At 39.2% G+C, this 72,089-nt stretch overlaps 1 protein-coding gene across 8 annotated transcripts; it reads left to right on the top strand.

Moving 5' to 3' along the window:
• Positions 1–39,062: 39,062 nt before the first annotated feature.
• Positions 39,063–45,864, top strand: LOC107788262 (uncharacterized). Of its 8 annotated transcripts, none has more exons than XR_012705344.1 (7): positions 39,063–39,138; positions 42,064–42,853; positions 42,930–43,177; positions 43,399–43,536; positions 43,753–43,856; positions 45,229–45,611; positions 45,734–45,864. XR_012705344.1 is itself a non-coding variant. In XM_075244730.1 (7 exons), the coding sequence occupies exons 4-6, from the start codon at positions 43,456–43,458 to the stop codon at positions 45,335–45,337; spliced, it is 294 nt and encodes a 97-aa protein (XP_075100831.1). In that variant the 5' UTR covers positions 39,124–39,228; positions 42,064–42,853; positions 42,930–43,177; positions 43,399–43,455; the 3' UTR covers positions 45,338–45,611; positions 45,734–45,864. The 8 variants fall into 8 exon arrangements, 2 of the variants coding, with proteins under 2 accessions (XP_075100831.1, XP_075100830.1); XR_012705346.1 differs by having other exon boundaries at positions 39,124–39,228; positions 42,064–42,850; XM_075244730.1 differs by having other exon boundaries at positions 39,124–39,228.
• The last annotated feature ends 26,225 nt before the right edge of the window (positions 45,865–72,089 follow it).

Raw genomic sequence — 72,089 nt, forward strand, 5'->3', positions numbered from 1 at the left:
TTTTCAATTTTCATTACTAAAGCAAGCTATTACAAACTAAACACTTTTCGGAATGAAACTAACAGGCGTAAATTAAAATCAAACACAGACTCTAAGACTGCAAACATGCTTGACCTGAAAAGATAACGAACAGACAAAAGACAGACTCAAAAGGTAGAAAACTACAGACACGGACTATGCATACTCTAGTGCTTCAAACTTAGGTGTCCGCGGGGCGTCGTTCGGCCTCGCCGCGGGCCTAGGATCCAAATCCCTTTCAAGCTGCTCTATTTCGTTCATGGTTCGCTTCACATAGATCATTACCGCTGAGACAAAAGTAGTATAGGTCATGTCTTCACAAACCCGGAATCTCCTGAAAATGGCATGAGCAATGGCTCTAATCCTGTCTTTTGTTTGCTTCTTTTCTATAAGCAAGCGTCTTATCTGATCGATGCACGTCTTTAAACCTCGAGAGTCCTGCAGGTGTTGATCTTGCAACTGCTGTACTTCTACATCCATTTGGGCCAACAAGTCATAACAATGTCCACTTTCAATTCCAAAATCTCTAGCCTGCCTAACCGCTTTATCCTCAAGGGCAACCACTTTTCTCTTTAAATCGGCAACAATTTTCTCATGGTCCCTTTTCAACTGATTCAAGTACTGGCGACGCTCCTCTGTTCTTGTAGCCAACTGCGCTTTGAGCTCTGCCATGATATTCCCAGATTTTTCTAACTCATCCCGACATTCCCCGACTTCATTTTCCAGCCTTTTTATCAATTGCTCATCTAATCGGCTCCTTGGTTGCTTATCGACAGTTATTCTTAATTGCCGAATTTGGGCCCTAAGCGTCTCGTTTTCTCAAGCCAGTCTGTTCTTCTCACCTTGATCTGCGGCAACCTGTACACTATTCTCGAATTTCAGACTCTCAACTTGCTGCTTCAGCTTACCAATCTCAGCTCGATAGCCTTCTTCCTTTGCTAACCAGTCCCACTGCTCTTGGGACGACTCGGCAAAATCTTCGAGATGAGGCCTTTTAGCCGGTCTCCCGCATGCCACGTCACCTCTGAACCAATCATGATACCCCGGGGCAACTTCCCCTTTAGCCCTATCTAACACACAAGTGTTCGCCATCAAATGTTGACACTCATTCCAGATTTGGCAAACTACTTCTTCGGGGAACCGACCGTCAGGACTAATTTCGACCACTTGGGTACTCAGATCTTCATCTCTCGGTACTACTTGATACCTCTCGAGTTGCCTCAGAACCCGATATGGCGTATAGGGCTGGATGCTTTTGAGTCCCATCAACAGATAATGCGGCCTGACTGCTGGCATATATATGACTTCTTCGACAGGCAACCATCCGAGCACCCACTGTATCTGGCTGGCAGTGAGGGTCCGAAATAATGATTTCCAAGCCGTGACTCCTTCAGGTAGACTAGCCCCTTTGATTCTTGTGTAAAATTCTCCTATACAAGTTTTCTCAAACGAACCATAACTCAAGAGCTGAGAGCGGTGGCATAAATGCTCAGTCATCCACATTTGTAACAACAAGTTACTAATAAATGCTGCACATTTATGCTCAGCCATAAAAATCACCCCTCATAAATGCTGCACATTTATTAAGGCGATTAAGCAAAAGAAAAACTGTTATTCGACTCAAAAAAAACTATCTATATTTTTGACTCAAAATAAAATTACTTATATATTTTCAGATTTAAAAAATGAAGAACTCGATTCTCAAACGCGGCCTTTCAGCACTTTGGGAACAAAGATTTTAAGGCTGCGAAAGTCAACCGGTCAAAAATCAAAATTTGACCAAGATGGCCGTTTTGCAAAGTCAGCCTTCCAGCGTTCCTTTTGGGGACATTCGACTATTTATGACAAGACGACCCTACTTGACTTATTTACAACTCTTTACTTGTTTTTTTTTTCAAATTAAGATAAAAGACCCGGTATTGCAATACGGTCTTTCAACGCCTCGAGGACGAAAACTTAAGGCTGTGAGGGTCAAAAAATGAAAACATGACCAAAGGTGGCTATTTGTGCAAGGTCAGCCTTCCGGCGTTCCGTTTGGGAACATTTGGCTATTTTTGACAAAACGGCATCACCCAACTTATTTACGACGAAAATAAAAATTTTGACATTTTTTGGCTATTTTTGCAAAGGAAAGGTTGGACCCGATGAGGGTTGCCTACGTATCCCACACCCTGTGAGAATCAAACCGGCGTAGTTCGGGCGAATTAACTGAACCATTTTAAAATAAGACTCTTTTTTATTTTCATTTTTCATGGCAAGACAAACTATTTTCCTTTTCTATTTTTTGAAAGAAAGACAAAATAACGACTTTTTTTTTTCATTTTCGACAAACAATAAAACAACCTACTTTTCCAAACTAAAATAAAGACTCTTTTCCATTTTCTTTTTCAACAAACAACTGTCCGAAAATAAAAGACTCTTTTTTCCTATTTTCCTCTTTTTTCCGTTTTCTCAAAATTTCGGTAGAGTTTCGACAGTACTTGGTTTTTCTGTTATTTCTCTCTTTTTTCTTTTCTTTTTTTTTTTCTCGATTTTTCAACATTCCCAAGATTCAGAAACCGGTCAACATGCAGGTTCGAAACAAATATATGTACAGAGCAAGTAGGATGCATCAGGATGGTCCTTTCATTTCAGGTTGCTAGCCCTAGACGGACCCAACCCCTGTGTTGAGTCCCCTAAGTCAAATGCAGCATGATGCAAATAACCGTTCCTACTAGGGATCCGACATGAAGTCATGTTATTCTATGTTCAAATCCTGAGTTGGTGTTCTAGACTGTGTACCCGAGCGGACAACTCAAGTCGAGGAGGGGGCAACTTACCGGGAACCAAAAGGCCATCCGGCTTCGTAACTTGTTCGGCCTCTTTCTTATTTCAAGGTATGACACTAACAGAATAGGGAGTCTCAACCAGTAAGCACATCCCCGGAGGTGAATAGAGAAGGGTGTCAGCACAGTTTATATACAGTTCAGATAATATCAAAGCGGTAACATTTAGCACATTCAGCACAAAACATGTAGGGAAATCAGATACAACCAAATACAACAATTTATCTAAGCTAGAATTCTGAACCCTGAACCAGAGATTCTGGGTTCGGGTCCTCAGCAGAGTCACCAGAGCTGTCACACCTCCTTTTTCACTACACCTGCAAGGGCGTAAAGGAGTTTTTCCAATTAAAGGACAATCAGAACGGGATTTAATTATTAATTATTTTAGAGTCGCCACTTGGGATATTGATGGTGTCCCAAGTCACCGGTTGAATCCCGAACCGAGGAAATTTATGACTCTGTTACAGTATGCGAACCAGAAATCCGAATAAGGAATTCTGTTAACCTGGGAGAAGGTGTTAGGCATTCCCAGGTTCCGTGGTTCTAGCACGGTCGCTTAACTGTTGCATTTGGTTTTATATGACTTTAATACATGTTAGCTTATGTGCCTTTTATTCGTAAACCGCTTTTTATCATTGTTTATTCTAAAAGAATTGCGACATCATGAAAACGCTTTTCGAACCACGTCGCAATCAATGCACCCGGATTTGGATTTGGGCCACATCAATGCGCACCTGGATTTAAGAGAGTAATTTAATTAAATCGTGCCTAAAGTTTCTAACGTATTATTATTTTGGGGAAGGTCGTGAAATACACTAAACAACCCTCCCAAATTTTAAATATTTTAATAACCATTCGTTGAGGGCCTCGCAATTTATTTATTTATTTGGCGAGACTCATCTCATTTTATTTTAAAGGAAAACTTAGAAGCAACTATATTTTTCTACTTATTTGTCTTCAAAATAAACAAAGAAAACTTAATTAACTAAAATATGGGCCAGACGTATTAGCCAGAGATCAAGAGGGCCCAAACCTCCCATTATGGTCTTTGAGGCCTCAAATCAATTAAGCTAAAAGGGAAGAGGGCTCCGCTACTTTTCAGCAGGCCAATGTTGGCCCAAACTTTCAATTTCAACCAATGTGAGTTAAGACTCAAACAATATTCATAATTAAACAAACTCAGAGAAAGCTTGTGATGATCATCAATTTAAACTACCAATAAATTGCTTATTAGTCCTAATTCGATTTCCAAAATAATTGTTAATTTGGACATAACTGATCCTTAACAGTTCATCAATTAATGAGGCTGAAGAGAAGAACAAATTCGAGGTGATTGGAACATTTGAACACAATTGCATCTCAACTATTTTGGTTCCTGATTCGAATTAATACACAATAATATGAACACCAATCATAATCCGTTTCCAGTTATTAGTACAAATAAGGCTCGTTGCTTCCAAATCACTTCTAAATTCTAGCTAGATTCTGATTTCAAAATTACGCATTTTGAATAATCCAAACAGTCCATTACACATTAACAGTCCAAACAGTCATTATCATAACACAAAAAAAACCAAGTACTAAGCATCTAATTAAATAACAACTATTGACAACATTTAGATGAACTCGGATCTGGCAGGTGCTTTTATTTCAATTCGACTCAGAGATACATCAGTTCTTCTATGGTTTATAGGAAATCAGAAGATGTACCTGGAGATACAAAATGCAATGGAGAAGAAGAGAGAGTCAGCAACAATCAATATAACAGTAGCAATTCAGAACAGCTTCACAGCCCAGCAAAAATTGACCAACACAGCAGCAAGGATAACCATTTGATTCCAAAACAACTCCATAACCCAGTAGAAGACTCAAACAACATAATCAAACCCCGAAATTACTCGAATGCACGCAAACTAACTCGAAACTGACTGAAATGCTTCTGTATTTTTACTGGAATAGAACTCAACCAAGACCAAACAGAATGGAAACCCAGCAGCAGCAACAACACCTAAAACAGAAGGACTGAACCCAAAAACTGCTCGAAATCAAACTAGAACACCTCTGGACTTTCAACAATTAAAGAGAGAACAAGGGAGATGTGAATTAATAACTAGAGCATCAAAATTAACATACAATTTCCAGTGAAACAGTGAGTTTTTGTTTTGGATTTTTCTAAAGTTTTTGTTTGTTTTTTGGTTTTTGAAGTTTTGAATTTTAGTTTTCAAATCTAAAAATGAAGAGAATGTTTGTGAGGGGTGATTTTTATGGCTGAAAGTTGAATCCCCTTCCTCAAGGCACTTGATGCCCTTTTATAGGTGACACAAGAGGGTGAATCAGATTTTAGGTTTCTCTTTTAGTCCCTCCCTTATTTTCAGTTTAGTCCCTTTATTTGTGACTTGTTACTCAAGTAAGCACCTCTATTGTGCTGAAATGTACACTAAAATCCTATTCTAGAAGGCCCTAGGGTATTTTTCTACCCATGCAATACCTATACTATCCTTTCTTTTACTTTTAAATTACTATTCTTATCAGAATTACCCTTTTTCATGCCTAAACTACCCCTGAAAGCTTCTCAAAATTACTGATTCTACCTAAATTTTCAAAAGCTATAACCAATCCCCTAAATTAATTCAAAACTAACTAGGACTGTTTAATTAGAACTCAGAAATTAACTAACTGAACTAACCAATCCCAATTGTTCAATCACACAAACAAATTAGAAAATCAGGAGACCATGATCAATCAAAGCAAAGCTTAAGCTAATAGTCAACATTAAATGAAATTAAACTGACTTTTAACCAATAAGCTCATAATTGACCATTCGAACATCAAATTCAGAACTAAAAAGAAATTGAAATTAACCTAGACATCTAGCTAACAATTAATGGACAAAATTGTATCGACCCAAAACTAATCGATTAAGATGATTCTAAAATTAAAACTATGATTGATTACTAAATAAAGCGTGACTCAAACCAAATTAGAACTAGCGATAAAAAAGCTTACTGACTAACACAAGTGGAACGAAGAGCCAAAAGAAAGAAAATTAAACTATACTAATACACAAAATAAACACAAGATTAACAAGACACTTACCGAAATCAAAATAAAAAGCTGTAACTAAAACTTCACTCATGCAGAAAGGCAAAAAGAAAAATGCAAGTAAAAGAATGAACAAGAAAACTCACTGAAGCACGAAAAACTCCGGCCAGTCGCTGACGTCCGAATCTTTCCAAATTTTTGACACATAACATCCCTAACCATGTGTTTTTACAAGAGAACACATGGTTAAGAATATTACGGTCCAAAATCACAAAGATTTTGGGTTAGGGTTTTTGGCCGGAAACTCTTAGATTTGAAATTCGAGCTGCTTCAACGAGATTCGAAAGAAGATGGTCATGGATTTGGGTTGAGGGAAGTCTGGGGATGGTGTGGTGTGATTTTGGGCCAGATTTGATGAGTTAGGGTTTTTGACCGGATTTTCGATCTAAGATTCGAGGAGATGGGTTGTGATTCGAAAGAAATTGAGCTTGGATATAGGAAGGGGGGAGAATAGGTGTATATGGTAAAATTTTGGGTGTATTTGGAGCTCGAACGCCGCGGTAGGGCGATTTCCGGCGGCGGCTTAGGGCGGAGCCGGTGACCTCGTCTCTGAGGTGAGAACGTGAGGTGAGAGAGACGATTGAGGGGGTGGGGGGGATCGTTCGGACATATTAATACAAAACATCATAGGATGATCTCAACCGTCTGATCAAAAACCAACGGTTGAGATCACTCCCCAAAACGACGTCGTTTGGGTTCTGACGAGGGCGGACCGGGTTAAGGGGAAGAGACTTGGGCCGGTTGAGTGGGTTTGGGCTGGGAATTTGGTCACAACTGAGCCCAATTGGCTTTTAATATAGACAACCCTCTTCTTTGTCCTTTCTTTTAAATCAATTGTTCCCTCTTGCTTTATTTTTTCCCTTTTCCTTACTTTGTAATTTTTATATTTTTTGTTTAAAATGACAAATAAAATTTATGGACTAGATTAATACTAAAATTATTACTTGATTTTCCAAAATGAACTAAATTCTATTTTGTAAAACTAAAATTAAAACAATTTCTACAAATTAAAAAGTGCGCAATTTTTGTTTTTTTTGACATTTTCTTTATATGAAACAACTTTAAATTACCAATTAATCACTAAAATATGAAATTAAATCCTCAATGCAAATGCGTATTTTTGTATTTTCATATGAATAAAAATGCCCAAATAAAATGCAAACAATTAACACAAAATGACACCAAAATTCACAAAAATTGTAAAAATAAAGAAAAAATTATTTTGTTTGAATTTTTGGGAATTATTCATATATAGGGCAAAAATCACGTGCTCACACCTTTGCCTTAAAAGCATGTCTAAATTCCGGATTTACTGTGCCTTTATCTTTGTAACTATTTGATGATACCATGCCTTAATTCTTGATTCTATTTATGTTCTCACTTGTTTATTGGACTATTAGTAGTTGTTAGTTTAGACCCCTCACCACATCTTCCTCAAGGATAGACTTGATACTTTTTGAGTAGCGCGGTTTTGTACTCATAATATACTTCTGCACATTTTGTGCATGTTTGAGTTTGATTATTGGTGTGGCCCAATAGAAGTCCAAGTGGATTTTGGTGAAGACTCTTGGTGAGCTGTTCTATGGATTGATTTGCCGCTTATGGCGCCTTTTTTATTTTCTTTTGTCTACTAAACTTTCCTTCAGACAATACTTGTATTATGATTCAGTCTTGTATATATTCTTAGTTTCTCTTTGACTCGTGACATCAGTCTTAGGGATTTGTTGGTGATGTATGGGAATATGAAATTATTTCTATTTCATCTTATGTCTTATATCTGTTGGATAATATTACATCCTATATAGTTTATTTATTTATGTGTGTTGGCTTGCCTAGTAAGCATTAGGAAAAATCTTGATCTATGGTAGTTTTGGGTCGTAATAGTCTTCCACAACACGCACCTTTCCCAGTCGATATCAGATAGGCTAACATCCTTCTAAACTTCTAAAATCTCCCATATTGGCTACAACTGATGGCGTTCATTACGAAACTAAACCGCAACCTTGTCCACACAATCTCAATCCCACACGGCGCACCACAACTATCATGATATCATATTAAAGTACGAGAATCTCATAATCAACTCTGAATCACAAGTAGGATAGACACCCCATCAACCAGAATCCTTCCACTTAACTTAATCTAGGAGAACATCCCAACTAGCAACGAACCTTCTATACCTGTAGAAAACATCAACCTCGGGTCGTAGTCAAGACCATCATAAACTCTTCGAAACACCTTTGCATATAACCAATCCATCAGAAATGAATCCTCTAAGTCAACCAAGTAACATGGAGCCAAACCCAAAAGAATTGCTGCAAAACGCCTGTAAAGCCCTATCATACCTAAGGAACCGATCATTTCCAGTACTATACTGATTTAAACCACTACTAAGCTAACCCAACTTCTTCAGATTCCTCTTGACTCACCTTCAAGGTAACACTTCCCTTCCCATTACTCTACAAACCTTAATCAAAACTCACCCCAAGTGACCCTAACGCGAAACCACATCATCCTACGACTCATAAGTCACTTGATTTCCTCTCACGCACCCAATAGTGCCGCAAACCGAAATTCCCACTCTGACAAGACCTTCTATAAATCTTGATTTTTTATTTCATCTCTTTAATATTACAATGTAAAATCAAGAATGATATGGATTTATTGCAAGTCTTAGCACTATCCAATGCAATTCTCAGATATTAGTCACACACAAATCTGAAAATCCTTAAATACCACACATGAATCTTGAACCCATTAGAACCTTCTCGAGAGTCATTCACTCTACTCTAATCTCTATTGCACGGCCAATATACGTCGAACGACTTGTGTTCTACCAACACCTGAATACCAAAAAAGAAGCAACAAAGCTATTCCTTTTTTCCTTGAACAATACATCCACAAGGAATATCAAACTTGAATCATCCCATGATCTCCATATACCCATAAAGTATAGTACATGCATCTAGCAATTTTCTTGCACGAGTCATCCTTGAAGTCATTCCCTTTAAGCCGTATTTAAACCACAAACGTCCCCTTAGTCCAAGAACTAATATAAAACATGACCATGCAATCTAATCATCGACAGTAGACTCCCCCACTCGGCTTAAAGTCACAGAACACATCATCAAATAACCCAAAGTACTTTTCATGCATAACTACCATGATCTCGCATTGTTATTCAGCGAAATTCTTCATAACCTCATGTAGCACAAGTCATAAGACACTATAAATCATCTGCCAAGTGCATACTCATCCTCGTATTAGTTATGCAAACATCCTCAAGTGATCCAAACACTAATCGTAGTACATACCTCCTATTAAATAGAATGAATCCCCTTCATAGAAACATCATAAGAATCACACAACCTCAAAACTTCTCGCATGAGATAAGCTACATACTTAGATTCAAACCTACATATCTCTATGACCCTACCATGGTCACAACTACTATGCAATCACTTAATGTTTCTGAGTCTATACGCGTTTACAAAATATAAAAATATGCTTTGTTACTCAAATGAACAACTGAAAGATCCACCAACACATGCACATCCTAAGACTTACAACACATCAGTACAAATATTAAGCAACCATAGCCCCTTGCATCCCAAGCAAAATCCTTCTCGTGATATCCGATCATATAGGCATAGTCCTCAGTCACATAATACTCATCACAGAGCCATCTGGCCACTCACTGAGCCATCAATCCCACTCCCAGAGACACTACCAGACATGCAAGTCCAAATGTACATACTCACACAACTAAAACTACTGAGCCAAGTTGTGGGGTACATGAGGCCTCAAGTCCTCCAAACCATCCTACATTCGCAACACAAAATATATCTCGCACCTTATCCACAACATCACAAGCCTTCAGTGCACAAACAATATCAAGTTCTCAACATCACGTACGAGTGAATGGAAGAAATTGAAGATATAGACTACAAGCTGGATCAAGGCTGCACGATAAGGAAAGAAAGAAGGTGAAGTATCCTAGATTCCATGTAGCCTCTAAAAATATGTATGAACATCATCATACTAATTTGCAAGACTCTACTAGGCACTTGATCGTGACTCATAGAACCTATGAACCTAGAGATCTGATACCAACTTGTCACGACTCAAAATTCCTCCTAGTTGTGATGGCACTTAATCCCAACATTCTACGTAGCCAATAATGAATAATACAACTCAAGTAAAAGGTCATCAATAACAATGAATAGAATAGTTGAATTCCATAATATCCCAAGGATTAGTAATACAAGTCATGAGCCACTGAGGCATTTGGATTAAAAAACTAGTAAGAAAATAAATGCAACATCTGTTTGGAATATAAATAAATAGAAACACAAATCCTAAACTATGAAGAACAAGTGGTAGCTATATTCGGAACGCAGGTACATCCTTAATGCTTGCCTTCATCATCCAAAGCAGCTCATCTCTAAGATCTGCACGCAAGGTATAGAAGTGTAATATGAGTACAACCGACCCCATGTACTCAATAAGTATCCTGACTAACCTCAGTGAAATAGTAACAAGGTCTCAAGTAAGGGATACACACTTTACATAACTTGTGCAGCTCAATAACATATGCATGTACCCGGTAATAATATCGAATTTAAGCATGAAATACAAGAACAATGGATCAGTGCATATAGAGAAGATGTGTGCAAGTCACTTAATAGTTTATCATATAAAGAAGATATGTATTTGATATCAGATAACACGTCATGACATTGCATATAGAGAAGATACCATAAAATATCAAATAATCCTTCCATAGTTGCATATATATATATATATATATATATATATATATATAAGATATGCATAAAATATCAAATAAAACAGTTTCATATAGAGAAGATATGTATGAAATATCGAAATAATCTTTCTATTGTTGCATATAGAGAAGATATGCATGATTGAACAAGTCACGTTACGTAGATCCACATATAGAGAAAATATGTATCGTGAATCATCTCATCAAGTAAAGCAAAATATAGAGAAGATATGTATAAAAGGCATGTTTACATTCCAGATCTAGCGCATAGAAAAGACATAGAGTAAAATCATGCATATGTCCAAGGAAATTAGAGAAGAGATATAAAGTCCAACCAAGGATCAATTTTCCATAAACCGCATCAACCAGAAACCTGTCGGATTCTCACAGCCTGCGTGTGCACCATAAAGAGAGAAATATGCAAGGTTAACCCTAGGGGGATGGATCAATATCCATAAGCTACAGGACAACTCACGTACAATAAACACACGGACATCTCACGTACCTTAATAACTCAACCCACACGGACCACTCACATGCTGCTAAACCAGTCCATCACATAGAAAATATATATATAAGAATATATGTATACAAATAACGGATATCAAATCACACACTCATGGACTAAAGAAGATAGCATGTTAAGGTGTGTGCATGTGCGAGTGTACAATACATCTCAAATCAGGCGGATACGCCATACAATAGCAAATATCATGCTCAAATAGGGAATAAACACCTACACAAGATCACTAGCATGATTCATAGAGTTCACATAGTCATACAAACATATAAATTATGATAGCAAGAAGCACAGTATCCAAATCAAGGCATAGTACATACTAAAGACTACTTCGGTCATGAATCATATATAGAACCCATAAATACGCTTGTCACCTTGCATATACGTGTACTCTTATACATTTCAATTAGGTAAACAAAGTCATATCCTAAGGGTTATTCCCTCAAAATGATTAGGCAAGATACTTAACTCATCTAGGCTCATCCAAAGCTCCAAAATCACATTTCCTTAAGAAATCACCTCTAACCGCCTCAAATCTAGTCAAACATCAACCAAGGAGGTCCACCAATACCATATGAATGATATCAATCCATAAAGCTTCCATCTTTGATAAATTTCCAAAAAGTCAACCTAGGCCTACGTGCCCAAAATTTGGAATCAATACCAAAATTCGATAAACCCATAGCCTTCCTAGTCCAGATACATGATTAGATTCCAAAATCGAGTCCAAAATGGTACTCAAATCTCAAAATGCACTCTATTAAAGTGTCTTCAGAACCCCAAACTCTACCTCAAAATTTCAGATTTTGAGTATTAATAATTCATGTAGATTCTTAAAATAGTACCAAAATGAGTAAAAAAATCACATACCCCTGAGTCTTGTGTGAAAATCTCAATGAAAAATTGCCTATATCGAAACCAAGAGTTAAAATTTGAGAAATGAGCTCAAAATCCCGAAATAATATCTTAAATACACTACCCAGCATTACCCTTCGCGAACACGACCACTGCATCACGTTCGCGAAGCACGAACAAAAACTACTGACCAAATGCACTTTGCAATCACGACCTCAACCTCACGATTGCGATAGCCAAAATTCCCCCCCACCCACCCCCTCCCCCCCGTGAATGTGACCTACACCTTCGGATATGCGACGAGAAAATATCCCCTACCAGCTCTAACTCCTTGCGGACGCGACAGCCACTCACGAATGCGATACACCTGGAACAAACACTACATAGACACAACTCTTCCCCGTGAATGCAAAGAGCAACAAATCCAGCACCAAAAATACACTTTGAGAACGCATCGGTCTGACCGCAAACGCGATGACACCTGTTAAAAACCAGTAACTCCAACCGCTACTAAAATGGTCTGAAGCCACCCTAAATCACACCCGAGGCCCCCGGGACCCCGTCCAATCATGCTAACAGTTCCAAATATATTATCCAAACTTATACAAAGGCTAGAAACAACATAAATAATATCAAAACCAAGAGTCGGAGATCAAAATCATTCTCTTAACTTTCAAACCTTCAAAATTCACCGAACGTGCCCGAATCATATTTTAACATTCCAGATCACAACCAAACTTTGCACACAATTTCAAATCAACTAAACGAACCTATACAAGGTCTCAAAATCATAATATGGATTTGATAACAATAATGTCAACTCCTGGTCAAAATTATGGACTCTCCAATTTTTTAAATTGCTAACTTTCGATAAATAAAGCCAAAACCTTCTAGGAACATCCAAATTAAAATTAAAACACATTCTTAAGTCCAAAATCACCATGCAGACCTATTGAAATTATCAAATTACCAATCTGTGGTCGTTTACTCAATAGTCAGAATTTAGTAAACTCTTTCAACTTAAAGCTTCCAAATTGAGAATCACTATATCAAATCCATCCTGAACCACTTGAAAATCAAAATCAAACATGCATGCAAGTCATAATACAACGTATGAAGCTGCTCGAAGCCTCAGATCACAAAACATAATGCTAGAGATCTAAAAGACATGTGGAGACATTACAGTGTTGCATTATACTAGGGGGTGAGGCTCTAGTGGAGAATAACTCGACGCACTATAGTTGTTCTCGATAAAGTATTATTAAGTTTCCATTAACATTAGAGTAACCAACATTGGTATCTCTGATTTGTAAAAGATTGAGACTATTATGCTGAGTTTAATTCAATGACAATGAAACTCTGCAAGATTTTTTAAGGACTCTAGATCAACACATGGATGTTCTTGTGATAAGCATGTTGGAAATGTATTTAAGGTCTGAAGCCGTCAATAGGATTGATATTCCACATACTATGGCTAACACTCAACTATTTAGGGGTGCATTCGAATCTTTTTTATCAAAACATGTTCCATACAAAAGATTTTGGCCAGACAAATTTACCGAATTCACAGGCTGAGTGGCAAATACTTACTTACTTTTTGTAATGTAATTATTTGTTTTCTATTTATAATAATAATAATATGTGTTTCTTTTATAGGGGTTATCGACCAGACATGAAATTTACTAGTTATAAACAAACAAACAAACAACGAGAATCTACCTGCTTTTGGAGGGATGGATCATGCTTCTCCATCTTTGAGTCATGAAAAATTTGATAATCTTAGAAATTTTTCTAGTTTGGAAGTATGGATAATAATGTTCCATCCGAGAGTCAGTATCATGGGCAATTTACAAATTATGAATGATAAGTTTAACCATTAAAGTTAATAAATTGTATTGAGATCTCGAAGATATTAATTTTCTGATTGTTTGTGTAGGAAAAATGAGCAACAAGATGGTAATGTCCTAACTCAATTGGGCATTAACGATATTTTGAATCAAGATATTATATATGCATAGAGTGAGAAATAAAACAGTGACTACGATAACAATGCTAGTACGTCAGGTGATGAAGCACCCTTCACATATGAGAGCGACAATGAGGAACCAAATTTGAAAATGGAGCATGATGTCAACACTAAGCATGCTCTATCTATGCAGCCTCCACCTATCATAAGACTAACATGGTGCGAGTCATTTGTGCCATTTCATTCTAGGGAGATTCCCTACCTTAATCACTTGCCAGGTTTTCCGGATGTAGATACCCTCACAGAGGGATCTTGATGAAATTAGTACAGAAATATGTGATGAAAGTACACCAATGGAGCTCCGAAAAAATGCTTTCCAATGACAAGGTTGGACTAATTAGAACGGTGCGAATTTCTAGCATCAAAAAACTATTGTGAGATCGAGGTTTTTGAGTCATCAAAAGAAACATATAAGGTGGTTTGTCACCGATGGGACCAAGGTTGTAAGTAGAGGCTTCCTCGGAGAAAGTTGGAAACTAATATGTGGACGATTGGAAAATGTATTGGCAAACATACTTGTAATATAGACACATTACATGGCAATTATTTTAAGTTGAACACTGAATTGATTTTCTTTATCTTTATTCCACACATTGAATCGTCCATAACAAGGTGAAGGAGTGCATAACATCAGTTGCACGGGTATATGGTTGTACTATTACCAAAAGAAAGGATTTTTCGGGTGTAAATGTGCGTTTGAGATTGTTTCTGGCAACTGGAATACGTCATTTGTGGCTTTACCGAGGTACATGGATGCTTTGAAACACTTTAATCTGGGGACAGATGTTGAATTGAAGCACGATCCTCATCCTAACATTCAACAAGACATCTTCAAATATGTGTTTTGGGCATTTAAATCATCCATCAATGGTTCTGTTGATTGCCCGCCGGTAATCTACATAGATTACACACATGTGTACGGAAGTACAACATAAAGTTATTGATTGTTGTTGGGGTGGATACTAATGGCCAAATATTTCCCCTCGCCTTTGCCATTTGTGCTACCAGAGTCACGAGGCTTGGACATGGTTTCTAACCCACTTGAAGGAGCACATTATGAGATAACATTCAAGTATTTATCTAATATTTGACCGTCATGCCAGGATTTTATGTTTTTGCATGCTTTGGATCAATGGAATGAGTCATACGGCTACCACCATTACTATGTTAGGCACTTGAAAGTCAACTTTCAGAGGGCTTTTTCGAGTAAAAGGCTTTATAATCTAATGTGGATGGCTGCAACAGATCATCAAAAAAGAAATTCTTGATGCGGATGGAATTTATTAAGCATAAGGACTAACATGCTTATCATTGGTTGGCTACAATTAACGTGGAGAAACAAACTCTGCATAAAGATGGTGGCAGAAGATGGGGGTTTTAACTATAAATATGTAACGACCCGACCGGTCATTTTGTGTAAATACACCCCTTTTCCCCTTTAGATGCTTTACACATGTGTATTTATGGTTTTATGATTTCAGAGTTGATTAGTTTCATTTTGGAAAGATTTCGGGTTGATTTAGGCCATTTGATTCTTGGCTTAGAAGCATAAGTTGTTTATATTAACCAATGGTTGATTTTTTCGAAAACAAACTCGGAATGGTATTTTAATGGCTCTGATAGCTTCGTGTCATGATTTTAGACTTGGGCGTATGCCCAGAATCGAATTCGGAAGTCTGTAGGTTGATTTGAGTTGTTTTGCCAAAATTTGGAAATTTGAAGTTGAAGCATTTGACCGTAGATTAATTTTTTGCTATAGAGTTTCGAATTTTATTTTGGGACTTGGAATAGGTCCATCATACCATTTAGAACTTGTCTGCAAAATTTGGTATCATTTGGAGTTAAATTGATCGGATTTAGACTCCCAGTTGCAATTCCAGAAGTTCTAGAAATTTACTTTGAAATTCATGCATTTTGGTGTTCGATTCCTAGTTCAAGATGTTATTTTTGTATTTTTATCGTACCAGCGAGTTCGTATGATGTTTTTAGATTTATGTGAATATTTGGTTTGGAGCCCCGAGTGCTTGAGTGAGTTTCGGACATATTTCGAAATGAATTTAAATGAAATGAGAAATATGGTGTGCTGGTGCTCTGATATCGCAATTGCGAGCACCAGCTTTGCAATTGCAAACTGGCAGGGGATGGCTAGGTATCACAAATGTGATGCTTAGTTTGAATTTGCAAAATAGTGGGCTTGGTAGGAAAATTCGCATTACCGATGTATCTGTCGCATTTCCGAAGGGATCAGGGTTCACACTTGCAAACCCTTTGTCACATTTGCAAAGATTCCCTTGAGTCTATCAGTGCTGCGATTCAATTGCTAGGGTTTTCAAACTAAACAAAAGGTTAGAAAGTCGGGATATCATTTCATTTCTCACATTTTAGAACCTCTAAACTTGATTTGAGGCAATTTGGAGAGGGAATTTTCATCTACAAAGATTGACTAAGTGATTCTAATCAATTTCCAATTATATTTCATCAATATATCTTAGATTCAACTTCAAAATCATGTGTATCGAGTGAAAATTTGTAAAACTTTATCAAATTTTTGAAAACTAAGAGTTTGAGTTTTGAGAGTCGATTTCAACTCGGATTTTGAAACTATTCATATATATGGACTCGTATGGTTATGGGTAGTCGGAATCTAACCTTGGACCCGGGTTTGATCAGGTGGGCCTTTGGTTGACTTGTTGACTTTTTGGAACATGTATAAAGATGATAACAACTATAGTAATTATTTTCCCTTGCATTGTTTGATGATATTAAGTCAATTTTGGTTAGATTTGAACCGTGAGGAGGCAAATTTTAGGGGAAAAGCTATTTTCGAGGGTTGAGTTAGTCTAGTTGAGATAAGTATCTTGCCTAACTTTGTGCGGGGGAGCTACCCCTTAGGAATTGGTTTGTTTGTGCTAATTGTGTTATGTGAAAGTCGTGTACGCCAGTTGACGAGTGGGTATACGGGCTATATTTGGTAATTGACTAGTTTAGGCTATGTGACGACCCGACCGGTTGTCTTAAGAATTAACACCCCGATTCCCTATTAACAACCTTCTCCAAGTTTATTTCTGCTATTTTGATTTGCCGGGATGTTCGGTTTTAAGTTTCGGAGAGTTTTGGTAAATGAGAGCTTAAGTGTTGGAGAGTTGACCGTAGCTGGAGCAGTATAAAGACGGCCTCGGAATGGAAATCTGATGGTTCCGTTAGCTCCGTTAGGTGATTTCAGGCTTAGGGGCGTGTTCGGATTGTGTTTTGGAGGTCCGTAGCTAATTTAGGCTTGAAATGCCGAAAGTTGAATTTTTGAAGTTTTCCGATTCGATAGTGAGATTTTTATCCAAGGGTCAGAATGGAATTCTGAGAGTTGCAGTAGTTCCGTTATGTCATATGGGATTTCTGTGCAAAATTTCAGTTCATTCGGAGGTGGTTTGGTTGGGGTTTTGATCAAAAGAGTGATTCGGAAGATTTTGGAAAACTTAGGCTTGAATCCGATGTGTTTTGGTTGAATTGATGTTGTTTGAGGTGTTTTGAAGATTTGTACAAGTTTTAATAAGGTTTTAGGATATGTTGGTGCCTTTGGTTGAGGTCTCGAAGGCCTCGGGTTTGTTTCGGATGCTCAATAGATCATTTTAAGTTGTTAAAAAGTTGCAGATTTTGTTCAGCTGTTGCAGAGGAATTTTACCCTTCGCGTTCACGAAGAGTCATTTGAGGAAGGCAAATATTAAACCTTCATATTTGCGATGGGAAATCTGTGTTCGCGAAGGGTTGGATACTTGTGAACCGCGTTCGCGACTGGGCTTCACGTTCGCGAAGGAGGAAATTTGGCCCAGTAGAGTTTACTCATCGTGTTTGCGATGAGAGGAATGCATTCGCGAAGGTTAGACGGGTAAAGTATTGCCTTCGCGAGGGCCTTGTCGTGTTCGCGTAAGAGAACTTTTGGTCAACATCATTTTTGTGCTTCGCGAACGTGAGGCTTTGACCGCGTTCGCGAAGAAGGAATTAAATGCCTGGGTAGAATGTTTTAAAAGGTTTATTTCGCGAATTTTAGCCTAGGTTCCTCCATTGTTAGGCGATTTTGAAGCTTTTGAAGGGCTGAAGAGGGATTCAAGGGGAATCACTTGGAGGTAACATTTTTGACTTCATAACTCGTTTTTATGTGATTAAAGACCTAATTAGTGGTGTGAATTTGGGAAAAATGGGTAATTAGGGCTTGAGTTTAAGAGGCATTTAAATGAGGATTTGAGGGGTCATTTGGACTCCGATTTCAATGTTCTTATTATTTATAGACTTGTGAGAGTACGAGGTTTCTGAAAATGTAAATTTCACTCGATTCCGAGATGTGGGCTCGAGGGGCGTTTTGGTCAATTTACATAATTTCGCGTATTAGCTTAGAGTTTAATTGTTGAATTAGTTACTTGAAGGTTGATTTACATTATGCAATTGAATTGAATAGATTTAGGCCATTTGGAGTCGAGTACTCATGGCAAGAGCGTGGTTTCGAATTGATTATTGAGCCGGTTCGAGGTAAGTGGCTTGTCTAACCTTGTGTGGGGGACTTTCCCCTTAGGATTGATATTGTGATAATTGAAATGCCTTGTACGTTAGGTGACGAGTGCGTACTCATGCTAATTGTTGAAAATCCGGTTTTCATTAAGTAACTTTAATTGTATTTTTCCTTTCTATTTATGTTACTTGCACCTTTAAACCTGTTGTTAGTTAGAGAAGCATGTCTAATTGACTTAATTGCTTTATTTGCTTTAACTGCCTTATTTGTATTACGTGAAGCATGCTAGGTTAGAATTGTCTGTGTTACCTTGTTATGAAGTTGTTGTTATGAAGTTGAGTTTATTTAAGTATTCCTTGTGCCATTATTGTGTGTTTTACTTTGGGACTACGAGACGACATCCTGGGAGATCCCCTGTATGCATTTACGATTTGAGCTAAAGTGTGGGATATCGAGAGATCCTCGGGATACCAAGAGATCCCTAGCATATATTGAGGATACCGAGAGATCCTCAGGATACCAAGAGATCCCTATCATATATTGAGGATACAGAGAGATCCTCGGGATACCAAGAGATCCCTATCATACATTGAGGATATCAAGAGATCCTCGGGATACTAAGAGATCCCTAGCATATATTGAGGATACTAAGATATCCTTGGGATACCAAGAGATCCCTAGCATATATTGAGGATATCGAGAGATCCTCGGGATACCAAGAGATCCCTATCATACATTGAGGATACCAAGAGATCCTCGGGATACCAAGAGATCCCTAGCATATATTAAGGATACCGAGAGATCCTCGGGATACCAAGAGATCCCTATCATACATTAAGGATACCAAGAGATCCTTATCATGCATTAAGAATACCAAGAGTTACTTGGGTTACCAAGAGATCCCTAGCATATATTGAGGATACCGAGAGATTCTCGGGGTACCAAGAGATCCCTATCATACATTGAGGATACCAAGAGATCCTTGAGATACAAAGAGATCCCTAGCATACATTGAGGATACCGAGAGATCCTTGGGATACCAAGAGATCCCTGGTATATATTGAGGGTACTAAGAGATCCTCGGGATACCAAGAGATCCCTGGTTATCATCCTTGTTATGAGTGGTACTTCCTTGTGGTTTGCCTTTATCCCTGTTTCTGTTATTGTACTCTTATTATCCTGTATAGATTCTTACTGTAGATTCTCAATTGCACTACTTATCTTATCCTATCATCTTTATATTTTATTTAACCTTAGTAGGGACCTGACCTTCCTCGTCACTATCCAACCGAGGTTAGGCTTGGCACTTACTGTGTACCGCTGTGGTGTACTCATGCCCCTTTTGCGTATGTTTTTCATTTGCAGATCCAGGTACCACTACTCAAGCCTATCATCCTTGAGGAGGCGACTGCTCTAGAGACTTCGAGGTACATCTGCCGCGTTCGCAGATCGAGAAGTCCCTTTCTATTCCTGCTTTTAGTATTTAGCCCTTCTGTATTTTTCTATTTTTATTAGACATTCCGGAGTTAGAGCCATGTAGTATTGATCTTAGCTTGTGATTTGTGGGTTTCCGGGTCTTGGAGTTACGTATTGGTATTGAGAGTTAAATATGGTGTATGCCGAGTGGCACATTTAAACACTATTATTACTTTATTCCTGTTTTAAATTGTTTTACTTCCACAAATTTTAGTTTTTCTTCCGCAATTTAGGCTTACCTAGTCGTAGAGACTAGGTGCCGTCACGATGGTTCATGGAGGGCGAACTGGGGTCGTGACATGCTATTTAGACTCTTTTCATGATTTTAATTGAATTGTCTTAAAGTCCACCCTTTCATGTGCTAATCTACCCCTACATGCTTTATTTGACATTATTAACACATTGTTTCACCTCTTACTTGCTAAATTGCTCTTTTATGCTTTAGTTGAATCTATTTCCTTCCATGTGTTTTGTTACATCTTTTAATTGTTGAATTACTTGTAATTGAAGTTATTATTTAATGAAATATCATGTTGTTGAGTTATTGGCGTAGGAGTTGAGACAGCCGTTAACCCTTTCAGGCGAAGTTGTTTGTTGAGATATCTTTCTTGTTGAGCTATTCACTCTTATTTTGTCATTATTGAGATATCTTTCTTCTTGAGTTATTCACTCTTGCTTTGTTACTATTGAGATTCTTGTATACATTGTGGTTGAGCCTTAGGCTATTCATTATGGAAACATTGATATTTTTGATTCTTTTGGCAAGTTGTGGTATAAGGCACTTGTGGTACAAGTTGGGATTATGTTGTGATATCGATACACATGCGGTGGTATAAGACTTGGGGTTGATACTCACGCGGTGAGATAAGGTGGGCTTGATACGCATGTTGCTGGTAGTGGAACTACTTGAAGCCATGCGGTGTGATAAGGTGGACTAAAACACGGGTAGCTATTTTGGAAAATTTTTAAAACTAAATGTAACACTCCTGCGGTGATATAAGGAAAGATTATGATTGAAATTGTGAAAAGTGAATACGAGGTGGTACCTCGGTTGTGATTCAAGTTATATACAAGGCGGTACCTCGGTTGTTGCACACATTATGGTTGAGCCTTGGGCTATTTGTTATGAAAACATTGATGTCGTTGACTCTTTTGGCAAGTTGTGGCATATGGGCACTTGTGGTATGAGTTCTGATTATGTTGTGATATTGATACGCATACAGTGGTATAAGGCTTGGGGTTGAGACGCATGCGGTGAGATAAGGTGGGCTTGATACACGTGTTGCTGGTAGGGGAACTACTTGAAGCCACGTAGTGTGATAAGGTGAGCTAAAATACAGGTAGCTATTTCGGGAAAATTAATTTTTAAAACTAAAAGTAAGGCTCCCGCGGTGATATCAAGAAATATTGTGATTGAAATTTATGAAAAGTGAATACGATGAGGTACTTCGATTGTGATTCATGTTATATACAAGGTAGTACCTCGGTTGTGATTCATGTTATATACGAGGCGGTACCTCAGCTGTGATTCTTGTATTTATCTCATGTTGTAAAGAGTTATTGGTGGAACACTTCTTGTTGCTTTTATTCTTCCTTATCTTATCAGTTTTGTTTGTATTTGACTATTGTGGTTCTCTTTAATTTCTTCCTCTATGTTATCTATGTGCTTACAATTTTGTCGTTAGTCTATGTTATTGACTTATTTCATATCATTTATCTCTTCGCTTTCTAATACTTCTTGTTATTATGTTTTCATTATGTTATTTATATCCTAGTAGGTGTCTTGACCTAGCCTCGTCACTACTCTACCTAGGTTAGGCTTGATACTTACTGGGTACCATTGTGGTGTACTCATACTATGCTTCTGCACATCTTTTTGTGCAGATCCAGGTACATCTGCTCGTGCTGCACATTAGTGTTGATTTATAGCTGTCACCTAGAGACTTCAAGGTATACCTACTCAGCATCTGCACGCCTCGGAGTCACCTTCCCTTATCTTTTCATTCTATTATATTTCTCATTCAGATTGTTTTATAATTGACATTCTAGATTATTCTGTAGTGCTTATGACTAAGTTCCACCGGTTTAGGAAAGGTTGCAGTTGTTAATCCGTTTGGAAGTTTATATGAGTTTATCAATTTTACTTTAGTATTTCTATTTGATTATTCTTATTAAGTTGTTATTAAATGTTAGGCTTACCTAGTCTTAGAGACTATGTGCCATCACAAAATCCTAAGGTGGGAAATTCAGGTCATGACAAGTTGGAATCAAACTCTAGGTTCATAGGTGTTACTAGTCATAAGTAGGTTTAGTACAGTCTTACACATCAGTATGAAGACGTCTGTACTTATCTTCGAGAGGCTACGGAACTGTTAGGAAAACTCCACATCTTTTTTCCTTATTGTGTGAATTGGTTGACTTCGAAATCTAAAATCTTTGATTTTCTATTCTCTCACAGATGGTGAGGACATGCACTGCTTGATCCGATGATCAAACACCCACGCCCCTACTAGAGCCATGAGAGGCTGGGGCCAGGGTAGAGACTGAGAAGCGGCACGTGGTGCATCTAGAGCACCTGTCCGAGCTACGACATAGGAGCCACTAGTAGCTCAAGTTGGGGACAGGCACCTAAGGCACATGTTTCCATCCCTGCACTTTAGGAGACCCTCGCACAGTTCTTGACCATGTTCGGTACTCTAGCTTAAGCAGGGTACATTCCACTTGAACCAGCCACATCTCAGGCTGGGGAAGTAGCTCAGAATCCCACGACCCGTACTCCAGTGCAGCAAAACCATATTGATCAGTTCCTAGAGGTTATGCTAGTGTAACCTGTTATTTCGGTTCAGCCCGAGCTTAGGGTAGTAGCATCTAAGGAGGATGAGCTTAGACTCCAGAGATTCAAGAAGTATCATCCTCCTATATTCAGTGGCTTAGCATCACAGGATGCACATGATTTCATAGAGAAGTCCCACTGTATTCTCTGCACCATGGGTACTATGGAGACGAGCAGAGTTGCTTTTGCTACATTCCAGCTATCAGAAGTAGTGTATCAGTGGTGGTACGAGGAGGGTAGCCCAGCTGATTTAGCTTCACTTACATGGACTTAGTTTTTAGATATGTTCTTGAGAGATTTTGTTCCCTAGACGCTTCAGGATGCATGGCGCGCGGAGTTTGAGCAGTTGTGCTAGGGTACTATGAAAGTGTCAGAGTATATTGTATGATTCAGTGATTTGTCCAGACATGCACCTACCTTCGTTTCCACAGTCAGAGAGTGCGTTTGTTGATTCATCGAGGGGCTCAACTATGGTATTAGATTTAGCATGGCTCGAGAGTTGGAGATAGATACTTCGTACCAGAAGGTAGTAGAGCTCGCACAGAGATTGGAGGGTATGAAGGGCTGTGAGAGAGATGACAAGGAGGCCAAGAGGCCTCGAGATTCTGGCGGATATAGTGGTGCACGTGCCCTAGTTGCAACCCATCATGGTAGAGGCTATGTGAGTTGTCATGTTCATTCAACACTTCCAGCTTCTAGTGGTGCTTCGGTTGTTCCGAGAACTCAGGTTGCACAATTTGCTCAGCCACTTTCTGGTGCACCTCCTGCACGGGGTACCTTCAGCGATCAGTCAAGCCGACCAGGCCCGAGCCAGTCTCAGTAGTGACGCCCACCGAGAGCTTTATTTGAGTATGGTGATACCCGTCATATGGTGGGGATTGCATCAGACTCAGGAGGGGTGAACTTCCACAGATTACTCAGGCTCCACGTATTCAGCCAGGTCCACAAACTTCACAGGCCATGGTTGTTGCTCTAGTTGCTGCTCCACCCGCACAACTAGCTAGTGGTAGGGATTGGCGGGTAGAGGTCTTCCTAGAGGGAGAGGCTAGGCCAGATTCTCTACTTTTTCGGGTAGGATAGAGGTAGTCGCATCAGACGCAGTCATCTTAAGTATTGTCCACTTTGCCATAGAGATGCATCGGTCTTATTTGATCCAAGATCTATTTATTCATATATGTCATCTTACTTTACTCCGTATTTTGATATGCTCGTGATTCTTTGAGTTCTCCTGTTTATATTTCCATACTTGTGGGAGATTCTATTGTTATGACTATGTATATCGGTCTTGTTTAGTTGTTATTGTTGATTTGAAAACAGAGTTGATATATTGTTGCTCAGTATGGTAAACTTTAATGTTATTTTGGGCATAGACTGGTTGTCGCCCTATCATGTTATTCTAGATTGTCATGCCAAGACTGTGACATTGGCTATGCCAAGTTTGCCACAGTTATAATGGAGGGGTACATTAGATTATGTTCCTAGGAAGGTTGTGTCATTTCTAAAGGCTCGGTGGATGGTTGAGAAGGGGTGCGATGCATATCTAGAACTTTGTGAGAGATGTCAGTTCTAATACTCCTAACGTAGCATCAGTACAGGTAGTGAGTGTTGTGCCCCCTTTTTTCCCTTTTGACGGGGAAGTCCGGGTTTCTACATTCCATGGGGTGTAATGACTCATTTGCTTTTGGAAATTGGGTATTTGAAGATTTGCCACCTAATGGATTATGGTGCGTTTGTCACGACCCCAAATACCGGCCGTGATGGTGCCTATCACATTACTAGGCAAGCTAACTCAATCATCTAACCACAACCCTTTTTCCTTACAGTAAGCCATTTTCTAACACAGGTTTAAATACCAATTTTTCATCATAAGTGTTTAAAACAACAAAAATATATATGCGGAAGTCAATAAAACATAAAACTACATAGCCCCAAATATCTGGTGTCACGAGTCTAGAGCCTCTACTACATAACTGACTGTCTGATACAACACAAGTCTAAAAATGCAGAAAAGAACAAGATAAGAAGGAGAAAATAGGGTTGCGAACGCCATGCAACTACCTTGAAATCTCCGGCAACCTCTGGATCAGCTGAGGACCCTCACTCTGCTACGCGGGCACCTGGATCTGCACACAAGGTGCAAGGAGTAACGTGAGTATGCCAACTCAGTAAGTAACTAAAGTAAATAAGGTCTGAAAGTAGTGACGAGAAGTTAAAAATCATATAACTGAATAAACAACAGGATAACAAATCCATTTCATAGTTTAAAACCAGTTTCGTAGTAAAATCGTCAATTTCAGTTTAAACACTTGAAATCGTATACTTAGCAATTTTTCCAACAGAGGCTTATTTTAAAAGAAGAGTGAAATCAAAAAAAAAAATCATAACTAGGCCTCTCGGGCAAGAATCACTCAGAATATAGCCTCTCTGGCAACCTCTCAGTCACACGTGACTCACTATCGTCACTCAGTACTCACTCTTAGCACTTAGGCTCATTAATATCTCATAGTAATAGAAATCATAGTAACCACTGCGGCGTGCAGCCCGATCCGTAATTGATAGTCGACTATGCTCACTGGGGGTGTACAGACTTCGGAGGGGCTCCTACAGCCCAAGCGTCATATCGCCGCGGCGCGCAGCCCGATCCAATATATATATCACTGCGGTGTGCAGCCTGATCCATATAAGTATCGCTGCGGCATGCAGCCCGATCCATAATATATACATATAATATCCTCACTATTAGGTTCTCAACCTCTCTCAGTCATTAACCTCACAACCTCTCGGGCACAACAATAGAAATTAGGGAACTCAGCCCAAACAGTCCTCACAATTAGAAGTGGAGTGATAAAACCAGTTTTAGACATTTAATCAGGTAAAACATGACTGAGGTTATGCTTTCAACATGTAAAGTGAGGAAAAACAGTAAACATGCCCCTAAGGGTCTCAACAGGTCGGCACAAGGCCCCAAACATGGCATGCAGCCCATAATACAGTATAAATGATCAAAGTACGGAATAATATAAGATTCCAAATCAAATATGCAGCTTAATAGTCGCTACAGGACGAACCAAGTCACAATCCCTACCGGTGCACGCCCACACGCTCGTCACCTAGCATGTGTGTCACCGCATTTATCAAAACAAGTCAAATACCGGGGTTTTTACCCTTAGTTGCAGATTTACAATGGTTACTTACCTCAAACTAGTGAAAATACTACTCCGTGATGCCTTTACCCCTCGAATCGGCCTCCACTCGCGTCAAATATCTCCAAAATCAGAATCATGGCATCAAAATATGCTAAGGGAACGAAGCCAAAGCAAAAACAATCAAATAATATCAAAATCCCGAAATTGGCCAAACCCGACCCCAGGGCCCACATCTCGAAACCCAATCAAAATCACATCAACGAAATCCTTATCCGCCCACGAGTCCATACATACCAAGAACTCTGAAATCGGAGTCCAAATGACCCATCAAATTATCATTTAAATTCTCATAATCTCAAGCCCTAATTCCTCAATTTTAGGCTTAGATTCTATGATTTATTAGGTAGATTTCACATTAGAATCAAGTTTTAAGTCCAAGAATCTTACCTCCAAGTGATTCCCCTTGAATCCCTCTTCAATCCCCTTGAAAAAACTCCCAAAACGACCAACAATGGAAGAATTAAACCCCATATTCGTGGACAAGACCACCTTTTAAACCTTCTGCCCAGGTCTTAATTTCCTTCTTCGCGAACGCGGTCAAAGCTACCACGTTCGCGAAGCACAAAAATAATCTTGACCAAATTCCTCTTTCGCGATCGCGACCACCACATCGCGAAAGTGATGCTTTGATCAGATAGACCTTCGCGATCGTGTTCCCCTATCGCAAATGTGATGAACAAATTCTTCCTGAAGCTCAGCTGCCCTCTTTGCTCTATGCGAACGCAACACCTCCCCCGTGAACGCGATGCACAAAATTGTAGTCCTTCGCGAATGCGTAGCCTTCCTCACGAATGCGAAGGCTTAAATTCCACCTTCCTCAGTTGACTCTTCGCAAACGCGAGAGTCCACTCGCGAACGCGAAGAGTAAAATACCTGCAACAGCTGAACAGAAATCTGCAACTTTTCTTTAACTCAAAATAGTCTGTTCAACCCTCCGAAACTCTCCCGAGGCCCCTGGGACCTCAACCAAAGGCACCAACATATCCCAAAACCTTATTCAAACTTGTACCTATCTTCAAAACACCTCAAACCACATCAAATCGACAAAACACATCGGATTCAAGCCTAATTTTCCAAAAACTTCTAAATTCCGCTTTTGATAAAAAACCCAATCAAACCACGTCCGAATGACCTGCAATTTTGCACACACGTCCCAAATGACACAACATAACTACTGCAACTTTCGGAATTCCATTCCAAACCCTATATCAAAATCTCACCTATCAACCAGAAATCGCCAAAAATCCAATTTCGCCAATTCAAGCCTAAATCTACTCCGAACCTCCAAAAACTCATTCCGATCATGCTCCTAAGTTCCAAATCACCTCCCGAAGCTAACCGAACCATCGGAACTCACATCCGAGCCCTCTAACACACAAGTCAACATCTAGTTGACTTTTTCAACTTAAACTCACTCTAAAGAGACTAAGTGTCTCAAACCTTACCAAATCCTTTCCGAACTCGATCCGATCGACCCGATACCACATAACATGGATAAACAAAGCAGAAATGGGGGAAATAGAGCGGTAACTCATGAGACGACTGGACAGGTCGTCACATCCTCCCCAACTTAAACAAACATTAGTCCTCGAATGAGTCAAGAAACATACCTGAAGCCTCAAACAGGTGAGGATATCTGCTCCACATCTCCTGCTCGGTCTCCCAAGTAGCCTCCTCCATGGGCCGACCTCTCCACTGCACTTTCACTGAAGCTATATTGTTTGACCTCAACTTTTGAACCTGACGACCCAAAATAGCTGCTGGCTCCATATCATAGGTCAAATCAACATCCAACTGAACCGTGCTGAAATCCAGAACATGAGGCGGATCCCCAATATACTTCCGGAGCATAAAAACATGAAATACCGGATGCACACTCGACAAGTTGGGTGGCAAAGTAAGCTCATAAGCCACCTCACCAATCTCTGAAGCACCTTAAAAGGCCCAATGAACCGAGGGCTCAATTTCCCTTTCTTTCCAAATCTCATAACACCCTTCATGGGTGAAACCTTCAACAGAACCTTTTCGCCAACCATGTAGGACACATCCCTAACCTTCCTATCAGCATAGCTCTTCTGCCTCGACTGCGCAGTACGAATCCTCTCCTGAATTACCTTTACTTTTTCTAAAGCATCCTGCACCAAGTCTATCCCCAATAGCCTAGCCTCACCGGGCTCGAACCAACCAACTGGAGATCTACACCACCTCCCACACAAAGCCTCATATGGAGCCATCTGAATACTCGACTGGTAGCTGTTATTATAAGCAAACTCTACAAGCGGTAGAAACTGATCCCATGAACCTCCGAAATCAATGACACAAGCACGCAACATGTCCTCCAATATCTGAATAGTACGCTCGGACTGCCCGTCCGTCTGAGGGTGAAAAGCTGTGCTCAACTCAACCTGAGTACCTAACTCTCGCTACACAGACCTCCAAAACTGCGAAGTAAACTGAGTGCCCCTATCTGAGATGATGGAAACTGGGACACCATGCAAATGAACAGCTCTAAAGAATAGGTAGTACACACAGGAATGAAGTGCGCGGACTTGGTCAGCCGATCCACAATCACCTAAATAGCATTGAACTTCCTCAAAGTCTGTGGAAGCCTAACAACAAAGTCCATAGTGATCCTCTCCCACTTCCACTCAGGAATATCCATCTGCTGAAGCAAGGCACCCGGTCTCTGATGCTCATATTTCACCTGCTGATAATTGAGACACCAAGCCACAAATTCCACAATGTCTTTCTTCATTCTCCGCCACCAATAGTGTTGTCTCAGATCCTAATACATCTTCGTGGCACCCAGATGAATGGAATACCGCAAACTATGGGCCTCCTCCAAGGACCAACTCCCGAAGCCCATCCAGATTGGGCACATAGATCCGGCCCTGCATCCTCAACACCCCATTATCACCAATGGTCATATCTCTGGCATCATCATGCTGAACACTGTCCTTAAGGACAAGCAAATGCGGATCATCATACTGGCGCACTCTGATGCGATCATATAAGGAAGACTGAGAAATCACGCAAGCCAATACCCGGCTGGGCTCCGAAACATCTAACCTCACAAACTGATTGACCAAGGTCTGAACATCAACTGCAAGAGGTCTCTCCCCAACTGGAATATATGCCAAACTCCCCATACTCACTACCTTTCTGCTCAAAGCATCGGCCACCATATTGGCCTTCCCCGGATGGTACAATATAGTGATATCATAATCCTTAAGCAACTCCAACCACCTCCGCTGCCTCAAATTGAGATCCTTCTGCTTGAACAAGTGTTGGAGGCTACGATGATCAGTAAACACCTCATAAGACACACCATACAAGTAATGCCTCCAAATTTTCAACGCGTGAACTATGGCAGCCAACTCCAAATCATGAACGGGGTAGTTCTTCTCATGGGGCTTCAACTGACGAGAAGCATAAGCAATAACTCTACACTCATGCATCAATACACAACCAATGCCAACTCTCGAAGCATCACAATACACGGTATATGAACCTGAAGCTGATGGCAAAACTAACACTGGAGCTGTGGTAAAAGTTATCTTGAGCTTTTGAAAGCTCTCCTCACACTCGTCCGACCATACAAATGAAGCACCCTTCTGAGTCAACTTGGTCAAGGGCGATGCGATAGATGAGAACCCCTAAACAAACCGGTAATAATAGCCCGCCAAACCAAGAAAGCTACAAATCTCTATGGCTGAGGACGTTCTGGGCCAACTCTGATCTGCCTTTATCTTCTTCGGATCAACCTGAATACCCTCATTGGACACTACGTGCCCTAAAAAAGCCACTGAACTGAGCCAAAACTCACACTTGGAGAATTTTGCATAAAGCTTATCCTCTCTCAATCTCTGCAACATGACTCTCAGATGCTCCACGTGCTCCTTCTAACTATGTGAATATACTAGAATATCATCAATGAAGACTATGGCAAAGGAGTCAAGATAAGACCGAAACACATTGTTAATCAAATGCATGAACGCTGCTGGGGCATTGTTTATCCCAAAAGACATCACCAAGAACTCATAATGACCATATCGGGTCCTGAAAGCTGTTTTAAGAATATCCGAGTACCTGATCTTCAACTGGTGATAACCAGAATGGGAGTCTATCTTGGAGAACACTCTCACTCCCTGAAGCTGGCCGAATAAATGATCAATGCGAGGCAAAGGATACTTGTTCTTAATTGTTACTTTGTTCAATTGCCTATAATCAATGCACATTCTCATAGTGCCATCCTTCTTCTTCACGAATAGAACCGGCGCACCCCAAGGTGACATACTAGGCCGAATGAACCCTTTATCAAGGAGTTCTTGAAGCTGTTTTTTTAATTCCTTTAACTCCACTGGTGCCATACGATACAATGGAATAGAAATGGGCTGAGTGCCCGGCACTAGGTCAATACCAAAATCAATGTCCCTATCCGGTGGCATGCCCGACAGGTCTGCAGGAAACACATTGGGACAATCCCTCACAACTAGAACAGAATCAATACTAGGAGTCTCAACACCGACATCCCTCATGAAGGATAGATACGAAAGAAAACCCTTCCCAATCATACGCTGGGCTTTCAAGAATGAGACCACTCTATTGGGAACATAATCAGTCACACCTCGCCACTCAATCCGTGGCACACCTGGTATAGCCAATGTGACTGACTTGACATGACACTCCAAAATAGCACGACACGGAGATAAACAGTTGATGAGTGGTGATTTTACCACTAAATATAGTCTCTTTTCCTTAGCTTTTATGTCCTTTAACTATAATATGAGGCCGTTTATGGTGTGTACTATTAGATTTTCAGATAAGTGATGCTATGAAGTGATTTGAATTGAATTGAAGTGGAATTGAGAAAAAGAGGGTGAAAATAATGCAAAAACTCCCCTGTGATTCCGCATCTGCGGAAGGATGGTCGCAGAAGCGACCTTGCTTCTGCGTGAGAAGAACCGCTTCTGCAGTGGAGTCTGGGCTTGGAAGAAATCGCATCTGCGAGTCACTTTACGCTTCTGCGGTAGTGCATCTGTGCTTTTGGGGTCCGCATCTGCGGTGGAAAGCATATTTCAACATTCCACTTCTGCCATAAGGTATCCATATCCGCGGAACCACATTTATGAGAATTCATCTTGCAGATGCGGTCAACGGGCATCAGACCTGGGCAAATTAGGAATTTCACATTTTATCATTCCCAAACCATTTTTATACTCGTCCAGGCAGATCTTTGGATATCTTTGGCTTATTTTTTAGTTCCATAGACTAGAGAAGAACAAGTCTTGATGCTGGGGTTTGCACACACTTGGGGCTTGAAGATTTGAAGCTTGTGGTTAAGATTTTCTTACCCATTTGTGTTTATTTCTTCATTTCCTTGCTTTGTATTAAATATTAAAGTATGTAGCATTTTATTCAACACTTGAATCTTGTTTATGGAAATATTCATGTTTAAAGTGTAGATTAAACACCCCCAACTTAAAGGTTTTGCTTGTCCTCAAGCAAATCAAAACCAACACTTCAATGAGGATTTACCATTTAAAACACAAGTGGTATTGCTATTATTTACAAATCACATTCTTCAATTAAGTACCATACTTATGGATTTGGTTGGTACTAATAATTAGGCTCAAGTATGTGTATCTTTCCTTAATGACTCCCTCATTTAAAAACAACTTCAAGAATGTGCAAGGGAGTTTCAAAATAATCAAGTGACAAGAATAAGCCTCAAGAAGTGACTCAAAAATACTAGTCCACTACATATGCTTAACTTACTCAATTCACCAATCCTTCCTAATTCATGTGCCCTTACATGAAAGAAAGTCCCAAAATCACTATATTTGTAATACAACATAAGGGACAAATTTACAAAGACACTCACTCTCACAAAGAATTTCAAGTGTTACAACATCTCATACCATAAGCTTGCCCTTATTTTAATTCATCGCCTATTCAAGAATGTTCGGACGGAGGTCCCATAAGGACTTTTTAAGCCTGTAATATAGGTTTAGGGAAGGGTCAGATAAGCATTTGGATACAAGTGACTTCACCCTCCTTGAATACTACTCACATTTGTCTTTCTTTTTGCACTTTGTTTCTTTCAAACCACATAGCCTCATTAGCATCTAGTTACCAACATCGAACCACCTTACATACCTCTCTAATTTTCTTCAAGGCTCCAAATTTATATACATACATATATTTATCTTTTTTTTTCTTCTTCTCTTTTTTTTATATACATATTTTTATTTTGGAGCATGAATACTACCAATTTCCACTTTGACACCACACCCCCAACTTAGTCTTTTAGCCTCATTCTCAATGTTCAAGGAGGGACGAGTTCAAAAGAGGGAATTACTTTACAAAAGGGGAAAGGTTTGTAATGAGGTGGCCAAAGAAAAGGTTAAAGGCTCAAATAGGGTACTAGTGATCTCTTTTATGCAATAGTCGGCTTGAAAGGCTAAAGAGGTTTTGCAAACAAAACAAAGAATGCCTAAGATCATCCCTCCAACCAAAACATACTATCATTAGCGTTTTAAGACCAACCGGGCAAGTTCTACATGATAGAAGTAAACACAAGATTTATTTGTACAAACCCTAACACACATGGCACATGAATTAATCAAGATGGATCAATTTTATTTTCTAATAGTAGCATTTAGAGCAATATTATTCAAACTAGTGGGCAAAGAGTCACTAAAAGAGCCAAAAATTTATCACAAAAATTATTCTTCACCATGCAACTTACTTGTTTTAGTTCAAAACCAAAATTCGGAGGGGTATCTTAATTTAAATTTCACATACAAGAGACTAATTTTATTAGTACCAAATAATCCAAAAGTCTCCTCCTAGCAAAACAAGACTAATTCCCTTAAGAAAATTGTCACGCCATCTATCATAGGGAAAATTCACCCGATTCACTTCAAAAACCCAATGAAATATTACTTAAGGAAATAAAAATAAAATAAAACAACACTACTAAAAAGGATACTAAAATAAAAGCAACTAATACTAATAACAACAAGCTACTAAAGAAAATAAATAACGAAAGAAAGATAAAAACTAGACTAATCACACCAAGCTCAGCAAGAGCACCTGCTACACAAAATAGCCCGGCAAGGGCACACAATATCCATAGCACAAAAATAGGCCCGACAAGGGCACACAATATCATAACATGAATACAGTATACTCTTAGAGCCACCCCCAACTAAGAACATTGCAATGTTCTCAGTGCACAATATCAAATATAAAGCACAAATAGTTTGAGGGTCTCCCTGAGGTCTGCATCAGACTAGCAGACTGTGGGAGGACGGCTGATCAATGCTGTGCTGAACTCGTGGCCTCATCATCATCATTCTCCTCATCATCATCATCATCACCACCATCACCAGCAGCCTCTAACATGAAAGAATACTCCTCGCTATCATCTTTGTCCGCCACTGGTATCTTCTTTCCTGGGTTTCCCCATTTGAAGATGGCCTTTATGCCTCTCCACATTTTTATCATTCATTTGCTCTTCTTCTTGTTCTTCTTCTTCTCCTTCTCAAAGTCTGACTGGAGATCTGCATGCGCCTTGGCCAAGGTGCTGTTGGCTATCTCAAGTCTGGTTACTGATGCTGCCATCTTCTCATGAGAATCTTTCTGACTCTTTTGTGCATCTAAGTAACTCTTCATTTCTTCCCTGGATAAGTATGAGGGCCCGGGCTGGGAGGATAAAGGCCCACTCAGAAGCTGTGACACTAACTCCCGAATAGATGCAAGCTCGGAGTTTAGCACCCCAAATGGTCCCTCAGGTGCAGCTGCCTGTGAAGATAACTCTGAACCAGCAGTCGTGGTGGTGACCATCCTTTTCTTGCTCTTGACTGCACTACCCTCTCCTGTCACTCTCAGTGAATGAAAAGGTTTATCAGCTGGTAGCCATCGATCGGTGCTACGCACCTCAACCTCTGCTCTCATGCATAGCTGTGTGGTCAATGAAGGGAACATCATCCCTGCATCCTTGTCTCGCAAATACTCTCTCAGCTCCTGCAGGATATAGTAACCGACATTCATAGGAATGCTGTCCAGGAGGCATGCAATAATCAAAGCCCTGGTGTAGGAGACATCTGAGACATTTCCACAAGGAGACACCCTGTTGCATACAATGTACAACCACATTTTTGCTTCAGCTGTGAAGTCAATTGACCTCAAACTTTTTCTCATATTTCCCCATTAGGCTATCATGCATGGAGAGTAGAGTTTGGAGACAAGACATTCCCCATTGTCACATTGATCTTTCTCTTGCACCGACTCCATTGGATAGTTGTGAATCCCAAGAGTCTCATTTATCTGTTCTATCCCAAACCTTACCAATTTTTCTCTAATGACGATTTGTGGGTTGGCAAAATCTGTACACTTAAGGTTAGCATAGAATTCACGAACCCACTCCTCATTAGCTTTGAATGGAGTGGGAATGAAGCACGACCATCCGGATGTATGGAGACGAGCATAGAAATCTGGGAGCTTCTTGACAAATTTTTCTTCGTTGATCCCCTTTTCAAGCACTATACTTTTGTTGACGAGGTCATCCAAATATCTACGCTGACAGTCAGCTGACATGAAGTGTGATTCATTATACGGTTCCTCAACCTCTTCCTTAATTTCATGTTGTTGTGGGGCATTTTCGCCCATGTTCGGGTCCATTTTATCTCATTGTACCTTCATAAAATCAAAACGAAGTCAGTCGGGCAATAGAATTATGTTAAGCAATTCAAAATACTGCAATTAGGCCAAAGAATCAGATTGAACGGGCCCGGGAAGGCCCTATTGCAAAGCTACTGGAATTGTGCAATCTGCCCAGTTTTCGCATATGCGGAACACTAATCGCAGGAGAGGTTTTGCTTCTGTGAAAATTTAACCGCATCTGCGGTTTTTCCCAAGTTTCCATAAATCGCACCTGCGGAAGAGTCGACGCAGGTGCGAAACCGCTTTTGCGGACAATTGACCGCATCTGCGCTGTTCGTCATATTGTGCAACTGCCTAGAATTTCATTCATTTTTCAATTTTAAATCCGATTTTGGCACCTAATTTATACTTAAGACTTCTAAATTAGTGAACTACATCAAATTATAATTCTATTGAGACCGATTTTACGGTATTTAGCAAGAAACTTTCTTTTAAGCATTTTATCGAACATCTTGCAAGCAGCTTAACATGGCCTCTTCTTCACACAATTTGGGTACTCAGATTTCCCACAAATTTATTTCAACAAGAGCAGCACACACACATGAATCTCTCAACCAATTTCCCTCACTTCCTAAATCTAACAGCAATTAAATCGAAAATAAAAACATTAAATAAAATAGAAAAAAATATGTGGGGCTGTTGGCAATGAAGAAGAAGAGAGAAAGAGAGAAAAGAGAAGAGAAGTAGATGAGACTTAAAAGAAAATACCTGAGTTTCGTGTGAGTGCAGTAGAAATTATGAGTAGTGGATGTTTTGGAGATTGTAAGAGCTTGGGGGAGTTAGGACTGGGGGAATAGATGCAGAGGATACCTGGGCGTTTAGCAGTATGCAGAGTATATAGACTTCTAAATTTTTTTTAACACTGCTCGATTTCCGCATCTGCGGTTTTTTTACCGCTTCTGCGGATCTACAGAAACTGCCGCTTCTGCAATTTGAAATCACTTCTGTGAGACCGCATCTGCGGTTAAACATCCGCAGATGCGGTTACACCAGAAGATTGGTGCACAAATTCTGCAGCTACTGGTTTTGGCCCTCCGGACCACTCCGACCTGCTCAAATCAACTCCAAAAAATCTAAAACTTGGCAGATTAGTCACAAATAATATTCTAAGCTATTCTAAAAAATAAAATTTCAAAAATGACTAAAAAAATTTGAAAAACGATAGGTTGCCTCCAACCAAGCACCGTATTTAACGTCATGGCACGACGCAAATCAACTTTACCACTTTTCTCGCCACTTGGATGATATGAACTGGGAATCCAACTTGGAATCAAGCTTGTGACCACGAGCGATGGGGGTGGTAAGTCGATGATCAAGACAAGACTTAATTTCTTCATTTTGCACTTCTTGGCTTTCATGTGAGGAATGTCATTTTGCTTTCTTGTTCCCTCAAATTATAAGATGTATGGTTGTTGCCTTTCCTCCTTGCAATCCCTCATTGACTCGTGTAGTTCAATTCCCATATCACCACATAATTCCAATGTTGAAAAATGCTTGGAATGTGACTTCAAACCTCCAACTTGCAATTTTTCTCGGATTTTGACATCCTCTTCTTCCCCCAGACTAGAGTCAATCTCAACCAAATTTTTATTTACACCGGTTGACTCTAATTCCATATTGTTCTTGACATCATTAACACTCATGGAGTCGGTTGGATAATGTTCAATTCTTGAATCCTCAAAATAAAGCTCACTTTCTTCCTCAGAATTGGACTCTTCTTGGCATCCTTCCACACTCTCAAGTTGGTGGGCATAGTGAGCCTCAATAAATATTTTTATTTGATCTTCCAAAGTGCGGATATGTTCATCATTGTAAGTCAAGCCTTGTTTTAAGTCCTCGAGTGCAAAGTTGTGCTTCTCCTCATTTTCAAGAATGGTCTCTAACATGAGCATCATCTTCTCATTTTGAGCATTTGAGAGTTCTTCTTGGTTTTGTTCAAACACCAAGGAAGGATTTCCGGCTTCCACATCTAAGGAAATTTTTTGGCTCTCATTAACCTCCAAGGCTTTTTGGACCTTTAAAGCTTCAAGCATTTCTCCCATTTGTGAGTGCAACCTTTCAAGTGCCAAGTCATTTTGGAGACTATTCTCCAAAAGCTTCTCCAAGGCACTTTGTTCTTTGTTTCCTCCTTCAAGTAGGAAAATTGAACAATGATTTTCAATAATAATAACCAACATAGTAATAATGGAAAATGAACCAGATGGAAAAAGATTGACCTTGAGCACTTCTGCTCTCGTACATGTGTTCTGGAGAATGTTGTGCATTGAGCTTGTACTTCCTTGCAATCAACTAGTTGTTTGCATTTGAAAGTTCTTCCTGCTTCCGTATTTTGTTGTGCATATGCAAGTATTTGAAGTTTGGTGTTTCGTATATCTTTAAGTGGTACAAAAGCTTATGAGCAGCTGAATTTGTCTTTACTAACATGGTATTGTATTCATCTGTTATGTATTTGAGCTTGTTCATATTGCGGTCTCTAGAACATGCATTTTGGCGGACTGTCTTGGTTGTCTTATGATCAGAATGTGCACAGAATAGGTGAACAAATTTGTGAGAAATATTCCTCTTTCAAATTTGTTGACTGATGCTAAATAGTTAAGATGTGGATTTTAGATTTCTGTGAATCATCTGATCGAAATTAACAATTAACACAAATCTTATTAGGGTTCATACATGTTAGAATATGTGTACCTCTTTTTTCTGGATAACTAAATTACTCAAGTATGAGATTTGACATGTGGAGAAGTTAAGTGAAATTGTATGCTGATGCAAACTTTGATGGTATCTTACAAAGGAAAAGAACCAGTGGAATTAACTTCTAACCATGATGCTATTCTTGAAAAAATAAAAAATCAACGGAAACTCATGTGTAATTGATTAGACAATGATATATTGTGAAGAGTTCAAGGAAGAAAATTAAGTTGTAAAGTTTGTCAGTAAAATACTTGAATATTTTTGTAGATATGATATAATTATAAGTTGTATATATTCTTCTAGTAGCTGCTCGCAATAGGTGCTTTCTTCTTTGAATACAGGTATATATGGCTTCAGGGTACTCAAAATTTCATATTTTTCTTGCTCTGCACCTTCGCACCAATGTCATTTTCTTTCTTGGGTAGGCACAAATTTCATATTTTTATTGTTTCTTCATATAGAAAGGTTATAAGTTGATTCTTTTTAGTAGTATCATGAATGATTTTTCTGATGTTCCCTCTTTTAGTAATTAATGCCCTTTCTGTTCCTTTTCATGTCAAAATTTTAAATGTAAAAATATCCTTGCAATAGTAATTCATGTTGCAAGCTTAGATCTTGTCTTCTTAGATTCTTTAGATGTTCTTCAATTTAGGTATGTGTAGATACTTTTTTATGGTCATTTTAAGGTTGTCTTATTTAAGTGCGACTGGTATGAGGTTGAAGAAGATATTTATGGCCTTACTTATGTCTACTTCAACAAGAAATGTTATCAGAACGAGCCTTTTGTCCTAGCATCTCAAGTACACCAATGCTTCTATGTGCAAGATCCATATGATCAAGATAGATATTATATCATGAAGACTGCCCCGAGAGACTTGTTTAGCATAAGTGATGAACTTGAATCTAATGCCCCACAGTGTTATGAAAATGAATATTTGTCTTGCCCATCTATACCGGAGGATAATGGTGAAGTTGCCTTAGTAAGGAGTGATGTTACAACAACCATTCTTGATGTACCTCCAGAAGGATTTCTAGCACAACAACTTGAAATTAAATCGGATGAAGAGTTTGATTTTGAAGACACATCATGAGTTTTTTTTTCTAATTCAAATAGAAAATAGCTTATCCATTTTTTATTAATATCTAGAAACACATTAAAGACTGTTGCTTTAGATTTAAATTGATGTTGTCTATTTCATCAAGTTCAATATTGAATATTTTCTTGCTGATCGATTTCTTTGATGTGCACATATATTTTTTGCTCATGTATTTTCAATGTGTCATTTTTGGTATCACTAGAAATTACTTGATTGGTTATTTAATGTGTCCCTTCTAAGGAACTATATTGTATTATATTTGGATCGAGAATTTGTCCTCTAGTTTTGAATAGAGAAGTGAACGTGAGTAAGTAGAAATTATGCTTCGGAATTCGTATTGTACTATTACCTAGAGTATTAGAGCAAGTTTTAAAGCATAAACATATTTGTGTTTTTATTATTATCAGGTGGTGCACATGCAACTAAAGAAGATATTGGACTAACAAATTTTAAGGAACCAAGAGATATTGAACAGGTATCTTTGTAACTTTGTTTATTTATATATGCTCTGAAATTGTTTATCTACATATCTTTATATATCCTCTGGAACCAAGAGAATTGTTAGGTATGTCATCTCTCACTCTCTTTCTCCTATATATTTGATTTTTTTGTTTATAAAACTAGTGTTCGGGCTAGTGGATATTAGATGTTCCACCATTTTGCTTCATGTTGAAATGTTGACTAGATTTCCCTTTACCGGACATTTTCTACCATGGGTTATATCCAAGTGAAGATTCAAATTTCCGACCCCAACTTTCATGTGACTGAAGCATAGTTGTTGTTGTTGGTTATATCCATATGGTTTTCAACTGATTCTAAATGGACATTTTCTACAAGAGATATTTAGGCTTGTTCTTAACGAAGAGGTCTTTTCAAATGATAAAACAACAAAATGGCCCAGAGTAATAAAGATACCTTTTGGGGAGAAAGTTATACGAATGAAAAAAGAATATTATTCCTGTATCTGGTCACAGAACTTCGTCATCAGTTAAAATTGTGCTATCATACCAGAATAAACAATTCGATTGATCTGACTAAACCTTTCAGGTTCCATTAGAATTTGAATTTTTTTAAGGTCCAGCTGCTACCCTCTTCTCTCTATTTCAATTTGGAAAATTATCTTTTATTTGAAAGGAATTAATGCAACATATTCTGTACTCCTGCAATTGATGGCCAAAAGACAAACTAGAGTTGATAATACATGGGGATATTGCTTCATTTGTGACCATTTTGTAGTGGGGAAAATAGAAATGGTATGTTCAGATTTTGGTGGGTTTGAATGAAATTTTAGAGCATTTTACTTTATCTCATGAAGAGGGGATTGTGACTAGATTTTGTTATCAGAGGAGGGTTATGAATGCCTATTTGAAAAATATTATCTGGAAAACGTGATATACCTTGAGAACTTCATCTGTTAATCTATTTTTTTGACTTTGTGTTGGGATTTTGTGGTCATTTATCATGCGTTGCTTGTTTTATCTTTATCTCCTTGAAGGGTTGTTACTAATTAGTTATTATTAAAGATTTGTATATTGTCTGTCCTAATCCTGATGAAATTTTATTTTAATTGTAAGATAGATATGGAAGAGGGACAAAAAGTATGATAGCCCTAGAGTTACTTGTATGCTTTAGGTATAGATGCCAATTTGTGGATGAACCAGCTTCACCTTGTGTTCTGTATTTATATATGTTACATGGATCCTCTATCTTTGAGCCATCTTTGCTATGGTCGTAGACTTAATTTATTACATATACTTCCTCCACTTCATTTGACCCTCTCATTGCTTTTGAATTTTTTAATTTCATCATCAATTATTTTCTCCTTGTCAATATGTTGTGCTAATGTCCTTAAACTCTAGTGTCCTGAGTAGGAACCTCTTGGCAGGAAGTATTTATTGCAACTATGTTGCCAACAAAGGCTCTTTGTACCCGGTTGAGCCTCAACATTATTATCATTCAAGTGATTCTGTTTTTCAGCATCTTCCATAACTTCTTCAACCTCTAACATTGCAAATTTGTTTCCAACTTGTACCTGCTACCTCTCACCTTGATCTACTGGGACTATTTCTTTCCCAGTCATTGCTTGTGCTGCATTCTGATTATTTGACTTCTTAGCTCGATTATCCCTAACCTCTTTCCATTACTCCTTGCCTCTTCCAGTTACATTACCTACAACCTTCCCACTCGACATTACCATTAGTGTGCCCTGCTGATTCTGATTTGCCTGCTCAAGTTGTTTTCCAGCATCATTCCCAATATCATTCTCAGCTTGCTGCTCGGCAACCTTATTTTCCATTAATTTTGGGTGAAGTCTCCAGCAGTCCATCATATCATGCCCCTGTAATTTGCACTCCTTACAGTACTTGGGTAAGTAATCATACTTAATTATCACCCATTCAGTTCTCAAATTTCCCGAACTTCATTCACAATATCCATATGAACCTTCCTAGGTAAGTCAACTATTAAATCAACCAACATACTGATGCAACATTCTGCACATAAGTCACCATTCCTCCAACCTTTAACTTTGTTCCATCTGGTAATACATCATCTTCCAATATTCCTTTAGGATCCTAAATGAATAAAAAAATATAACTAGTGGGTGGAGCAGGTTATGATTCTTGGTGACTTTTGTAGCTTCTGTTCTGGTGAAACAGTGGGTTTAAGTTGGGGTGATGATGTTGAGGTGATATGTCTATTATTGTGTGAGTGCATGTGTTTTCTTGGTTTGGTTTATCTCTTTTTGTGGTGAAACTGGCTTTAGTGGAGCTCTATATCCAATAGTCTACTCCCAGGTTCTTGTGTGAGGTGTTGGATGTAAGTTGAAGGTGGATTGGATTGAGTACTATGGTATTGGTGTGAAGAGATGATGTTCTGGGCTTGAATTAGTGGGTGGAGCAATGTCCAGGCAAGGAAATAGAGTTTTGTGTGACCAAAGGGGTAACTGGTGCCTTGTTCTCATTGTGTTTTTGCTTGTGGTTGGATTCCACTAGACTTCCTGCAACCTAAACCATATCTTTGTTGAGCTTTCAGTAGGTTGAGCATCAAAGATGCTAATACCACACCCTAAAAGAGAAACAAAGAGTTGAGTAGTTCACTGGGAGAACAAACCTGCAAGAAAATAAAAAGATTAGTAAAAGGTTCAGCACTGGTGTCCACCAGAGGCAGGAATTGGTGCTGCTACTGACATTGGTTCTCAGGGTCTTTTCTAATACTCTGATGAAGTATAGCTTCTGATCCTATGTTCAAAAATTTCTTGATCCTCCACAAAGTGTCGATAAAATAAATGTAGACTAGGGGTTGTTATGTATCTTATTTCTTAAATATTTACTTCCTTACATACTGTTATATAATCTTATTAGTTGTTAGGCTAGAGTAATTTAATTTTTTTTGTATGTAGGATGAATCAAGCGGCAGCTCTTAAGAGAAAAGTTCTGAATCCAAACAAAGCTCAAATTCCAATGAAGAATATAGGTTTCGATTTCCAATACCGATCAAGTGCCGAACTAGTCAAAAAAATTCAGATTAAGATAGAAAAGCTTGCAAGTGATTGCAACGACAAAACTGCTAAAGAGCATGCATTACTAGCAGTTAAAAGGAAGAATTATATGACTGCAACATTAGAAGGACAAAGTAGACAGAGGTTAACTAAATCGGATGTGTCAGTTCAAAAGTTAGGAAGGAATAGATTATCGGTGTACAAATCAATCCAATTATCTTCAAGGGAAAAGCTGAACACTTCACATAATATTGCAAGTAATGGACAAATTAAACAAAGGTCAATGTAATTGGAGGAGCCCATTCAAAAGCAAGGATTGAGTAAATTACCTGTGCCCACATCCATGATCCAATCATCTGCAAAGGTAGATCCTAACACTTTACATATGATTAGAAGAACACAAGGTGATGGAGAGAAACAACTTGATATTTAAGAGCTACAAAATTATAAAAAGGTAAAGACAAACTCAATCCTACCATCGAGGAGTGGTAATCAGTTTCTAAAAAATATGGGATACAAGTAGGTGGTGAAAAACATCCTGATAATCACCCAAAAAATGAAGTCAGATTTATGTCCTCTCCTATTATTGATGAGCGTGAAATAGAATTGGATAATTTTGCTGCACAAGATGAAGTTGGTAACGATGAATTTATTGGAGATGAGGATATGAACATCGATGGTGATGCAGGTGGTATGTCTTAAACCTTATAATTATTTTACATATTTTGATTTTTTCATCTTATGTCTTGCTTGTTATATCAATCTAGGGACATCAGAGAAGAAAAGAATTCGAGAAAAAACAACATGCAAGAATATTCAAGCAAGAAGTTTTGAAGAAAGAGAGGAGATGACATTTTGATAAAGGACAAGCAGTTGGGCCACTGACAATAAAGTGTCTGATTTAACCAACTTTTTAGGAACAATTGCAAGAAATCCAAGATTTATCCCCTTGGTGAATACTAGTTGGCATGCTGTGTCAAAGGATATTAAGCGCCGAATATGGGAATATGTCAATGTAAGAGTAATTAATATTCGATTTATATACTATATATACATCTTAAGATATATATATATATATATATATATATATATATATATATATATATATATATATGTGTGTGTGTGTGTGTGTGTGTGTGTGTGTGTGTGTGTGTGTGTGTGTGTGTGTGTGTGTGTGTGTGTGTGTGTGTGTGTGGAGAGAAGTGGGTAATGACTGGTCTTCGTGATGCTTGGAAGCGACACAAGAGGAATATTAAGAAGAAATATTTTGATAAAAATGCTACTATTGAACAAATGCTACAAAATCGTCCCAATGAGATACCTGAAGTTCAGTTTCGTCAATTTATTGAGTATTGGGATGACGAAGATGTCCAAGTAAGATTAAACCGTGCATTTCTATATTTTATACCTATTGTTGTAGTATATATTTTTTCCTTTTTGATTTATTAATTAATATGCTTCCTTTGTTGTTAGGCTATGTGCCAATTGGTAATATTTAGTCGACACTTTGTAACCTTACTTTTATTTCTTTTTGTACTTTGTCAGAACAAAGTGATATCTTTTTTATATCTTTTTTGATGTAATTTGTAGCGCGCAACCAAAGAGAACAATGAGGAACTATCAAAGTCTGAAATGTTTATTACAACTCGTACAAAAAAGGGAAGGAAGTTCATACAAATACTCAAGTTGCAATAGTAAGTCATGCTGCAAGTTAAGTCTTGTTATTGTATTTTTTTTCTCTTTAATGAATGTGTTTCTTTAACTGAAGGAAGTCCATACGCATATCTGTAGTTTCTTTTGGAGAGGAGTCCTTGACTCCTCCACTGGTCTACTCCATCACATGTGTAGATGGAAGTGATGAAATTATTCTTACATCATTTGCTAATACTTCCTTAAAATGATCCAAGTCAAATATATGAGAGAACTCACTGCAAACAAACACCAAAAAGAAACATAAAACATACGTTAAGAAATCAAAAACATCCCAGAATAGCATAAAAATCCAACTTAGACCAAACATAATGTCACTCTATGAAAATAATCAGTTTTCTACCAAATAATTGAAGTTTTTTTTTAAAAAATTGCCTAAGTTTATAGAATTAGGCAGGGAAATAAACATTTTCTCAAATGAATGAATGACAGACCAAAAAGATAAAACTTTTGAGCTGGAAAACAAAGAAAAATGGTTCAAAAATAGAAAAAGAACAAACCTTTCATCACCCCAAATGATATTAACTTGCAAAATGGGAACAACAAGAGCAACACTAAGAATCCTAGCAATTACCACAGTATCCACAATCTGATTTCTTTGCTAATTCATTCCACCAGAAACCACCACCATTAAATATGTTTTCCTTCCTTTTACAATATTTATACTTGTTTTCATATACTCTGCACTGAAATCCAAACAAGGCCTATAACCCAACCCATCAGGTTGTTGCCAAAACTCACTCTTTTCATCCCCTTCATCTTCTTTTTCCCCCACATTTAAAGCTCCAATACTGAGCTGAGAAACGTGTTTGTCATTTGAGAATGAGCTCTTTTCTTGAAAAATCTCACATGGGTTTGGTGTAAAAAGAACTAAAGTTTCAAAATTAAACCATATCTTTAACATACCAACAAAACCAAAAGAAAAAAGAAACAAAACCCAGAATCTTGGATTATTGAGCAGAAGCCTGAGCTTTATGGAAAAAGATGGACTCTTTTTCTTGGGAGAAAGTAACAGAGACTAAAGTTCTGAAGAAGAAAATGAATTTATTATTTGAGATGGCACTGCTATGTAAACTGCTTCTTCTTGTTGCTCTTTGACACTGTTATTTTAACAATGAAAACAAAGCTTTTTCCCCGTTAAATATGTGTAAATTGTTGATGTGTTTAACTTCTGTTTGTTTGAAACTTCATATTAAATTGGTTATGATCATTGTCGCTGAAAACTCTATTGACATTCTTGACTAAATTTTGAGGCCTGCTAAACTTTTTTTAATCTAACTTGACTCGTTGAAAGTTATTTTAGTGTTCGTTCTATCTTGACTTGTAAGTGATGTGCAATAATATTTTTTTTGACAGTCTGAACTTCAGAATCGTCAAAGTTCCGAAGAAACAACAGATGATGCATTTAGGGTTGTATTTGGAAAGGAGCAGCCTGGTCGGGTTAGATGCTATGGTAGATCGGTGATGACAAGCTCTCTGAAAAAAATGAAGAAATCACCAAGCTTAAACAAAAGCATGCCAATGAAATAACTTCTCTAAAGGAAGAAATGATGAGAGAAGAAATGTGATATTTTTTTATTCAATTGGTGAAAAACAACCCTGGACTGGATTTTAATGATATACAAGGGTGTGTTGGATCTAATATTCCTTCACCAGTTGATGCAAGTAGTGCACGAGCTATGAGAGGCTAAAATCTGCCACAGTCTTCTGGCTCAACTCACGCCCCATGTCTTGAAAAGGTATTTATATTTCCCAATTCCAAAAACTACCTCAATCTTAACTTACAAAATCATGCTTTCTAACCAGTGTATACTATATATATATGTTTCTCCTAATTTTTAATTTCATTTTGAATGTGTAGGAAATACGGGCGATGCAATTGGATATGGTGGTCACAAATCAATTTGATTCATTAAAGTGAATGGTGAAGACCTTTTGAACAATTGGGATGTTTATTTTTATTGATTCTATAAATATGAATACATTTGGTTTTGTAGAGGTCTCTACTAGTGAACTCTTGAACCAATAGTGCTTTATTACTATAGACAGTACACAAAGTATGTTTCTTTGTTGAAATTTATTTTAGGTATATGCATTTGAATTATTTTTATTCTATTACTTATTATCTAATTTAATGCTTGATATATATATATATATGTGTGTGTGTGTGTGCGCGTGTGTGTGTATGTATGTGTGTGTGTGTGTGTGTGAGAGAGAGAGAGAGAGAGAGAGAGAGAGAGAATAGAATTTGATGCAAATAAATATAGTTTTTTAACCACAAAATTGTGACTAATATAAGTATTTGAAAGATAACTTTGTAGTGTAGACAAAATCGCCATGCTTAAAAAATGCGGCCATAGGGATTGTCAATCTGGCATTGCTAATGATAAATGTTGCTCTAGAAGCCACACTTTGTAAGCGTAGACTATAACGTGACAAAGATCACGCTTCATAAGTGTAGCCTTATGTCATAAAAGCATGGCTATATGAGAAAATATAAGTGTGACCTTTGTACCGTATCGACCACACTTTTAAAGTGTGGCTTCTAAGGCAACATCTACAAAGCGTTGTTACAACCCATATCCACATGTGTTAGTTCATGCCATATATTAGTTAACATAAATCCAAGAAGGAATTATCTTTGAGATGATAAGAAGTCAATCCTATTGGTCTTAAGTGATACAAGAGTGTATAAGGGTGATTAACCAGTATTAGAAGTTAAACGAATCAAGGATGTTGTAACTCGAATTTTCAGGTAATCTAGCGGTGCTTAATACACTCAAGAGGTCATTTATGAAGGTATTTTAATCATATAATATCCGTATCATAAGTCTTGAAGTCAAACGAGTTATGAAACAAAAGTCGACAAAAGTTGTCGCAACTTAGGTTCATAATTTTACTTAAACATTAGGTCAAATGTTTCTAATCTTTTCTAATAATTTACAAGGAATTACGGGGTGATCTACCAACCAAATTAAAGATTTATGAGTCTAGTTTCCAATGCATTAAACCGTTCATCGATACGATTTCGGAGTAGAGAGATATTCGCGTTTTCGCGAGACTGCGCCAAGCACCTCTCTATGGGGCCCACTAAGTCGGTTTAAGATATTTGGACCTATATAGGATGACTCCAACCCGTTTTAAGTCATTTCTTTTCACTATTTTCAGACCTTAGAACCCTAGGAACATCCTCTCAAGGTTCTCTCAAGATTCAAGACCCAAAAAAAGGGCAAACAACACAAATCAAGTGTCGGGAATTCCGTGGCGCTAGTAGTTGCTCATTTTTGTGTCGTTCCAGCTCGTGTGGGAGGTGGTTTTAAAGGGTTTATGTTCTGTAAATACTCCCTCATGTTCTTAATATCAATCCTAGGTGATTTCAAGCCTTCTAAAGTGATTCTAGTGCCGAAAAACATTAATTGATCGCTAGTTTCGCTTTTTTGTTGTTGTGGCAGCATTGGAGGGATATTTCATGGAAATTTAAGGTCAAATTGGAGTTGTTCTTTCTGTATAAAGGTAAGGAACCTCTTACTCTATATGTATTTAAGATTATCCAAGTTGCGGCTAAGCCATTGAAGCTAGAACTTGTGAGATATATATCGAAAGGCTTCGTAGTAATGTTATTGTTTTGTGGACTGTTTTGCGTTGTTGTTGGGCTGCGTATTTTACTACTATCTTATGGAGTTTTGGAGGAGGAAGGGTGTGGAGAAACACCATATATATATAGGGTTATGGGCTGATAGTTATTCGTAACATTTCCAGGTTGTTTGACACGACTACGGTGGTCATCGTATGTATGGAGTGATTAGGCTATGTGTGGACTATTTTGGGAGGCTCAATATGTTTATTATTGATGTTGTTTGGGCTGTTTGGTGACTGTTTTGAATGGTGTGAGGTCATATATAGGGGAGGTGCTGTCCGTTTCATCGTAAAATAGGTTGTGGTCGATACATAATAGTTATGACGCTTAAATGATAACGATAGTATCGTTTCTCTTATTGTAGACTAAGGAGTTTTGACAATTGCATAGCTTGAGATTGGGGCAGTATATACAAGGTATGTTAGGCTATCCCTTTCCTTCTTTTGCACGACTCCGATTGCACATAATGTAATGAACGATCTTCCAAGATACTCTACTCTTAGAAGCTAGCAGTACTTACATTGTTTTCCCTCTTATGGAATGATTGATGTTAATGTTGCTTCTCTTAGTCTTATGTTATCAATGTTGTTGGTACTTCCTGATTCTTATAAGGTTCATAGTGAAGAGTTAGTCCTAATAACGTGTACAGAGGATACCGACCTTACGTCACTCCGAAAGGTTTAGAATGTGATTCCATGAGTCGAGCATGCATTATATATATGTATCTATTTTACTCTACCGAGCCACTCTATAGTTGGCCGGGTACGGCACCTATTGTGCAACCACTGATCAGTTGGGTTTTACCGAGCTCCGCGTGGCCGGGTACGATTCTACCGAGCCTATTATGGCCCGGTACGATATGATGATGATGATGCCCACAGAGGCGAATGCTTTAAAGGTTTATGTATTTATACATATGTATCATGCATTTCATGTAAGTAGCCCTCAGAGGTACTAAGATGTTACAAGTGGTATATTCTTTATCCTTGCTTACATTACTGATCGTATTTATGGTTCTTTGCCTTACATAATCAGTACTTTATTCGTACTGACGTCCTTTTATTTGTGGACGCTGCATGTCGTGCTGCAGGTCCTGATAGACAGGCAGGTGCAGCTCCCCCACCACAGTAGACTGTCTAGTTCAGTGGTGATTGGCGAGATCCCTTCTCCGGACTTGCCTTGGTCTTGGTATGCAATTTTTGTTATAGACATTATGGGTATGTCGGTGCCCTGTTCCGGCTATGTTGCAACACTTATGTTCTTTTAGAGGCTCATAGACAAGTGTCGGCTCATGTATAGTTTGGTATGCCTTGTCGGCTAGTTTTTGTTGTATAGTCTTTCATAGTAGCGTGGTAGCTCATACCTTATATGTAGTTTCTTGATTGTCTGGTCATCCCCTGCTATGTATGTTCATGCCGTCATATTTTATTGCTGGTTGTCCATGATCTAGGTCTACCATTTATATTGATCTCTTTAGCCTTAAAAGATAATAATGAAGGTTAGATGAAATGTACGTTGGTGCTCGGCAAGTGTGGTCGGGTGCTAGTCATGGCCCTTCAGTTTGGGTCGTGACAAGCGTGGCCAATAGTCAAAGGTTACGGTAATTTAGGCCACCCCCAAAAAGCGTTGCCTAAAGTCGTAAAGTGTTGCCTTTTCCCAAATGCTACACTTCTTGGCATCTTAGGCCACACTTCTCAGGGGCGGTTGTAGGCCTAAAATGCTGTAGTGGTTAAAACCGGTGGTGAAGTCAATCTGTCCTTCAATGGCTAGAAACTTCGCTCACAAGCATCAGTCCACTTAAACTTAGCTCCCTTCTGAGTCAACTTTGTCAATGGTGCTGAAAAGGAAGAAAATCCCTCTACAAATCCCCTGTAGTAACCTACCAAACCGAGAAAGCTACGAACCTCTGTCGGTGTCGTGGGTCTAGGCCAAGTCTTTACTGCCTCAATCTTTTGTGTATCAACCTGGATACCTTCACCTAAAATAATATGCCTAAGGAAAGCTAGAGAATTCAAGCAGAATTCACATTTAGAGAATTTTGCATACAACTTCCCTTTTTATTAAACTCTAAGCACAGTATGCAAATGATCTGCATGCTCAGTCTCTGAACGAGTGTGAGCACGTGATTTTTGCCTTATGAGAACTACTTCCAAAAATTCAAAATAAAATAATTTTCCTTTGTGTGCAATTTTGAGAATTCGCATGGCATTTTTTTTGGATAATTATTTGTATTTTTGTCTGTGAATATTTATTCTATTTTAATTAATGAAAAATACAAAAATATATGTGTTGCATTTGCATTTACGATTTATTTTTGCAATTTAGGATTAATTAAACAGTGATTTGTTTTACGAAAATGAAAAATCGAAAAATGACATACTTCGCATTTTTAGTGTCTAATGTCAAAATTGTGTGATTATCTTTGTATTTAATCTTGTGTGATAATTATTATTAAGGGTTAATTAGTATTTTTCTAAGTTAATTTTGGCTTTACAATTTATTTTAGAATTTTTGGTAATTAGGAATTAAAAAGAAAATAAAAGGAAAAAGAAGAAACAGGAGAAGAGTTAAAATCGGACTGGGCCAGTATTAAAAAGAAAAGTTCTGGCCCAATGTCACACTCCATATCCAGGCCCAACCGGTCGGTCCAAGAGACCATACCAAACGACGCCGTTTCGTCGCCAATCAATCTCAACCGTTCAATCACCTAATCTAACGGTCCAAGATCCCCCTCCAATAACCCGTCTCTAGCCCGACCCGCTTACCTCGAACCATACCCGCCCCAGCTAAGTCTAAACGACCCCATTTGGCTTAAGTGACGCAATCTGGACCGTTGGTTCTCATCATCCAACGGCCCAGATTAATCAACTGATTTTGATATACCAAACGCCCCCCACTCGTCTCTTCAGAGACCAAAACAGACACCACCACACACCACCGCCTTCCGCCCGCCGGAAATCGCCCACGGCGGCGGACGGTAGCCAAACAACCTCAAAATCACACCCCTGAACCATCAAACTATCCCCTCTCCGAATCCACGCTCATTTTTCTTCGAATCACCCCCGAGCCCCTCGAATCTTCGATCGAAGATCCCCGTCTCAAACGCTAGCCTGTCCGCTTAACCCCAAAAGCACACCCAATAATCCCCTTGACCTCCTCGTCGCTAATCCCTAACCAAATTGGCTCGAATCCGAGTAAAACTCGTCGAATGGCGGATTTATGGTTCAACGGTTCGAGACTGTTTCAAAGCTGTCAGGGTTGAATGGGTTCTAGTTAGTATTATAAGCCTATTTCTGACGAAATAGACGTGTAATGCTAACTGGAACTCAAGTTCGAAAGGGCATGTTGGTGGGATCCGAGAAAAGAACAGTAAGTTCTTCTTAGCTTCTTCTTTTCCTTTTTCTATATGTTTATTTGTCTGTGTTTTTAGTTTAAGTTAATTCTTAATCCAGTAAATATTCCGCCTCTTTTTCTGATTCTGGTTAGATTAAAATACTCTAATGTTCGTTTGAGTAGTTCAATCGATTATTCGTTTGCTTAAATTAGGTTCGTTGTAATTCGTCTTTGTCCATTATTTTCTCCCTTCTCCATCAGACCATTTACTTCGTCCAGTTTTCTTCTGTCAGTTAATAACATATGTTATAAATAGTTTCGTCGATTAATTCATTCTTGTTTGTAGACCTGTAGTTTTTGTCAAATGGTTTGATGTCGAGTGTTGTATGTACTGATCCTTAGACACTTAGCTTCAGGGCTCATTGTCAATATACTGATAGTGATCCTGCATTTTGTACATATTTGACTTAGAATTGTGCTAGCTTAATCCCTGTATCAACGTGATTTTGATTCATTTTCAGCTTTAGCTTCAATGATTCTGTTGGGTTCTGTGTGGTGTTAATATGATTTAAATTCAGTCCATTTGTTCCAATTTCAGCTTTAGTCATTCAGTTGTTAGGCATTTGATAGGCTGGATTGGTTATAGCTGAGGTGTTTAGAGTTTAAATTCAGTTCATTTAGATAATTGAATTAGGAATCAGTGTAGTTAATGGTTAGTTGAATTCGTCATAACTGGGGAAGGATAGGAATTCCAGGTAACTCAGGAGGTAATTGGGAAGTTTGAAATTAGAAAATGGCTTAGTTGAATATTATGTCAGGAAGTACTAATGGACCATTAAATTATTCTATTTGTTTAATGATAGTGGGGAACAAGACATAATGGTATGGGGGGTAATGATAAAAGCTAAAAGGATACACATAGTAGAGGAATATTACAAGCTGGAAAGTAAAAGAAACATGGGGGCAATAATAAAAGATCTCTTTTACAACTGTAAAGATAAAAAGGGGGCTGGAAAGGGGTTCAAGAGTTGGGTATAAATATGGGGGATCAATTTTAGAGGAAAAGAATAAGAACATTTTGGAGAGTATTGTAAGAGCATTGTTAACAGAGTCTTTGAGGCTGAAAACAGGCTGAGAATATAGGCATACATACTTAAGTTCTACTGTTCCATTCAGGCCAGGTCTTAGATAATATTCTTAAAAGTTATAGCATTTAACCCTGAAAGGAGCTACTGTTCCATAAAACAAAAATACTGTTACATTGGTTTAGAGTTTCATGCTGAGTAATTTTGGTCAAAGTTTGAGTAGATTTTCGATTGAGTTTTGTTGCTATCGAGATTTCAAAGGTTTTGAGACAACTTGAGATGAGTTTGGGTGTAGTGTTGCAGTAGTGTGTTTTTCTGATTTCATTTCTGAGGTCGTATGAGCTGTTTAAGTTTGAGTGTCCCGATTTTGAGTGGTTTCAAATTCACCTGGGTTTGCTGCACATGTTACTGGGTTGTTTGTTGTTGCTGTGTTATTTGTTGCTGCTGACTATTCCTTCTCCTCTTCTTGTATTGCCATTTCCAGGTACACAGCTTGATCCTGGTTAATTGTGAACTGAAATGTGAAGAATGACATAGAAACTGAAGCATGAGATTATGTGATTTAGTCGTTTGATTTGTGTGTCAGAATGTTTGATTTCTTAATGTATTTAGACCTTTGCTTGAAGTTGTACTAGTAGGACTGAAATTAGTTATGTAACAATAAACTGAAAAACTGTTGGTATTAGCACGGACTATTAATTGTTTTGCCCTGAAATGTATGTAAGTTCTCTGCTTTAGTTTGAGTGTTAGTTGTAATTAGGTTCAATATAAGTTGGTATAATAAGTTAGGTTAGCTTCAGCCAGTTTCCTATTATGTGCTTCCTTTGTAAATATGTTTGAAAAGCCAAACCAACAATAAGATAAACTTTCAGTAGTTATCTTTCCTTTCATTTGTAATTAAAGGGAATTTGGGGTATCTCATTTCACATCTGCTCTAATAACTGGAAGCCGAAAAAAGAAAGTATAACTTACAAAGCAAAATGAGTCCATTGCTTAAATATGTCTGATTAAATGACGAACACATCGGTGAGCCATTTCGTGGCTTGCCCGGCTACAAGGGTTCGACTCCTTAACCTTGCCTGGGCGGTTCCGCCCCATCCAACTTGGGTCCCGTCTCAAGCCCAATATCATGCCTATTAATGTGCCTAAGTTCAGACATCTTCTTAAACTGGACCTTAAGCTTTGTGCATTTTAATTAATTAGGTTTTTTTCTTTGAGAGACAAAAATAGAAAATCATAGTCACTTTAGGATCGACCTTTGAATAAAAATGAGACGAGCCTCGCCAAATAAAAATGCAACTTTGCGGGGCCCTCAATAAATGGTTAAAATAAAACATTTAGAATTCAGGACGGGCCGTTTAGTGAATTTTACGGCCTTCCCCAAAATAATAATGTGTTAGTCTCTTTAGGCGCGTATTTTAATAACATTACCTCACTAAACTCGGGTGCACATTTATGTGACCCAAATCCAAATCTCAACGGAGTCGAGATGTGTCAACAACCACGGGTATATTAATGTGACGTGGTTCGAGACGCATTTTTACGACGTTGCAATTCTCTTTTAAAATAATAATAATAAAGCGGTAAAAAGTTAGAATTTGCACATCGGTTCAACATGTATTAAAATCAGATAAATAAGCCGAATATGACAGTTGAGCGACCGTGCTAGAACCACGGAACTCGGGAATGCCTAACACCTTCTCCCGGGTTAACAGAATTCCTTATCCGGATTTCTGGTTCGCGGACTGTAATACAGAGTCAATCTTTTCCTCGGTTCGGGATTCAACCGGTGACTTGGGACACCATAAATCTCCCAAGTGGCGACTCTGAATTAAATAATAAATTCCGTTTTGATTGTCCTTTAATTGGAAAAACTCCCCTTACGCCCTTGCGGGTGTAGGAAAAAGGAGGTGTGACAGCTCTGGCGACTCTGCTGGGGACCCGAACCCAGAATCTCTGGTTCAGGGTTCAGATTTGAGCTTAGATAAATTGAGGCTCAAAGTGAGATGCCCTCTCATACCTCATCTACTCCATCTCCTCCAGAGGATATTAGAAGGCACCCAGCGCCTCCAGTTCCTCCGTCTGGCACTCCAGACCTGGATATGCGGAGTGCTTTGCAGTTATTGACTAGCTTGGTAGCTGCTTAGGCTCAGAGGCAGAATACTGCTGAGAAACCAGTTAGTACAAGAGTTCGTGATTTTATTAACTTAGACCCTCCAGTGTTTACCGGATCAGACCCGAAGGAGGACCCACAGACTTTTATTGACCAGGTTCATCGTACACTTCGGGTTATGCATGTTAGTGATGCAGAGGCAGTAGAGTTGGCTTCTTATCGGCTACGGGATTTAGCGGTTCTCTGGTATGATAGTTGGGAGAGATCTAGGGGTCCGAACCCTCCTCCAGCTGTGTGGAAGGAATTTTCTGAGGCCTTTCTTCGTCACTACTTGCCAGTTGAGATACGACGAGCTAGAGCTGATAAGTTCTTGAACCTTAGACAAGGTAATATGAGTGTTCGAGAGTACAGTATGCAGTTTGATTCTTTGGCAAGGTATGCTCCCCATATGGTGGCCGAGATGAAGTGATAGGGTGCATATGTTCGTGAATGGGTTGGGACCACATCTAATAAATGAGTGTACGACAGCCTCCTTGGTGGAGGGCATGGATATTTCTCGTATTCAAGCTTATGCCCAGACCCTAGAGGATCGTAAGCGCCAGCAGAGGGCAGTTAGGGAGCAGGATAGGGGCCAGCATAAGAGGGCGAGATTTGCAGGGTATTCTGATGACTTCAGAGGCCGCATCAGGCCACAGTTTTCGAGGAGTTCGGCGCCACCTGTAGCTAGTGCTCCTCCACAGTTTCAGAGGCCTCGATATGATCGATCCTATTCTGGTCCAGGTCAGAGTTCGCGGGCATCTGGCTCGCAACATCACAGGGATACTAGTCAGATGAGACCCCCAACACCACATTGTGATCAGTGCGGCAAGGCCCACTTTGGACTGTGTCGTCGAGGTTCTGATGCATGCTATTCGTGCGGGCAGCCTGGCCATATGATGCGGGATTGTCCTAATAGAGGAGGTGATGGTATGGCTCAGCCGACTGGATCTGTGTCTGGTTCTTCCTCATCAGTTCGACCTCTAGCACGGGGTTTTCAGCAGTCGACAGGTCGTGGTAGGGGTAGGGGTGCAGTGCCGAGTTCGAGTGGTGCTCAAAATCGAACCTATGCTCTAGTAGGTCGACAGGATCTCGAGTCGTCTCCAGATGTTGTTACAGGTATTATATCTGTGTTTTCTTATGATGTATATGCGCTGATTGATCGGGGATCTACATTATCATATGTTACACCCTTTGTGGCTAATAAGTTTGGCATTGAACCTGAATTGATAAGTAAACCCCTCGCGGTATCTACTCCGATAGGAGATTCTGTGATTGCTAGAAGGGTATATAGAGGTTGCACTGTGATGATTTGTAGTCGTCAAACCTCGGCAAATTTATTTGAGTTAGAAATGGTTGATTTTGATGTGATAATGGGAATGGACTGGTTGGCCTCATGCTATGCAAATGTTGACTGTCGTACGAAGATGGTTAGGTTCCAATTTCCAGGTGAACCCGTCATTGAATGGAAAGGGAACATTGCTACACCGAAAGGTAGGTTTATTTCCTATCTTAAGGCAAGGAAAATGATCTCAAAAGGTTATATTTATCATCTCGTTCGCGTTAGGGATGCGGAGGCGAAACCGCCTACTTTACAATCAATCCCTGTGGTCAACGAATTCCCAGATGTTTTCCCAGATGAACTCCCAGGCCTTCCTCCTGAAAGGGAGATTGAGTTTAGCATTGATGTGTTGCCTGACACTCAACCGATCTCTATTCCTTCATACAGAATGGCCCCGGCAGAGTTGCAAGAGTTGAAGGTGCAGTTGAAGGACTTGCTAGATAAGGGCTTTATTAGGCTTAGCACTTCACCTTGGGGTGCACCAGTCCTATTCGTGCGGAAGAAAGACGGGTCGTTACGGATGTGTATCGACTATCGACAGTTGAATAAGTCTACTATAAAGAACAAGTATCCACTTCCAAGAATTGATGACCTGTTTGACCAACTCCAGGGTGCCAAGTATTTCTCCAAGATTGATTTACGTTTAGGGTATCATCAGGTAAGGGTTAGGGAGAAAGATATTCCAAAGACGGCCTTCCGGACAAGATATGGGCACTTTGAGTTCTTGGTGATGTCGTTCGGGCTAACAAATGCCCCAGCAGCTTTTATGGATCTCATGAATACTATATTCAGGCCCTATCTTGATGTGTTCGTGATTGTATTCATTGATGACATTCTAGTGTATTCTCTTTCGGAGGCGGAACACGCGGGCCACTTGTGGATAGTATTACAGACGCTTCAGGATCGTAAGTTATATGCTAAGCTCTCCAAATGTGAATTCTGGCTGAACTCAGTAGCATTCCTTGGCCATGTGATATCTGATGAGGGTATTAGTGTCGACACTCAGAAGATCGATGCAGTAAAGAATTGGCCGAGACCTACAACACCATCAGAAGTCCGCAGCTTCCTAGGGCTAGCAGGATATTATAGGCGGTTTGTAGAAGGATTTTCCTCTATATCATCACCATTGACTAAGTTAACACAAAAAGCTACCAAATTCCAGTGGTCTGACACTTGTGAACGTAGTTTTCAGGAGCTGAAGAATCGATTGACATCTGCACCAGTGCTCACTCTTCCTGAAGGAACAGAAGATTATGTGGTATATTGTGATGCCTCAGGTATAGGTTTGGGGTGCGTATTGATGCAGCGTGGGAATGTGATTGCTTATGCATCAAGACAATTGAAGAAGCATGAAAAGAATTATCCAACCCATGATTTGGAATTGGCTGCAGTAATATATGCTTTGAAGATATGGCGGCACTACTTATACGGCGTCCATGTTGACATCTACACAGATCACAAGAGTTTACAATACATCTTCAAGCAGAAAGAGTTGAATTTGAGGCAGCGTAGGTGGCTTGAATTATTGAAAGACTACGACGTCGAGATATTGTATCATCCCGGTAAAGCCAATGTTGTGGCAGATGCTCTCAGCCGTAAATCAATGGGAAGCTTAGTACATATTGAGGCAGGTAGATGGGGGTTGATTAAAGAGCTTCATCAGCTAGCCAATATGAGAATCAGATTGTTAGACTCTAATGACGGAGGTGTTACTGTACAGAATACATCAGAATCATCTTTGGTAACCGAGGTAAAAGCACGACAATATGAAGATCCTATCTTAGTACGATTAAGAGAAAGCATTCAACAGTGTAAAAGTATGGCTTTTGGGATCGGAAAAGATGGGGCACTGAGATACCAGAGCCGATTGTGTGTGCCTAATGTGGCAGGGTTGCGAGAGAAGATTATGAATCAGATTCATCAATCCCGATATTCCATCCATCCCGGCTCGACAAAGATGTATCATGATGTCAAGGAGCAGTATTGGTGGGATAATATGAAGAAGTCTATTGCAGAATTTGTGGCCCAGTGTCCCAATTGTCAACAAGTAAAGATAGAACATCAGAAACCCGGTGGATTGCTTCAAAATATAGAGATTCCGACCTGGAAGTGGGAGGTGATTAATATGGACTTCATTATTGGATTACCTCGCTCTTATCATAAGTTTGACTCCATCTGGGTGATAATTGATCGACTTACAAAATGTGCCCATTTTCTGCCAGTGAAGACAACTTACACGGCTGAAGATTATGCGAAGTTGTATATCAAGGAGATTGTTAGGCTTCATGGTGTGCCCATATCTATTATATCAGACCGAGGAGCTCAATTTACGGCTAACTTTTGGAGGTCTTTCCAGAAGGGTTTAGGTACACAAGTAAATCTCAGCACTGCATTTCATCCGCAGACTGACGGACAGGCTGAACGTACCATTCAGACACTGGAAGATATGCTACGAGCATGTGTTCTAGATTTTAAGGGAAATTGGGATGATCATCTTCCACTCATAGAATTCGCCTATAACAATAGCTACCATTCCAGTATTAAAATGGCCCCATACGAGGCACTATACGGGAGGAGATGTAGATCACCAGTTGGATAGTTCGAAGTCGGTGAAACAGAATTATATGGGCCAGATTTGATTCACCAAGCTATTGAGAAGGTGAAAGTGATACAGGAGCGATTGAGGACGGCACAAAGCAGGCAAAAATCTTATTCTGATGTCCGACGTCGTGATCTAGAGTTTGAGGTTGGTGATTGGGTTTTCCTGAGGATCTCACCAATGAAGGGTATTATGCGTTTTGGGAAGAAAGGTAAGCTGAGTCCAAGGTATATCGGGCCGTATAAAATTCTTCGACGGATTGGACAGGTTGCTTATGAGTTAGAATTGCCATCCGAGTTGGAATTTGTCCACCCGGTATTCCATGTATCTATGTTGAGAAAATGTATTGGAGACCCTTCTCGAGTCATCCCTATCAAAGATGTACAAGTTACAGAGGACCTATCATATGAAGAACTGCCAGTGGCGATATTAGATCGGCAAGTCCGCAAGCTGAGAACAAAAGATGTAGCTTCCGTCAAAGTATTGTGGAGGAACAAAAATATGGAAGAAATGACATGGGAAGCAGAAGAGGAGATGAAGTCTAAATACCCTTACTTATTCCAGAATAAAGATAACAAGGATGCTGGTGGAAGACAGAATACATTGGAAGGTGAAACGGCTCTATGAGGTAAGCAATAATTTGAGAATACTCCTCCTTAATACAAAATGGTGATATGTAGATAATGTAAATACGCATAATGCTTTGTGTAGCCTTGTGAAGCCATATGTTGGGATTAATTACTTGCAAGTTTTGCTAGTGACCATTTTATAGGGGAAAATTGATCGGAAATTTCAATTGGAATCCACGATGATTTAAACTCCCCATAAACCCTTACATTCGAGGACGAATGTTCCTAAGGGGGAGGGTGTTACAACCCATATCCACATGTGTTAGTTCATGCCATATATTAGTTAACATAAATCCAAGAAGGAATTATCTTTGAGATGATAAGAAGTCAATCCTATTGGTCTTAAGTGATACAAGAGTGTATAAGGGTGATTAACCAGTATTAGAAGTTAAACGAATCAAGGATGTTGTAACTCGAATTTTCAGGTAATCTAGTGGTGCTTAATACACTCAAGAGGTCATTTATGAAGGTATTTTAATCATATAATATCCGTATCATAAGTCTTGAAGTCAAACGAGTTATGAAACAAAAGTCGACAAAAGTTGTCGCAACTTAGGTTCATAATTTTACTTAAACATTAGGTCAAATGTTTCTAATCTTTTCTCATAATTTACAAGGAATTACGGGGTGATATACCAACCAAATTAAAGATCTATGAGTCTAGTTTCCAACTCATTAAACCGTTCATCGATACGATCTCGGAGTAGAGAGATATTCGCATTTTCGCGAGACTGCGCCAAGCACCTCTCTATGGGGCCCACTAAGTCGGTTTAAGATATTTGGACCTATATAGGATGACTCCAACCCGTTTTAAGTCATTTATTTTCACTATTTTCAGACCTTAGAACCCTAGGAACATCCTCTCAAGGTTCTCTCAAGATTCAAGACCCAAAAAAAGGGCAAACAACACAAATCAAGTGTCGGGAATTCCGTGGCGCTAGTAGTTGCTCATTTTTGTGTCGTTCCAGCTCGTGTGGGAGGTGGTTTTAAAGGGTTTATGTTCTGTAAATACTCCCTCATGTTCTTAATATCAATCCTAGGTGATTTCAAGCCTTCTAAAGTGATTCTAGTGCCGAAAAACATTAATTGATCGCTAGTTTCGCTTTTTTGTTGTTGTGGCAGCATTGGAGGGATATTTCATGGAAATTTAAGGTCAAATTGGAGTTGTTCTTTCTGTATAAAGGTAAGGAACCTCTTACTCTATATGTATTTAAGATTATCCAAGTTGCGGCTAAGCCATTGAAGCTAGAACTTGTGAGATATATATCGAAAGGCTTGGTAGTAATGTTATTGTTTTGTGGACTGTTTTGCGTTGTTGTTGGGCTGCGTATTTTACTACTATCTTATGGAGTTTTGGAGGAGTAAGGGTGTGGAGAAACACCATATATATATAGGGTTATGGGCTGATAGTTATTCGTAACATTTCCAGGTTGTTTGACACGACTACGGTGGTCATCGTATGTATGGAGTGATTAGGCTATGTGTGGACTATTTTGGGAGGCTCAATATGTTTATTATTGATGTTGTTTGGGCTGTTTGGTGACTGTTTTGAATGGTGTGAGGTCATATATAGGGGAGGTGCTGTCCGTTTCATCGTAAAATAGGTTGTGGTCGATACATAATAGTTATGACGCTTAAATGATAACGATAGTATCGTTTCTCTTATTGTAGACTAAGGAGTTTTGACAATTGCATAGCTTGAGATTGGGGCAGTATATACAAGGTATGTTAGGCTATCCCTTTCCTTCTTTTGCACGACTCCGATTGCACATAATGTAATGAACGATCTTCCAAGATACTCTACTCTTAGAAGCTAGCAGTACTTACATTGTTTTCCCTCTTATGGAACGATTGATGTTAATGTTGCTTCTCTTAGTCTTATGTTATCAATGTTGTTGGTACTTCCTGATTCTTATAAGGTTCATAGTGAAGAGTTAGTCCTAATAACGTGTACAGAGGATACCGACCTTACGTCACTCCGAAAGGTTTAGAATGTGATTCCATGAGTCGAGCATGCATTATATATATGTATCTATTTTACTCTACCGAGCCACTCTATAGTTGGCCGGGTACGGCACCTATTGTGCAACCACTGATCAGTTGGGTTTTACCGAGCTCCACGTGGCCGGGTATGATTCTACCGAGCCTATTATGGCCGGGTACGATATGATGATGATGATGCCCACAGAGGCGAATGCTTTAAAGGTTTATGTATTTATACATATGTATCATGCATTTCATGTAAGTAGCCCTCAGAGGTACTAAGATGTTACAAGTGGTATATTCTTTATCCTTGCTTACATTACTGATCGTATTTATGGTTCCTTGCCTTACATACTCAGTACTTTATTCGTACTGACGTCCTTTTATTTGTGGACGCTGCATGTCGTGCTGCAGGTCCTGATAGACAGGCAGGTGCAGCTCCCCCACCATAGTAGACTGTCTAGTTCAACGGTGATTGGCGAGATCCCTTCTCCGGACTTGCCTTGGTCTTGGTATGCAATTTTTGTTATAGACATTATGGGTATGTCGGGGCCCTGTTCCGGCTATGTTGCAACACTTATGTTCTTTTAGAGGCTCATAGACAAGTGTCGGCTCATGTATAGTTTGGTATGCCTTGTCGGCTAGTTTTTGTTGTATAGTCTTTCATAGTAGCGTGGTAGCTCATACCTTATATGTAGTTTCTTGATTGTATGGTCATCCCCTGCTATGTATGTTCATGCCGTCATATTTTATTGCTGGTTGTCCATGATCTAGGTCTACCATTTATATTGATCTCTTTAGCCTTAAAAGATAATAATGAAGGTTAGATGAAATGTACGTTGGTGCTCGGCAAGTGTGGTCGGGTGCTAGTCATGGCCCTTCAGTTTGGGTCGTGACAAGCGTGGCCAATAGTCAAAGGTTACGGTAATTTAGGCCACCCCCAAAAAGCGTTTCCTAAAGTCGTAAAGTGTTGCCTTTTCCCAAATGCTACACTTCTTGGCATCTTAGGCCACACTTCTCAGGGGCGGTTGTAGGCCTAAAATGCTGTAGTGGTTAAAACCGGTGGTGAAGTCAATCTGTCCTTCAATGGCTAGAAACTTCGCTCACAAGCATCAGTCCACTTAAACTTAGCTCCCTTCTGAGTCAACTTTGTCAATGGTGCTGAAAAGGAAGAAAATCCCTCTACAAATCCCCTGTAGTAAACCGAGAAAGCTACGAACCTCTGTCGGTGTCGTGGGTCTAGGCCAAGTCTTTACTGCCTCAATCTTTTGTGTATCAACCTGGATACCTTCACCTAAAATAATATGCCTAAGGAAAGCTAGAGAATTCAAGCAGAATTCACATTTAGAGAATTTTGCATACAACTTCCCTTTTTATTAAACTCTAAGCACAGTACGCAAATGATCTGCATGCTCAGTCTCTGAACGAGTGTGAGCACGTGATTTTTGCCCTATGAGAACTACTTCCAAAAATTCAAAATAAAATAATTTTCCTTTGTGTGCAATTTTGAGAATTCGCATAGCATTTTTTTTGGATAATTATTTGTATTTTTGTCTGTGAATATTTATTCTATTTTAATTAATGAAAAATACAAAAATATATGTGTTGCATTTGCATTTACGATTTATTTTTGCAATTTAGGATTAATTAAACAGTGATTTGTTTTACGAAAATGAAAAATCGAAAAAATGACATACTTCGCATTTTTAGTGTCTAATGTCAAAATTGTGTGATTATCTTTGTATTTAATCTTGTGTGATAATTATTATTAAGGGTTAATTAGTATTTTTCTAAGTTAATTTTGGCTTTACAATTTATTTTAGAATTTTTGGTAATTAGGAATTAAAAAGAAAATAAAAGGAAAAAGAAGAAACAGGAGAAGAGTTAAAATCGGACTGGGCCAGTATTAAAAAGAAAAGTTCTGGCCCAATGTCACACTCCATATCCAGGCCCAACCGGTCGGTCCAAGAGACCATACCAAACGACGCCGTTTCGTCGCCAATCAATCTCAACCGTTCAATCACCTAATCTAACGGTCCAAGATCCCCCTCCAATAACCCGTCTCTAGCCCGACCCGCTTACCTCGAACCATACCCGCCCCAGCTAAGTCTAAACGACCCCATTTGGCTTAAGTGACGCAATCTGGACCGTTGGTTCTCATCATCCAACGGCCCAGATTAATCAACTGATTTTGATATACCAAACGCCCCCCACTCGTCTCTTCAGAGACCAAAACAGACACCACCACACACCACCGCCTTCCGCCCGCCGGAAATCGCCCACGGCGGCGGACGGTAGCCAAACAACCTCAAAATCACACCCCTGAACCATCAAACTATCCCCTCTCCGAATCCACGCTCATTTTTCTTCGAATCACCCCCGAGCCCCTCGAATCTTCGATCGAAGATCCCCGTCTCAAACGCTAGCCTGTCCGCTTAACCCCAAAAGCACACCCAATAATCCCCTTGACCTCCTCGTCGCTAATCCCTAACCAAATTAGTTAGTATTATAAGCCTATTTCTGACGAAATAGACGTGTAATGCTAACTGGAACTCAAGTTCGAAAGGGCATGTTGGTGGGATCCGAGAAAAGAACAGTAAGTTCTTCTTAGCTTCTTCTTTTCCTTTTTCTATATGTTTATTTGTCTGTGTTTTTAGTTTAAGTTAATTCTTAATCCAGTAAATATTCCGCCTCTTTTTCTGATTCTGGTTAGATTAAAATACTCTAATGTTCGTTTGAGTAGTTCAATCGATTATTCGTTTGCTTAAATTAGGTTCGTTGTAATTCGTCTTTGTCCATTATTTTCTCCCTTCTCCATCAGACCATTTACTTCGTCCAGTTTTCTTCTGTCAGTTAATAACATATGTTATAAATAGTTTCGTCGATTAATTCATTCTTGTTTGTAGACCTGTAGTTTTTGTCAAATGGTTTGATGTCGAGTGTTGTATGTACTGATCCTTAGACACTTAGCTTCAGGGCTCATTGTCAATATACTGATAGTGATCCTGCATTTTGTACATATTTGACTTAGAATTGTGCTAGCTTAATCCCTGTATCAACGTGATTTTGATTCATTTTCAGCTTTAGCTTCAATGATTCTGTTGGGTTCTGTGTGGTGTTAATATGATTTAAATTCAGTCCATTTGTTCCAATTTCAGCTTTAGTCATTCAGTTGTTAGGCATTTGATAGGCTGGATTGGTTATAGCTGAGGTGTTTAGAGTTTAAATTCAGTTCATTTAGATAATTGAATTAGGAATCAGTGTAGTTAATGGTTAGTTGAATTCGTCATAACTGGGGAAGGATAGGAATTCCAGGTAACTCAGGAGGTAATTGGGAAGTTTGAAATTAGAAAATGGCTTAGTTGAATATTATGTCAGGAAGTACTAATGGACCATTAAATTATTCTATTTGTTTAATGATAGTGGGGAACAAGACATAATGGTATGGGGGGTAATGATAAAAGCTAAAAGGATACACATAGTAGAGGAATATTACAAGCTGGAAAGTAAAAGAAACATGGGGGCAATAATAAAAGATCTCTTTTACAACTGTAAAGATAAAAAGGGGGCTGGAAAGGGGTTCAAGAGTTGGGTATAAATATGGGGGATCAATTTTAGAGGAAAAGAATAAGAACATTTTGGAGAGTATTGTAAGAGCATTGTTAACAGAGTCTTTGAGGCTGAAAACAGGCTGAGAATATAGGCATACATACTTAAGTTCTACTGTTCCATTCAGGCCAGGTCTTAGATAATATTCTTAAAAGTTATAGCATTTAACCCTGAAAGGAGCTACTGTTCCATAAAACAAAAATACTGTTACATTGGTTTAGAGTTTCATGCTGAGTAATTTTGGTCAAAGTTTGAGTAGATTTTCGATTGAGTTTTGTTGCTATCGAGATTTCAAAGGTTTTGAGACAACTTGAGATGAGTTTGGGTGTAGTGTTGCAGTAGTGTGTTTTTCTGATTTCATTTCTGAGGTCGTATGAGCTGTTTAAGTTTGAGTGTCCCGATTTTGAGTGGTTTCAAATTCACCTGGGTTTGCTGTACATGTTACTGGGTTGTTTGTTGTTGCTGTGTTATTTGTTGCTGCTGACTATTCCTTCTCCTCTTCTTGTATTGCCATTTCCAGGTACACAGCTTGATCCTGGTTAATTGTGAACTGAAATGTGAAGAATGACATAGAAACTGAAGCATGAGATTATGTGATTTAGTCGTTTGATTTGTGTGTCAGAATGTTTGATTTCTTAATGTATTTAGACCTTTGCTTGAAGTTGTACTAGTAGGACTGAAATTAGTTATGTAACAATAAACTGAAAAACTGTTGGTATTAGCACGGACTATTAATTGTTTTGCCCTGAAATGTATGTAAGTTCTCTGCTTTAGTTTGAGTGTTAGTTGTAATTAGGTTCAATATAAGTTGGTATAATAAGTTAGGTTAGCTTCAGCCAGTTTCCTATTATGTGCTTCCTTTGTAAATATGTTTGAAAAGCCAAACCAACAATAAGATAAACTTTCAGTAGTTATCTTTCCTTTCATTTGTAATTAAAGGGAATTTGGGGTATCTCATTTCACATCTGCTCTAATAACTGGAAGCCGAAAAAAGAAAGTATAACTTACAAAGCAAAATGAGTCCATTGCTTAAATATGTCTGATTAAATGACGAACACATCGGTGAGCCATTTCGTGGCTTGCCCGGCTACAAGGGTTCGACTTCTTAACCTTGCCTGGGCGATTCCGCCCCATCCAACTTGGGTCCCGTCTCAAGCCCAATATCATGCCTATTAATGTGCCTAAGTTCAGACATCTTCTTAAACTGGACCTTAAGCTTTGTGCATTTTAATTAATTAGGTTTTTTTCTTTGAGAGACAAAAATAGAAAATCATAGTCACTTTAGGATCGACCTTTGAATAAAAATGAGACGAGCCTCGCCAAATAAAAATGCAACTTTGTGGGGCCCTCAATAAATGGTTAAAATAAAACATTTAGAATTCAGGACGGGCCGTTTAGTGAATTTTACGGCCTTCCCCAAAATAATAATGTGTTAGTCTCTTTAGGCGCGTATTTTAATAACATTACCTCACTAAACTCGGGTGCACATTTATGTGACCCAAATCCAAATCTCAACGGAGTCGAGATGTGTCAACAACCACGGGTACATTAATGTGACGTGGTTCGAGACGCGTTTTTACGACGTTGCAATTCTCTTTTAAAATAATAATAATAAAGCGGTAAAAAGTTAGAATTTGCACATAGGTTCAACATGTATTAAAATCAGATAAATAAGCCAAATATGACAGTTGAGCGACCGTGCTAGAACCACGGAACTCGGGAATGCCTAACACCTTCTCCCGGGTTAACAGAATTCCTTATCCGGATTTCTGGTTCGCGGACTGTAATACAGAGTCAATCTTTTCCTCGGTTCGGGATTCAACCGGTGACTTGGGACATCATAAATCTCCCAAGTGGCGACTCTGAATTAAATAATAAATTCCGTTTTGATTGTCCTTTAATTGGAAAAACTCCCCTTACGCCCTTGCGGGTGTAGGAAAAAGGAGGTGTGACAGCTCTGGCGACTCTGCTGGGGACCCGAACCCAGAATCTCTGGTTCAGGGTTCAGATTTGAGCTTAGATAAATTGAGGCTCAAAGTGAGATGCCCTCTCATACCTCATCTACTCCATCTCCTCCAGAGGATATTAGAAGGCACCCAGCGCCTCCAGTTCCTCCGTCTGGCACTCCAGACCAGGATATGCGGAGTGCTTTGCAGTTATTGACTAGCTTGGTAGCTGCTCAGGCTCAGAGGCAGAATACTGCTGAGAAACCAGTTAGTACAAGAGTTCGTGATTTTATTAACTTAGACCCTCCAGTGTTTACCGGATCAGACCCGAAGGAGGACCCACAGACTTTTATTGACCAGGTTCATCGTACACTTCGGGTTATGCATGTTAGTGATGCAGAGGCAGTAGAGTTGGCTTCTTATCGGCTACGGGATTTAGCGGTTCTCTGGTATGATAGTTGGGAGAGATCTAGGGGTCCGAACCCTCCTCCAGCTGTGTGGAAGGAATTTTCTGAGGCCTTTCTTCGTCACTACTTGCCAGTTGAGATACGACGAGCTAGAGCTGATAAGTTCTTGAACCTTAGACAAGGTAATATGAGTGTTCGAGAGTACAATATGCAGTTTGATTCTTTGGCAAGGTATGCTCCCCATATGGTGGCCGAGATAAGTGATAGGGTGCATATGTTCGTGAATGGGTTGAGACCACATCTAATAAATGAGTGTACGACAGCCTCCTTGGTGGAGGGCATGGATATTTCTCGTATTCAAGCTTATGCCCAGACCCTAGAGGATCGTAAGCGCCAGCAGAGGGCAGTTAGGGAGCAGGATAGGGGCCAGCATAAGAGGGCGAGATTTGCAGGGTATTCTGATGACTTTAGAGGCCGCATCAGGCCACAGTTTTCGAGGAGTTCGGCGCCACCTGTAGCTAGTGCTCCTCCACAGTTTCAGAGGCCTCGATATGATCGATCCTATTCTGGTCCAGGTCAGAGTTCGCGGGCATCTGGCTCGCAACATCACAGGGATACTAGTCAGATGAGACCCCCAACACCACATTGTGATCAGTGCGGCAAGGCCCACTTTGGACTGTGTCGTCGAGGTTCTGATGCATGCTATTCGTGCGGGCAGCCTGGCCATATGATGCGGGATTGTCCTAATAGAGGAGGTGATGGTATGGCTCAGCTGACTGGATCTGTGTCTGGTTCTTCCTCATCAGTTCGACCTCCAGCACGGGGTTTTCAGCAGTCGACAGGTCGTGGTAGGGGTAGAGGTGCAGTGCCGAGTTCGAGTGGTGCTCAAAATCGAACCTATGCTCTAGTAGGTCGATAGGATCTCGAGTCGTCTCCAGATGTTGTTACAGGTATTATATCTGTGTTTTCTTATGATGTATATGCGCTGATTGATCGGGGATCTACATTATCATATGTTACACCCTTTGTGGCTAATAAGTTTGGCATTGAACCTGAATTGATAAGTAAACCCCTCGCGGTATCTACTCCGATAGGAGATTCTGTGATTGCTAGAAGGGTATATAGAGGTTGCACTGTGATGATTTGTAGTCGTCAAACCTCGGCAAATTTATTTGAGTTAGAAATGGTTGATTTTGATGTGATAATGGGAATGGACTGGTTGGCCTCATGCTATGCAAATGTTGATTGTCGTACGAAGATGGTTAGGTTCCAATTTCCGGGTGAACCCGTCATTGAATGGAAAGGGAACATTGCTACACCGAAAGGTAGGTTTATTTCCTATCTTAAGGCAAGGAAAATGATCTCAAAAGGTTATATTTATCATCTCGTTCGCGTTAGGGATGCGGAGGCGAAACCGCCTACTTTACAATCAATCCCTGTGGTCAACGAATTCCCAGATGTTTTCCCAGATGAACTCCCAGGCCTTCCTCCTGAAATGGAGATTGAGTTTAGCATTGATGTGTTGCCTGACACTCAACCGATCTCTATTCCTTCATACAGAATGGCCCCGGCAGAGTTGCAAGAGTTGAAGGTGCAGTTGAAGGACTTGCTAGATAAGGGCTTTATTAGGCCTAGCACTTCACCTTGGGGTGCACCAGTCCTATTCGTGCGGAAGAAAGACGGGTCGTTACGGATGTGTATCGACTATCGACAGTTGAATAAGTCTACTATAAAGAACAAGTATCCACTTCCAAGAATTGATGACCTGTTTGACCAACTCCAGGGTGCCAAGTATTTCTCCAAGATTGATTTACGTTTAGGGTATCATCAGGTAAGGGTTAGGGAGAAAGATATTCCAAAGACGGCCTTCCGGACAAGATATGGGCACTTTGAGTTCTTGGTGATGTCGTTCGGGCTAACAAATGCCCCAGCAGCTTTTATGGATCTCATGAATACTATATTCAGGCCCTATCTTGATGTGTTCGTGATTGTATTCATTGATGACATTCTAGTGTATTCTCTTTCGGAGGCGGAACACGCGGGCCACTTGCGGATAGTATTACAGACGCTTCAGGATCGTAAGTTATATGCTAAGCTCTCCAAATGTGAATTCTGGCTGAACTCAGTAGCATTCCTTGGCCATGTGATATCTGATGAGGGTATTAGTGTCGACACTCAGAAGATCGATGCAGTAAAGAATTGGCCGAGACCTACAACACCATCAGAAGTCCGCAGCTTCCTAGGGCTAGCAGGATATTATAGGCGGTTTGTAGAAGGATTTTCCTCTATATCATCACCATTGACTAAGTTAACACAAAAATCTACCAAATTCCAGTGGTCTGACACTTGTGAACGTAGTTTTCAGGAGCTGAAGAATCGATTGACATCTGCACCAGTGCTCACTCTTCCTGAAGGAACAAAAGATTATGTGGTATATTGTGATGCCTCAGGTATAGGTTTGGGGTGCGTATTGATGCAGCGTGGGAATGTGATTGCTTATGCATCAAGACAATTGAATAAGCATGAAAAGAATTATCCAACCCATGATTTGGAATTGGCTGCAGTAATATATGCTTTGAAGATATGGCGGCACTACTTATACGGCGTCCATGTTGACATCTACACAGATCACAAGAGTTTACAATACATCTTCAAGCAGAAAGAGTTGAATTTGAGGCAGCGTAGGTGGCTTGAATTATTGAAAGACTACGACGTCGAGATATTGTATCATCCCGGTAAAGCCAATGTTGTGGCAGATGCTCTCAGCCGTAAATCAATGGGAAGCTTAGTACATATTGAGGCAGGTAGATGGGGGTTGATTAAAGAGCTTCATCAGCTAGCCAATATGAGAATCAGATTGTTAGACTCTAATGACGGAGGTGTTACTGTACAGAATACATCAGAATCATCTTTGGTAACCGAGGTAAAAGCACGACAATATGAAGATCCTATCTTAGTACGATTAAGAGAAAGCATTCAACAGTGTAAAAGTATGGCTTTTGGGATCGGAAAAGATGGGGCACTGAGATACCAGAGCCGATTGTGTGTGCCTAATGTGGCAGGGTTGCGAGAGAAGATTATGAATCAGATTCATCAATCCCGATATTCCATCCATCCCGGCTCGACAAAGATGTATCATGATGTCAAGGAGCAGTATTGGTGGGATAATATGAAGAAGTCTATTGCAGAATTTGTGGCCCAGTGTCCCAATTGTCAACAAGTAAAGATAGAACATCAGAAACCCGGTGGATTGCTTCAAAATATAGAGATTCCGACCTGGAAGTGGGAGGTGATTAATATGGACTTCATTATTGGATTACCTCGCTCTTATCATAAGTTTGACTCCATCTGGGTGATAATTGATCGACTTACAAAATGTGCCCATTTTCTGCCAGTGAAGACAACTTACACGGCTGAAGATTATGCGAAGTTGTATATCAAGGAGATTGTTAGGCTTCATGGTGTGCCCATATCTATTATATCAGACCGAGGAGCTCAATTTACGGCTAACTTTTGGAGGTCTTTCCAGAAGGGTTTAGGTACACAAGTAAATCTCAGCACTGCATTTCATCCGCAGACTGACGGACAGGCTGAACGTACCATTCAGACACTGGAAGATATGCTACGAGCATGTGTTCTAGATTTTAAGGGAAATTGGGATGATCATCTTCCACTCATAGAATTCGCCTATAACAATAGCTACCATTCCAGTATTAAAATGGCCCCATACGAGGCACTATACGGGAGGAGATGTAGATCACCAGTTGGATAGTTCGAAGTCGGTGAAACAGAATTATATGGGCCAGATTTGATTCACCAAGCTATTGAGAAGGTGAAAGTGATACAGGAGCGATTGAGGACGGCACAAAGCAGGCAAAAATCTTATTCTGATATCCGACGTCGTGATCTAGAGTTTGAGGTTGGTGATTGGGTTTTCCTGAGGATCTCACCAATGAAGGGTATTATGCGTTTTGGGAAGAAAGGTAAGCTGAGTCCAAGGTATATCGGGCCGTATAAAATTCTTCGACGGATTGGACAGGTTGCTTATGAGTTAGAATTGCCATCCGAGTTGGAATTTGTCCACCCGGTATTCCATGTATCTATGTTGAGAAAATGTATTGGAGACCCTTCTCGAGTCATCCCTATCAAAGATGTACAAGTTACAGAGGACCTATCATATGAAGAACTGCCAGTGGCGATATTAGATCGGCAAGTCCGCAAGCTGAGAACAAAAGATGTAGCTTCCGTCAAAGTATTGTGGAGGAACAAAAATATGGAAGAAATGACATGGGAAGCAGAAGAGGAGATGAAGTCTAAATACCCTTACTTATTCCAGAATAAAGATAACAAGGATGCTGGTGGAAGACAGAATACATTGGAAGGTGAAACGGCTCTATGAGGTAAGCAATAATTTGAGAATACTCCTCCTTAATACAAAATGGTGATATGTAGATAATGTAAATACGCTTAATGCTTTGTGTAGCCTTGTGAAGCCATATGTTGGGATTAATTACTTGCAAGTTTTGCTAGTGACCATTTTATAGGGGAAAATTGATCGGAAATTTCAATTGGAATCCACGATGATTTAAACTCCCCATAAACCCTTACATTCGAGGACGAATGTTCCTAAGGGGGAGGGTGTTACAACCCATATCCACATGTGTTAGTTCATGCCATATATTAGTTAACATAAATCCAAGAAGGAATTATCTTTGAGATGATAAGAAGTCAATCCTATTGGTCTTAAGTGATACAAGAGTGTATAAGGGTGATTAACCAGTATTAGAAGTTAAACGAATCAAGGATGTTGTAACTCGAATTTTCAGGTAATCTAGTGGTGCTTAATACACTCAAGAGGTCATTTATGAAGGTATTTTAATCATATAATATCCGTATCATAAGTCTTGAAGTCAAACGAGTTATGAAACAAAAGTCGACAAAAGTTGTCGCAACTTAGGTTCATAATTTTACTTAAACATTAGGTCAAATGTTTCTAATCTTTTCTCATAATTTACAAGGAATTACGGGGTGATCTACCAACCAAATTAAAGATCTATGAGTCTAGTTTCCAACGCATTAAACCGTTCATCGATACGATTTCGGAGTAGAGAGATATTCGCGTTTTCGCGAGACTGCGCCAAGCACCTCTCTATGGGGCCCACTAAGTCGGTTTAAGATATTTGGACCTATATAGGATGACTCCAACCCGTTTGAAGTCATTTCTTTTCACTATTTTCAGACCTTAGAACCCTAGGAACATCCTCTCAAGGTTCTCTCAAGATTCAAGACCCAAAAAAAAGGGCAAACAACACAAATCAAGTGTCGGGAATTCCGTGGCGCTAGTAGTTGCTCATTTTTGTGTCGTTCCAGCTCGTGTGGGAGGTGGTTTTAAAGGGTTTATGTTCTGTAAATACTCCCTCATGTTCTTAATATCAATCCTAGGTGATTTCAAGCCTTCTAAAGTGATTCTAGTGCCGAAAAACATTAATTGATCGCTA

Source organism: Nicotiana tabacum, chromosome 22 (assembly GCF_000715075.1).
Source record: "Nicotiana tabacum cultivar K326 chromosome 22, ASM71507v2, whole genome shotgun sequence".
In the NCBI taxonomy this organism is placed as follows: Eukaryota; Viridiplantae; Streptophyta; class Magnoliopsida; order Solanales; family Solanaceae; genus Nicotiana; species Nicotiana tabacum.

Bases quoted from the DNA above. Each gene is read 5' to 3' on its own strand.
- LOC107788262 (XM_075244729.1), top strand. From the start codon at position 43,372: ATGACTGGTCTTCGTGATGCTTGGAAGCGACACAAGAGGAATATTAAG. The intron at 43,537-43,752 runs GTAAGATTAAAC...TGTAATTTGTAG, and splicing joins GGGATGACGAAGATGTCCAA to CGCGCAACCAAAGAGAACAA. The intron at 43,857-45,228 runs GTAAGTCATGCT...TTTTTTTGACAG, and splicing joins CAAATACTCAAGTTGCAATA to TCTGAACTTCAGAATCGTCA.